The following is a 72,089-nucleotide window of genomic DNA, read 5'->3' on the forward strand; positions in this document are numbered from 1 at the left end:
GCAGGCACCGTAGAGTTGGCTAACCCGGCCGCAAGACGACAGGACAACGGATTGGTGGCATAGTGACCTTGACACTACCCGGAAACAGCAGGCGTGATGAAAACAGGCTGAGCAACAGGGAGTACCCGTGCCAAAGACACTGCCGAGAACCAGCTGACGGTGCTGGAACCCAGATGGGTAGCAAAACCTACAAGAGCCAATGGCACTACCGAGGAACAGCTGACGGTGCTGGACCACGGTTACTAGGCAGGAGGTACCTGTGCTAGAAAGCACTACCAAGGACCAGCTGACGGTGCTGGACCTTCAGATACCGAGATGGAGGCACCTAGGCCAAAGGCTCTGGCGAGAACCAGCTGACAATGCCGGAACCCGGGTGGGTAGCAAAAGGTACCCATCCAAAGCAAAGTAGCCATGCCGCAAGCCGGCCGCAGTTACCGAAACCCACAGTCCTACAGGGGGTCCATGTCCCATTGGCACTACGGATCCAGCCTTCAGTGCCAGTTCCCGCAGCCCACATAGGAGTCACCTAAATTGCAGGCACCGTAGAGTCGGCTAACCCGGCCGCAGCACGACAGGACAACGGATTGGTGGCATAGTGACCTTGACACTACCCGGAAACAGCTGGCGTGCTGGAACCAGGCTGGGCAACAGGGAGTACCCGTGCCAAAGACACTGCCGAGCACCAACTGGCGTTGTTGGAGCCCAGGGACAATCATGGTGCAGGCTAAGGCCTATTTGGTGGCAGTTTCAGATTGTTTGTAGGCTACAACAGTCTGGCAACGTGCTCCAATTAGGCATCTGTCTCCAGGATTTCACGTGACCACCAACACTGCCAGTTTATGCGTACAGCAGCCGACTGCCCAATCCACACATGTTCCTGGGTTACTGGGGTTCTTTAATGTCAGCAGATCCCCTGTTGTGTGTCTGCCAATGTCTCCTGCTCTGTCCACATTCCCACCACTTGTAGTGGGAAGGTGGACAGCGCAGGAGTCAGTGCCAGACACACTTTGGGGGATCTGCTCACGTAACAGAACACCAGGAACACGTGTGGAATGCGTGGATGGCAACTGTGAGCAGGAACTGGCGGTGTTGGAGGTCAGGGGAAATACTAGAGACAGAGTGGAGACAGAGGCCAAATCACAGAATGTTTAAATCCGAAGTAGTTACAATTTGGAGGCAGCAGCAGTTTGCCCTCCACACAGCCGGGGATCAGCTGACGTTACCGAACCCCACTTTCACATGAACGAGTGTTTTTTTCTGTGTGGACAGCACTTCCGAGCACCAACTAGCGTTGTTGGAGCCCAGGGACAATCAGGGTGCAGGCCGAGGCCTACTAGGAGCCAGGTGTAAAGCTGAGGTATTTTGACTTTGGAGAGAGCAGGACACTTTGCCCTCCAAACAGAAGGGGATCAGCTGTCGTTACTGACCCCCCCTTTCACATGAACAAGTGTATTTTTCTGTGTGGACAGTACTTCCGAGCACCAACTAGCGTTGTTGGAGCCCAGGGACAATCAGGGTGCAGGCCGAGGCCTACTAGGAGCCAGGTGTAAAGCTGAGGTATTTTGACTTGGGAGGGAGCAGGACACTTTGCCCTCCACACAGCAGGGGATCAGCTGACAATTACTGACCCCCACTTTCACATGAACGAGTGTGTTTTTCTGTGTGGACAGCACTTCCGAGCACCAACTGGCGTTCTTGGAGCCCAGGGACAATCATGGTGCAGGCCGAGGCCTACTTGGTGGCAGTTTTAGATTGTTTGTAGGCTACAACAGACTGTCAATGTGCTCCAATTAGGCATCTGTCTCCACTCTGTTTCCAGGATTTCACATGACCACCAACACCGCCAGTTTATGCGTACAGCAGCCGTCTGCCCAATCCACATGTGTTCCTGGGTTACTGGGGTTCTGTAATGTCAGCAGATCCCCTGATGTGTGTCTGCCAATGTCTCCTGCTCTGTCCACATTCCCACCACTTGTAGTGGGAAGGTGGACAGCGCAGGAGACAGTGCCGGACACACATTGGGGGATCTGCTCACGTAACAGAACACCAGGAACACAGGAACACGTGTGGAATGCGTGGACGGCAACTGTAAGCAGGAACTGGCGGTGTTGGAGGTCAGGGGAAATACTAGAGACAGAGTGGAGACAGAGGCCAAATCACAGAATGTTTAAATCTGAAGTAGTTACAATTTGGAGGCAGCAGCAGTTTGCCCTCCACACAGCCGGGGATCAGCTGACGTTACCGAACCCCACTTTCACATGAACGAGTGTTTTTTCCTGTGTGGACTGCACTTCCGAGCACCAACTAGCATTGTTGGAGCCCAGGGACAATCAGGGTGCAGGCCGAGGCCTACTAGTAGCCAGGTGTAAAGCTGAGGTATTTTGACTTTGGAGAGAGCAGGACAATTTGCCCTCCACACAGCAGGGGATCAGCTGTCGTTACTTACCCCCACTTTAACATGAACAAGTGTGTTTTTCTGTGTGGACCGCACTTCCGAGCACCAACTAGCATTGTTGGAGCCCAGGGGCAATCAGGGTGCAGGCCGAGGCCTACTAGGAGCCAGGTATAAAGCTGAGGTATTTTGACTTGGGAGGGAGCAGGACACTTTGCCCTTCACACAGCAGGGGATCAGCTGTCGTTACTGACACCCACTTTCACATGAACAAGTGTGTTTTTCTGTGTGGACAGCACTTCCGAGCACCAACTAGCGTTGTTGGATCCCAGGGACAATCAGGGTGCAGGCCGAGGCCTACTAGGAGCCAGGTGTAAAGCTGAGGTATTTTGACTTTGGAGAGAGCAGGACAATTTGCCCTCCACACAGCAGGGGATCAGCTGTTGTTACTGACCCCCACTTTCACATGAGCAAGTGTGTTTTTCTGTGTGGACAGCACTTCCGAGCACCAACTAGAGTTGTTGGAGCCCAGGGACAATCAGGGTGCAGGCCGAGGCCTACTAGGAGCCAGGTGTAAAGCTGAGGTATTTTGACTTGGGAGGGAGCAGGACACTTTGCCCTCCACACAGCAGGGGATCAGCTGTCGTTACTGACCCCCACTTTCACATGAACAAGTGTGTTTTTCTGTGTGGACAGCACTTCCGAGCACCAACTAGCGTTGTTGGAGCCCAGGGACAATCAGGGTGCAGGCCGAGGCCTACTAGGAGCCAGGTGTAAAGCTGAGGTATTTTGACTTGGGAGGGAGCAGGACACTTTGCCCTCCACACAGCAGGGGATCAGCTGACGTTACTGACCCCCACTTTCACATGAACGAGTGTGTTTTTCTGTGTGGACAGCACTTCCGAGCACCAACTGGCGTTGTTGGAGCCCAGGGACAATCATGGTGCAGGCCGTGGCCTACTTGGTGGCAGCTTTAGATTGTTTGTAGGCTACAACAGACTGTCAACGTGCTCCAATTAGGCATCTGTCTCCACTCTGTTTCCAGGATTTCACGTGACCACCAACACCGCCAGTTTATGCGTACAGCAGCCGTCTGCCAAATCCACACATGTTCCTGGGTTACTGGGGTTCTGTAATGTCAGCAGATCCCCTGATGTGTGTCTGCCAATGTCTCCTGCTCTGTCCACATTCACACCGCTTGCAGTGGGAAGGTGGACAGCGCAGGAGACAGTGCCGGACACACATTGGGGGATCTGCTCACGTAACAGAACACCAGGAACACAGGAACATGTGTGTAATGCGTGGACGGCAACTGTGAGCAGGAACTGGCGGTGTTGGAGGTCAGGGGAAATACTAGAGACAGAGTGGAGACAGAGGCCAAATCAGAGAATGTTTAAATCTGAAATAGTTACAATTTGGAGGCAGCAGCAGTTTGCCCTCCACACAGCAGGGGATCAGCTGACGTTACTGACCCCCACTTTCACATGAACGAGTGTTTTTTTCTGTGTGGACAGCACTTCCGAGCAACAACTGACGATGTTGGAGCCCAGGGATAGTCATTTTGTAGGCTGAGGCCTACTTGGAGGCAGTTTAAGATAAGACATTGTTTGAATTTGGAGGCAGCAGCAGTTTGCCCTCCACACAGCAGGGGATCAGCTGACATTACCGAACCCCACTTTCACATGAACGAGTGTGTTTTTCTGTGTGGACAGCACTTCCGAGCACCAACTGGCTTGTTGGAGCCCAGGGACAATCAGGGTGCAGGCCGAGGCCTACTTGGTGGCAGTTTTAGATTGTTTGTAGGCTACAACAGACTGTCAACGTGCTCCATTTAGGCATCTGTCTCCATTCTGTTTCCAGGATTTCACGTGACCACCAACACCGCCAGTTTATGCATACAGCAGCCATCTGCCCAATACACACGTGTTCCTGGGTTACTGGGGTTCTGTAATGTCAGCAGATCCCCTGATGTGTGTCTGTCAATGTCTCCTGCTCTGTCCACATTCCCACCGCTTGCAGTGGGAAGGTGGACAGCGCAGGAGACAGTGCTGGACACACATTGGGGGATCTGCTCACGTAACAGAACACCAGGAACACAGGAACATGTGTGTAATGCGTGGATGGCAACTGTGAGCAGGAACTGGCAGTGTTGGAGGTCAGGGGAAATACTAGAGACAGAGTGGAGACAGAGGCCAAATCAGAGAATGTTTAAATCTGAAGTAGTTACAATTTGGAGGCAGCAGCACTTTGCCCTCCACACAGCAGGGGATGAGCTGACGTTACCGAACCCCACTTTCACATGAACGAGTGTTTTTTCTGTGTGGACAGCACTTCCGAACAACAACTGACGATGTTGGAGCCCAGGGATAGTCATTTTGTAGGCTGAGGCCTACTTGGAGGCAGTTTAAGATAAGACGTTGTTTGAATTTGGAGGCAGCAGAAGAGTTTGCCGTACACACAGCAGGGGATCAGCTGACGTTACCGAACCCCACTTACACATGAGCGAGTGTTTTACTGTGCGGACAGCACTTCTGAGCACCAACTGGCGGTGTCGGAGCCCAGGGAAAATCAGGTAGTAGGCCGAGGCCTACTTGGAGCCAGGTGTAAATCTGAGGTTGTTTGACTGTGGAGGGAGCTGGACAGTTTGCCATACACACAGCAGGGGACCAGCTGACGTTACCGAACCCCACTTACACATGAGCGAGTGTTTTGTCTGTGCGGACAGCACTTCTGAGCACCAACTGGCGGTGTCGGAGCCCAGGGAAAATCAGGTAGTAGGCCGAGGCCTACTTGGTGGCAGTTTGCGATTGTTTCTAGTCTACTACTAAATGTCAACGTACTCCAATTAGGCCTCTGTCTTCACTCTGTTTCGAGTATTTCCTCTGGTTTCCAACCACGCCAGTTGCTGCTCTGAAATGCCGTCTGCACAACCCACACTTGTTCCTGTGTTACTGGGGTTCTGTAACAGCAGCTTCTTCCTAGAGGTGAGTCAGGCAATGTCTCCTGCTCTGTCTACATTTCCACTACAAGTAGTGGGAATGTAGAAAAAGCAGGAGACATTGCCGTGCTCACCTCTGGAGATGAGCAGATGTTACAGGACCCAAGTAACACAGGAACAAGTGTGGATTGTGCAGACGGCACTTGAGAGCAGAAATAGGCGGTGTTATAGGCCGGAGGAAATACTCAAAACAGAGTGGAGACAGAGGGCAAATCAGAGAACATATTAAATCAGAGGTAGTCAGAAGTTGTAGGCAGCAGGAGAGTTTGCCGTACACACTGCAGGGGATCAGCTGACGTTACTGAACCCCACTTACACACGAGCGAGTGTTTTGTCTGTGCGGACAGCACTTCTGAGCACCAACTGGCGGTGTCGGAGCCCAGGGAAAATCAGGTAGTAGGCCGAGGCCTACTTGGAGCCAGGTGTAAATCTGAGGTTGTTTGACTGTGGAGGGAGCAGGACACTTTGCCATACACACAGCAGGGGACCAGCTGACGTTACCGAACCCCACTTACACATGAGCGAGTGTTTTGTCTGTGCGGACAGCACTTCTGAGCACCAACTGGTGGTGTCGGAGCCCAGGGAAAATCAGGTAGTAGGCCGCGGCCTACTTGGTGGCAGTTTGCGATTGTTTCTAGACTACTACTAACTGTCAACGTACTCCAATTAGGCCTCTGTCTTCACTCTGTTTCGAATATTTCCTCTGGCTTCCAACCACGCCAGTTGCTGCTCTGAAATGCCGTCTGCACAACCCACACTTGTTCCTGTGTTACTGGGGTTCTGTAACAGCAGCTTCTCCCTAGAGGTGAGTCAGGCAATGTCTCCTGCTCTGTCCACATTTCCACTACAAGTAGTGGGAATGTAGACAAAGCAGGAGACATTGCCGTGCTCACCTCTGGAGATGAGCAGATGTTACAGGACCCAGGTAACACAGGAACAAGTGTGGATTGTGCAGACGGCACTTGAGAGCAGAAACAGGCGGTGTTGTAGGCCGGAGGAAATACTCAAAACAGAGTGGAGACAGAGGGCAAATCAGAGAATATATTAAATCAGAGGTAGTCAGAAGTTGTAGGCAGCAGGAGAGTTTGCCGTACACACAGCAGGGGATCAGCTGACGTTACCGAACCCCACTTACACATGAGCGAGTGTTTTGTCTGTGCGGACAGCACTTCTGAGCACCAACTGGCGGTGTCGGAGCCCAGGGAAAATCAGGTAGTAGGCCGAGGCCTACTTGGTGCCAGGTGTAAATCTGAGGTTGCTTGACTGTGGAGGGAGCAGGACACTTTGCCATACACACAGCAGGGGATCAGCTGACGTTACCGAACCCCACTTACACATGAGCGAGTGTTTTGTCTGTGTGGACAGTACTTCTGAGCAACAACGGACGTTGCTGTAGCCCAGGAAATAAGGTTCAGGTCATAGAAACATGAACACAACAGGAGACCTGGATCCTGTTGCCAGCAAATTATTTATTCTGGAAGAGGACTGGCAAATTCAGGTGAGATCCAGGCCTTGTTCATTTTCAGAAAAGTAAGCCGGTCAACATTATCGGCGGATAGTCGCGTGCGACGGTCTGTTACCACACCACCTGCAGCACTAAAGACACGTTCCGATAATACACTGGCAGCAGGGCAAGCCAGCACCTCCAATGCATACTGGCTAAGCTCTAGCCATGTATCCAGCTTAGAGACCCAATACTTGAACGGGGAAGAGCCGTCTGGGAGTACACTAACAGGGCAAGACAAGTAGTCTGTCACCATCTGACGGAAACGTTGCCTCCTGTTGACTGGAGCCGTCTGTGATGGTGTAGCCGTTTGTGGCGGTCCCACAAATATTTTTATGGTATTTCATTCCATCATCCATGAATGCTGTCTGACAAGTGTGAACTGCATCATATATTGCCAGATATTTTTATGGTATTTCATTCCATCATCCATGAATGCTGTCTGACAAGTGTGAACTGCATCATATATTGCCAGATATTTTTATGGTATTTCATTCCATCATCCATGAATGCTGTCTGACAAGTGTGAACTGCATCATATATTGCCAGATATTTTTATGGTATTTCATTCCATCATCCATGAATGCTGTCTGACAAGTGTGAACTGCATCATACACTCACTGGCCACTTTATTAGGTACACCTGTCCAACTGTGTGTTAAGACTTAATTTCTAATCAGCCAATCACATGGCGGCAACTCAGTGCATTTAGGCATGTAGACATGGTCAAGACAATCTCCTGCAGTTCAAACCGAGCATCAGTATGGGGAAGAAAGGTGATTTGAGTGCCTTTGAACGTGGCATGATTGTTGGTGCCAGAAGGGCTGGTCTGAGTATTTCAGAAACTGCTGATCTACTGTGATTTTCACGCACAACCATCTCTAGGGTTTACAGAGAATGGTCCGAAAAAGAAAAAAAATCCAGTGAGCGGCAGTTCTGTGGCCGGAAATGCCTTGTTGATGCCAGAGGTCAGAGGAGAATGGGCAGACTGGTTCGAGCTGATAGAAAGGCAACAGTGACTCAAATTGCCAACCGTTACAACCAAGGTAGGCAGAAGAGCATCTCTGAACGCACAGTGCGTCGAACTTTGAGGCAGATGGGCTACAGCAGCAGAAGACCACACTGGGTACCACTCCTCTCAGCTAAGAACAGGAAACTGAGGCTACAATTTGCACAAGCTCATCGAAATTGGACAGTAGAAGATTGGAAAAACGTTGCCTGGTCTGATGAGTCTCGATTTCTGCTGCGACATTCGGATGGTAGGGTCAGAATTTGGCGTAAACAACATGAAAGCATGGATCCATCCTGCCTTGTATCAACGGTTCAGGCTGGTGGTGGTGGTGTCATGGTGTGGGGAATTTTTTCTTGGCACTCTTTGGGCCCCTTGGTACCAATTGAGCATCGTTGCAACGCCACAGCCTACCTGAGTATTGTTGCTGACCATGTCCATCCCTTTATGACCACAATGTACCCAACATCTGATGGCTACTTTCAGCAGGATAATGCGCCATGTCATAAAGCTCGAATCATCTCAGATTGGTTTCTTGAACATGACAATGAGTTCACTGTACTCAAATGGCCTCCTCAGTCACCAGATCTCAATCCAATAGAGCATCTTTGGGATGTGGTGGAACGGGAGATTCGCATCAGGGATGTGCAGCCGACAAATCTGCGCCAACTGTGTGATGCCATCATGTCAATATGGTCCAAAATCTCTGAGGAATGCTTCCAGCACCTTGTTGAATCTCTGCCACGAAGAATTGAGGCAGTTCTGAAGGCAAAAGGGGGTCCAACCCGTTACTAGCATGGTGTACCTAATAAAGTGGCCAGTGAGTGTATATTGCCAGATATTTTTATGGTATTTCATTCCATCATCTATGAATGATGTCTGACAAGTGTGAACTGCATCATATATTGCCAGATATTTTTATGGTAATTCATTCCATCACTCCTGTGGTGGGTCTTTCTTTTTTTATCTATTTGGTTTCTGCTTTGAAGTGTAGAAAGGTGTTTTTTTTTTTGTTTTTTTTTTCCTTTCTCTGTTTGATGGCCTTGTCCAGCATTAGTTATTTACCCTGCATAGTAATGCCTGCTCTGGCCTTGTGCTAATTGGTTAATTACTGATTGTGGCCTTTTGGTGGCTGAAGCTAGCAGACATTTCATTTCATATATTTAGCTCTGGCTGGGATAGCACGCGTGCGGGCTCACACGTGCAACAGGATCAAGTGTTTTGCAGTTATACAATGCAGTTGGGCAGGAGACAGGTAAGGTGCATAAGTTTTTCATGCACGCATGCTTCTTGGTCAGTCGTACTACATATGCATTGATCATATCAACCTGCTGCTTTTTTGTCTTCACCTCTGCTTTCTAACAACTCGCCTGCCATTTTACACATTCTGTGCACTCTCTGCATATCCACCCCTCCCTTTTCCCCTCTCCCATGTATAACTCTGAGGCTCGATTGACAGTTCTTACCCACACCAAACCATCCAAAACCACCATGCAGCACTCACAACGTTCATACAAATCATCCCACCACCTGCTTTTTCTGTTTTTTCTCCTTTTAATAGCTGCAGGTGACATCTCCCCCAACCCTGGGCCTCCCTCCACCAGCATACGTTACTCTCCTCCAGCTGCATATAGAAACCCTGCTAATCTTATTAACATTCAGTGCATGCCTTCTCCTCTCATTTTCCAATGTGCTCTCTGGAATGCACGGTCTGTGTGTAACAAACTGACTTACATTCACGATCTTTTTCTCTCTAATTCCCTTAACCTTCTGGCTATTACAGAAACCTGGATCCAGCATTCAGACACCACCGCTGCTGCCGCTCTCTCGTTTGGTGGGCTGAAATTTTCACATACCCCCAGACCTGAGAACAGACAGGGTGGAGGTGTTGGTTTGCTCCTTTCATCACAATGTGCTTTCCAGGTCATCCCCCCGGTTCCCTCACTTACATTTCCTTCCTTTGAAGTCCACGCCATCAGACTCTTTAAGCCTTTCTCCTTACGAGTGGCGGTTGTTTATCGCCCTCCAGGCTCCTCCCGCCAGTTTCTAGACCACTTCACCACCTGGCTTACTCACTTTCTATCCTGTGACATCCCCACCCTCATCATGGGAGACTTTAACATCCCCATCAATGATCCGCTCTCCCAGTCTGCCTCTCATCTTCTTTCTCTAACTTCTTCATTCGACCTCTCACAGTTTACTAATTCTCCTACACATGAGGACGGGAATACTCTGGACCTGGTTTTCTCCCGTCCCGGCTCGCTGCACGACTTTACTAACTCGCCTCTCCCGCTCTCGGACCACAACCTTCTTTCCTTCTCTGTCAAGAATTGTCTCCTCACCCGGGACACCCCCACTTACCACACTTATCGGAATACACGTACCATTAATACCCAACAGCTTAGGGACAATCTCCACACATCTTTAGCCCCCATCTCCACCCTTTCCTGTCCAGACATAGCATTGTCACACTTCAATAATACACTGAAGAATGCCCTAGATGAAGCAGCACCTTCTATACGCAGAAAGACCCGACACAGACAACGGCAGCCCTGGCACACAACGCAAACACGCTTTCTTCAGCGCTGCTCGAGGTGTGCAGAGCGGCAGTGGAGAAAATCTCTCTTAGCAGAAGACTTCATCCACTATAAGTTCATGCTCAAAACCTATAACTCTGCCCTTCATCTGGCCAAACAATCCTACTTCACCACCCTCATCACCTCACTATCCAACAACCCAAGACGACTTTTTGAAACCTTAAACTCCCTCCTGAAACCTAAAGTACAGGCCCCCATCACCAACCTCAGCGGTGAGGATCTGGCCACTTATTTCCTAGAAAAAATCAACCACATACATCAGGATATCTCAGCCCTATCTCCTCAGTGCCTGGATCCCCTTCCCTGCCGCACCTCAAGCTCACTAGACATCTTTGAGCCTGTTTCAGAAGAAGAAGTTTCCAAGCTCCTCGCTTCTGCTCGGCCTACAACCTGCAACAGTGACCCTATTCCTTCACAGCTCCTGCAGTCTCTCTCACCAGTGGTCACCACTCACCTGACTAAAATATTTAACCTCTCTCTTTCTTCAGGTATATTTCCCTCATTTAAACATGCCATCATAACCCCTTTACTTAAAAAGCCATCCCTGGACCAGAACTGCACTGCTAACTATAGACCTGTCTCTAACCTTCCCTTCATCTCTAAACTCCTGGAACGCCTGGTCCACTCCCGTCTAATCCGCTATCTCTCGGATAACTCTCTTCTCGACCCTTTACAATCTGGTTTCCGCTCTTTACACTCTACTGAAACTGCCCTCACTAAAGTCTCTAATGATTTAATAACAGCTAAATCGAAACGTCATTTCTCCCTGCTGATTCTACTGGATCTCTCTGCCGCATTTGACACTGTGGATCACCAGCTCCTCCTCACTATTCTCCGCTCTATAGGCCTCAAGGACACAGCCCTCTCCTGGTTCTCCTCCTACCTCTCTGACCGCTCCTTCACTGTATCTTTTTCCGGCTCCTCTTCCTCTTCTCGTCCCCTTACTATCGGGGTCCCGCAGGGCTCAGTCCTAGGCCCCCTCCTCTTCTCTTTATACACTGCCCCTATTGGACAAACAATCAGCAGATTTGGGTTCCAGTATCATCTCTATGCTGATGACACCCAATTATACACTTCTTCCCCTGACATCACCCCTACCCTAATTCAAAATACCAAGGATTGTCTGTCTGCTGTCTCTAGCATCATGTCCTCCCTCTATCTGAAACTAAATCTCTCTAAAACTGAACTTCTTGTGTTTCTCCCCTCTACTAACCTCACTCTACCTAACATCGAAATAACCCTGGAGGGTTCAACCATAACTCCCAAGCAGCATGCCCGCTGTCTTGGGGTCATATTCGACACTGAACTTTCCTTTACTCCGTACATCCGATCACTCAGTCGCTCTTGTCACCTGCATCTTAAAAACATCTCCAGAATCCGACCTTTTCTCACCTTTGAAACTGCTAAGACTCTTACTGTCGCTCTTATTCATTCTCGTCTGGACTACTGCAACTCTCTTCTGATCGGTCTCCCTCTTACCAAACTTTCTCCTCTCCAATCCATCTTGAATGCGGCAGCCAGGGTCATATTTCTGTCCAGCCGCTTCACCGATGCCTCCATCTTGTGCCAGTCATTACACTGGCTACCTATTCGCTACAGGGTCCAGTATAAACTCATCTCTCTCACCCACAAAGCTCTCCACTGTTCTGCACCGCCTTATATCTCCTCTCTAGTCTCTGTCTATCGCCCTACACATGCCCTCCATTCTACAAATGACCTAAGACTAACATCCCCCGTAATCCGAACCTCGCACCTCCGTCTCCAAGACTTCTCTCGTGCTGCTCCAGCTCTCTGGAATGCACTTCGCCAGACGATCAGACTGATACCTAGCCCTGACCTATTCAAGCGCGCTTTGAAAACCCATCTCTTCAAACAAGCCTACCACATCAACTACTCAGCAAGCTAACTTTGCCCTGTTCCCTCCTTCCAAATATTATTCTGAATCTGCACCCTACTATTCATCTGTCTCCACACCCTTCATGCACATGATAACTGCACTTGATACTTGTCTATTGCACTTAAACACACGGGCTGATGACCGGATCATGCAGCTTTATATGAAAATCCCTATTATAATTGCCAGACCTGAATTAAGAAGCATTTCTCACCTACTGTGTCCCCCCATTTCCTTGTAGATTGTAAGCTTGCGAGCAGGGACCTCACTCCTAATGTCACTGTTTGAATTGTCTTAACTTGTATTGAATTTATTGTCTGTACATGTCCCCGCTTAATTGTAAAGTGCTGCGGAATATGTTGGCGCTATATAAATAAAAATTATTATTATTATTATTATTATTAACTTTTCCACATTTGGACCATACTGGCCTTGCCTTGTCCTGCGGCACTGCCTCTGCTACCTCTTTGTGCAGAGCTTCCTCCACTGCCTCTACCCACATGGCTGCTTTGAAAAGCACTACCAGCAACACTTGCGGGGGGAATGGAGAACATGATGGCCTGCACAAGTGTTTCTTGGTACTCCCGCATTTTTTGCACCCGGCTCAACTGTGGTATGAGGCTTTGTAAGTTGTCCTGGTAGCGAGGATCTAGGAGGGTGTACACCCAATAATCAGCCGTGTGGAGAATGTTGGCGATGCGGCGGTCATTTAACAAGCACTGCAGCATGAAATCAACCATGTGTTGCAGACTGCCAACTGGACCGGAAACGCTGTCCCCAGCTTGAGGCAGCATCTCTGCCTGCTCAGCATCACCCCACCCTCACTGTACACACTGACTACTAGAGCCTTGTGTACCTCCCTCCTCTGGAGAGATGTGTTCCTCCTCCTCCTTTGACTCCTCGTCATCCTCCTCACTAAGTGTCCCCTGCCTGGGCCTTTGTGTGGAAGCACGTTGTGCAGACTTGCCAGAAGCAGATGGCATTTCTGACTCCTCATCCTCGACCTCTTCAAAAACCTCCTCACTTAGTGCTTGTAAGGTTTTTTGAAGCAGACAGATGAGGGGGACAGTCATGCTGATTAGTGCATCATCTGCACTGGCCATCCGCGTGGAGTCATCGAAGGCACACAAAACTTGGCAGATGTCCCTCATAGTGGCCCACTCAGTGGTGGTGGAATCGGCGCTGCAGAGATGCAATGCGCGATCTTGCCATGCTGGAACGCCGCAAGTGAGCACACTCTAGGCGAACCTTGTGCAGCAGTGCATCAAGATCCGGATTGTCCCTCAGAAAGCTCTGCACGACCAAATTGAGCACTTGTGCCAGACATGGTATGTGGGTGAGTTTGCCTAGGCCCAGAGCTGCCACTAGATTTCGGCCATTGTCACTACTAAACCTGGCTGGAGATTCGCTGGCACAAACCACACATCGCTCTACTGCTTGATGGCATTCCAGAGCTCCTGTGCTGTGTGGCTCCGATTCCCCAAAGAAATTAATTTAAGGACGGCCTGTTGACGTTTGGCCACACCTGTGCTCATATCTGGCCTAACAGGCTCATGCAGTGCTGATTCCGAGGAACTAGAGTAGGAGGAGGACTCAATATGTACAGACTGCATTCCTGCAATCCTTGGAGTTGGCAGAATACGTACAGAGCCACTCTCCAGATCTGTACCCGGCTCCACAACATTGACCCAATGGGCAGTGAGGGAAAGGTATCGTCCCTGTCCATGGCTACTGGTCCACGCATCGGTGGTCAGGTGGACCTTGCTACTGACGGCGTTTAGTAGCGCATTTTTAATTTTTCCCTCCACATGCTTTTGCAGGGCAGGGACGGCTTGCCTGCTGAAATAAAAGCGGCTGGGCACATTGTATTGTGGAACTGCCAATGACATCAAGTAGTTTGGCAATGCCGGCATTCAGAGCCAGTGCTCAGGGATGGTTTGCCGAGTATGGCCGGTTTTTCTCCCATGCCTGTGCTACCGATTGCTGGTGAGTGGCCTGGGAGTGTGCTGATGACTGCGAACGTGGTTCAGTGGGTGGAATTTCACTGGGTCTCTGGACAACAGTGGCAGTGGTTCTTCCATGGCGTTCCAGTGAGGAAGCGGAACCAGCTGTGTGTGAGCTGGAGGAAGAGGCCCCAACATGAGCTGAAGAGGTGGTAGGTGCTGCTGAAGGTTGGCCTACATCTTCAGTGTCTGTGTAATGCCACCTTGTGCTTGGTACGCACATGTTTCCACATATATGTGGTATTGAGGTTGCTCACATTTTTCCCTCGTTTCACTTTCTGATGACACAGCTTGCATTTGACAAAGCAAATGTCATCTGCAACTGTGTCAAAAAAAGACCACGCACTGCAAGTCCTGGGAGCGCCCATTTTGTGTTTTGGAAGAGGATTGCTCCTCACGGGTGCCAAAGTGGAGGCTACAGGCAACCAAGTCTGCCCCCGCCCTCTCCCTCCTCTTTTGGCCGTTCGGGGAATCTCTTCCTCAGAGCTGCTCCCACCACCTTCCTGTGGCTGACGCCATGATGGGTCAAGGACCTCATCATCTCCACTCCCCTCTTCAAGCACCGGCTGGTCCTGGGTTGTCTCGCCAGCACCGTACGCACCAGAAATTGGCAACTGAGTCTCATCATCATCAGATGAGCACTGAGGTGTGCTGACAATAGGCACTGGCCCACCCGCCTCTTCCGATTCAGAGGGACAAAGCAGTTGCGCATCACTGCATACTCCCTCTTCTTCATGCTCTAGAATGCTGCTTGGCTGGCCACTTCTTTCCAAGCCAACAGATTCTGAGAACAGAAGTAAAGATTGAGATGGCTCCTGTCCAGGGCTCTCAGACTGCCTGGGCAATTTGGCAGGTGGTGAAGAGACAGATGGTTGCTCTTCAGTGCTCTGGCCTTGGGAGGATGCGGAAGTCATTGAAGTGCATGCGTTAGCTGCCATCCATCCGACAACGGCTTCAATTTGTTCGTCACTCAGCAGTGGGGTACGGCGAGGTCCTACAAAGCTGCGCATGAAGAACTGTTGCCTGGTAAAAGTGGGGGCTGCCGGGTCACTGGTGGCCGCAGCAGACACCGAATCCCCACGTCCTCTCCCTGCTGAATCCCCCGTCCTCTCCCTGCTGAAACTCCACGGCCACGACCATGTGCCTTACTCCCTGCCTTCTTCATCTTGGTAGACTGATAAGGATAGGCAGAAAAGTAAAAAAGGGGTGGCTTAGTGTTCTTATTTCTGAACACCTGCTAACCAGTATAAGAAACACTAATTTGGCTAAAAGTGTGTGTACTACACTTTAATATGATCTAATGTGGCCTACACAACTGTAAAGTCGAGTGTTTGGTGAACTTTAGAGTTGAGCGACTTTTGTTTTTTTAGGGTCGCGTTTCGTTTCGTGAAACCCGACTTTTCCAAAAGTCGGGTCGAGCAAGATCGTCCGATTATAGGGAAAAGTCGGGGTCGTCCCGAAACACGAAACCCAATGTAAGTCAATGGGGAATAAAAGTCGGCAGTGAGAGGAGGACAGGAAACACACCTACAGTGCCCATTTGAATGCCAAAAGCATCAATTCTTCTTACTTAAGCTTGTCAACCTTAATTAACTTCATAATACAAGTTACGCACTGAAAAATGGGGGTTATTTGGCTACAGACTGTGGGGGGGGGAGGGCTGGCTCCAGGTTTTCATGTGCCCTGGGCGAAAGAGCGCCCCTTTAACACATACCACAACTCATCATGCTCCGATACGGCAGAGAAATAGCGGTATAGTACAATGAAAAATACCTCACTTTTTACATCTCATGACGAGGCCCATCTATTTCTCCATACAGAATCATTGGTCCCATATAATGTTTGAAACAGTATATGATGAGCTCCACATAATGCTACAGTATATGTTGGTCCCCATGGATGAAGCTCCACTGTCTTATGGGCCCAAATAATGCTCCAAACATAATGGGCCCCATTTCTAATGCTCTAGTGTATAATGGGCCCTGTAAATGCTGCTCCAGTGTCTGATGTCCACCTTTGGAATGTTCCAGTGTATGTTGGGCCCCATCTATCATTCTCCAGAGTATAGTGCTCCCCAAAAATTGCTGTCCCAACATTGAAAACAATCAAATAAGTCTCCTCGCTAGGGAATCCCTGTACTTGTCTGGACTCCTCGTCGTCCCCATCTTCCATCTCACTGCACAGTATTTCAACTTTGCAAGTGCTGTGATCCTGGGCAAGCAGGGGGGGCCCACTCGTTGGCGACGGCACTGGCACAGGGCCCCTGATAGTACGGTGGTGTGTCTGATGGCGGGTGGGCCGAACCTGCACTTTCATCTGCAGCTTCCTCTTTGTCACCGTGTAAGATGGAACTGTATATGGGAAGGGTAACCTGAGTTTCATCAGGGTCAGATTCAGGTCGTGTAGCGTGCGAGGGGAATGTAGTGGTCTGGGTCAATGTACCAGCAGATTCATCGAGCAGTGGCTGGGCATCAGTGCACTTGTGTCGCCCCCAGGAGTACGGTCGCCACAGTGGCATTACCTTCTTCCTAGGGAGTGTGATGTCATGCTTGGGAGCAATGAAGGATCTCTCTAGCAGGTTAACTGATTGGGCGGCATTATTCCCACGAGTCATGACCCTCCAAACAGCGTTCATGAAGGCAAAGTGTTTGTTTTACGTGGGCAGTATGGTTGCAAAGCTGAACCTTAAAGGAATGTCCAGAAGGGCACCACCAGGAGTGGAGCCTACGGTTAAATTCGACTCCACCTGGGAAACCTCAACCATGCCAGCTACAGAACAGATGCACACATTGCAAGCTTAATTCCGTTAACGAACGAGACTCCGTCATGCCCCGCGGTCCGAGTCTGGCTTACTAGAGGGACACGTGAGGCTCTGGCACATGAGATTGGCCAATAACTGGTGTGTCATACCCTTACATGTCCGTGGCTGCATGTGCGCTACACTGAAAAGGCCAGCGTTTGTCGCTTACAGGTGCAGATAACCCGCTGAACAACGTTAGTGATGGGGATCACTGATTACAATTATTACCCGCGAACAATGATTTCCCAGTAAGTGCAGGTCAACCGCAGTTCCGGAATTAGGCCTAACCGTCATTCCTGAAAAAATGAAAAACTTACGTGTGCAAACCACAGGTGCTGTAGCTTGCTTAACAGCTCGCCAGCCGTTCTCACGCCCAGTATGGATTACACGTGATTGCACAAAGGTTAGAAAGGGTATCGTATCCCCGGATAACATGTATGGATAGCGTACACATTCAAAATATATGTCTCAGGAGGCAGGCTCAGACGGTGTCAGGCCCAGTATGGATTGCACGTGATTGCACAAAGGTTACAAAGGGTACCGTATCCCCAGATAACATGTATGGATAGCGTACACATTCAAAATATATGTCTCAGGAGGCAGGCTCAGACGGTGTTAGGCCCAGTATGGATTGCATGTGATTGCACAAAGGTTAGAAAGGGTACCGTATCCCCGGATAACATGTATGGATAGCGTACACATTCAAAATATATGTCTCAGGAGGCAGGCTCAGACGGTGTCAGGCACAGTATGGATTTGACGGCCCAGATTACACAGCGGAGGAGCAGGGAGAGGTAAAGATTGCAAATGCTGGGGCCCTGCCCAAGCAAGGGGGGCCCACTCGTGGGCGTCGGTACTGGCACTGGGCCCCTCATAGTACAGCGGTGTGTCTGACGGCGGGTGTGCACCACCACCGTCAGAGACTCTTGATTGCACTATGAGGGACCTTGTGCCAGTGCCCACGCCCAAGAGTCGGCCTACCCACCTGTCCAGGGCAACGGCACTCGCACGGTGTCGTGCGCTAGGTGGTGACCCCGGCCATGGGGGGGAGCAGCACAGTTAGGGAGTTTTAGAAAGTGGCATATGTTGATGTTGGACATTCAGCTGATGCAAAAGGCGAAATAGGTGAAGTACCAGGAAGAGGTGGACCAAAGCAAGCCATTTTTCTGTCACCCTATGTGTCATCAGGGGAAGGTGGGACAAAATCCTTGGAAACCCATGTGTGGTTCATTTTAATGAAGGTTAGATCATCCACATTTTGGGTTGACAGACGGGTCCTTTTTTCTGTCAGGATTGATCCAGCTGCACTGAAGACTCTTTCCGATAGCACACTTGCAGCTGGGCAAGCGAGCTCCTGTAAGGCATATTGGGCCAATTCAGGCCAGGTGTCCAGTTTAGCGGCCCAATAGTCAAAGGGGAATGACCTGTGTGGGAGAACATCGATATGGGAGGAAAAGTAGTTTGTAACCATAGTTGACAACTGCTGTCTCCTGTCACTTTCCATCGATGCAATATTACCAGTTGTGTGAGCGGTATTTGAAAAATCAGTCCACAACATTGTCATGAAACCCCTGTCTCCAACGCCACTTCTGCTGTGTGCACCACGAACACCTCTGCCAAGCTGCCCCCGGCCCGTACGGCTCGTGTGAGAACCATCACCGCTGCTGTGTGCTGGGAATGCCTCAAGCAACCGATTTACCAGAGTTGCTTGTTTATTAGCCAATATTAGGTCAAGGTTCTCCTGTGGCATGATGTTTTGTAATTTGCCTTTATAGCGTGGATCCAGGATGCTGGCCAACCAGTAGTCGTCATCGTTCATCATTTTGGCAATGCGGGGGGCCCTTTTTAGGATCCGCAAGGCATAATCTGACATGTGGGCCAATGTTCCCGGTGTCAATGATGCACTGCGAGTGCTGGGTGGAGGAGCACTTTCTGGCAAATCCACATCCCTCCAGTCACGCACAAACCCTGTACCAGACCTTGCCACGCCAACATTTTCACTTGCCCCACGAGATGCATCCTCCTCCCCTAAGTAATCATCCCCATCATCATCCTCCTCCTCCTCTTCTTCCTCCACCTCGTCCAGGAGAGGTCCCTGAGCAGACAATGGCTGAATGTCATCAAGGATTCCCTCCTCCTCTTCCTCCTCATCAACATTGGCTGCAGACGCCTGCTCCTTAAGGTGCGTCAAAGTTTGCATGAGCAGACGCATAAGTGGGATGCTCATGCTTAGGATGGCGTCGTCTGCGCTTACCAGCCGTGTGCATTCCTCAAAACACTGAAGGACTTTACAAAGGTCTTTCAGCTTCGACCACTGCACACCTGTCAACTCCATGTCTGCTCTCAAAGTGCCTGGCCGTGTATCCTCCCACAAATGCATTATGGCCTGCCTCTGTTCGCACAGCCGCTCCACCATGTGCAGGGTGGAGTTCCACCTTGTTGCAATGTCGATAATGAGGCGGTGGTTGGGAAGGTGGAGCAATCGCTGCAGCTTCTGCATACGAACGGAGTGTACAGGCGACCGGCGGATGTGCGCGCACAGTCTTCGCACCTTCTGGAGCAGGGCTGTTAACTCCGGATAATTTTTGAGGAAGCACTGCACCACCAGGTTCAAGGTGTGAGCCAAGCAAGGTATGTGGCTGAGTTTTGAAAGGGCTATGGCTGCCACAAAATTATGGCCGTTGTCACTAACTACCTTGCCTGCCTCAAGATGTACACTGCCCAGCCATGACTCAGTTTGTCGCTTCAAGTACTCGGCCAGCACCTCAGCGGTGTGTCTGTCGCCCAAACACATCATCTGCAACACAGCCTGCTGACGCTTTCCACTAGCTGCTCGATAGGGGGACACATCGTGTGCAACAGTGGCAGCTGCAGATGGAGTGCTTGTACGACTGCGCTCTGTGGACGAGCTTTCGCTTCTGGAGAAGGAGGAGGAGGAGGAGGGTCGAACACCTACAGCCAACTGTTTCCTATACCGTGGGCTAGGCAGCCCTGTCCCACCACCGCTGTCCCCTGTGGACCCTGCATCCACCACATTAACCCAGTGCGCAGTGATGGACACGTAACGGCCCTGGCCATGCCGACTGGACCATGCATCAGTTGTGAGGTGCACCTTTCCGCTCACTGACTGCTTGAGTGCATGGACAATGCGGTCTTTCACATGATGGTGGAGGGTTGGGATGGCTTTGCGAGAGAAGAAGTGGCGACTGGGTAGGTCATAGCGTGGTACTGCATAGGCCATGAGTTCGCGGAAAGCTGTGCTTTCCACCAACCGAAAGGGCATCATCTCAAACGAGATTAGTTTGGCAATGTGGGCGTTCAAACCCAGTGTACGCGGATGAGAGACTGAGTACTTTCTTGACCTACTCATAGTGTCTGGGAGGGTGAGCTGGACTTGAGAGCTGCATATGGTGGAAGTAGCGGTGGACAGGGCGAACTGAGAGAGGGTTGATGATGGTGATGGAGTTGGTGTTCTTTCTGATGGCCTAGAATCAGTCTTTCGTTGATATAACAGTGGGATTCCCTGACTGCTATGGTCTTACAACGACACCTCAACATTTGCTGCTGTGCTAACCGGTGGGCTTACAGTGGGGGAAACAATGTAGCGTTGCTGACTACCTTCGTTGTGATCAGTTGCACATGTGGCACTTGAGGTTTGGTGTTGTGTCCACGCTTGCAAGTGCATGCTGGTTAAATGTCTAAGCATGCAACTGGTATTCAAATTTTTCAGATTTTTCCCTCGGCTAAAGGTCTTTGCGCACTTCTTACAGATAACCTTGGCCTGATCATGAGGATTTTGGTCAAAAAAGTGCCACACTGCACTCTTCCTACTTTGGCAGACATTTTGCGGCCTAGCACGCTGTGATCTTTTGACCCTCTGGACAAGCTGTCCAGCAACTCTTTTGATGTTTGGAACCTGTCTTTGGAGTGCTCTGGGCCTGCCAGATAACAGCTGTTGCGATGTCGATGTCTGCTGTGGATGCTCTTCATCTGAGCTATTGGAAGCAGCACCCTCTTCCCCCAATGGATGCCAATCTGGGTCAACAACTGGGTCATCCATCACCTCCTCTTCTATGTCATGTGCACCTTCCTCTGTGTCACCGTGTATGGTGGTATAGTGTGCGGGAAGGGGCACCTGAGTCTCATCAGGGTCAGAATCTGGCTCTGTACACTGCGAGGACAATGTAGTGCTCTGAGTGAATGTACCAGCAGAATCATCCATCAGCGGCTGTGCATCAGTGCACTCCATGTCAGATTCATCTTGGCCTGGGTAATTCACCATTTCACTTGATAATCCAGGCATGGTATGTGAAAACAGCTCCATGGAGTAATCAGTAGTATGGCCTGCGTCATCCTTCAATCTTGGTTGGGGTGAAGGACACAAGGAAAGGTGTGGTTCATGAACATGAGCCTCCAATGACTACTCAGTGCTTTTACTTTTTACAACTGAAGAAGAGGAGGCGATAGAGCTGGAGGCTGAGTCAGCAATGTAAGACAAAACTTTTTCCTGATGCTCTGGCTTTAAAAGCGGTTTGCCAACTCCTAGAAAACTAAGCGTTCGAGGCCTTATGTAGCCAGACGTTGACGCAGGGTCAGCACCTCCTGCATTCGGTCCTATTTTGCTCTTGCCACTACCATGAGATCCACCACCAACACCATCATTACCAGCTGCCAACCCCCGCCCAATTCCACGGCCTCTTCCACCAGCCTTTCTCATTTTTGGTAGAAATGTAGACAAAATCCAACAAACTATATAGTAATGTAAAACAAGGTACAAGGTGTCTATAGGACAGGGGAGATTTTGAATTTCTGCAGACACTTTTGGACACTGGACACTTTTGGATTGTGTGAGGCCCACTGATATCTGAGCGCAATGTGACAGGCTCGATGGCACAGCTGTGACCAAAGTGACTAGAGGATAAGGGAGATTTTGAATCTCTGCACACACTTTTGGACACTGGACACTTTTGGATTGTGTGAGGCCCAATGAATAGAGTTGAGCGACTTTTGTTTTTTTAGGGTCGCGTTTCGTTTCGTGAAACCCAACTTTTCCAAAAGTCAGGTCGAGCAAGATCGTCCGATTATAGGGAAAAGTGGGGGTCGTCCCGAAACACGAAATCCAATGTAAGTCAATGGGGAATAAAAGTCGGCAGTGAGAGGAGGACAGGAAACACACCTACAGTGCCCATTTGAATGCCAAAAGCATCAATTCTTCTTTCTTAAGCTTGTCAACCTTAATTAACTTCATAATACAAGTTACGCACTGAAAAATGGGGGTTATTTGGCTACAAACTGTGGGGGGGAGGGCTGGCTCCAGGTTTTCATGTGCCCTGGGCGAAAGAGCGCCCCTTTAACACATACCACAACTCATCATGCTCCGATACGGCAGAGAAATAGCGGTATAGTACAATGAAAAATACCTCACTTTTTACATCTCATGACGAGGCCCATCTATTTCTCCATACAGAATCATTGGTCCCATATAATGTTTGAAACAGTATATGATGAGCTCCACATAATGCTACAGTATATGTTGGTCCCCATGGATGAAGCTCCACTGTCTTATGGGCCCAAATAATGCTCCAAACATAATGGGCCCCATGTCTAATGCTCTAGTGTATAATGGGCCCTGTAAATGCTGCTCCAGTGTCTGATGTCCACCTTTGGAATGTTCCAGTGTATGGTGGGCCCCATCTATCACTCTCCAGAGTATAGTGCTCCCCAAAAATTGCTTTCCCAACATTAAAAACAATCAAATAAGTCTCCTCGCTAGGGAATTCCTGTACTTGTCTGGACAGGTGCTGTAGCTTGCTTAACAGCTCGCCAGCCGTTCTCAAGCCCAGTATGGATTACACGTGATTGCACAAAGGTGAGAAAGGGTACCGTATCCCCAGATAACATGTATGGATAGCGTACACATTCAAAATATATGTCTCAGGAGGCAGGCTCAGACGGTGTTAGGCCCAGTATGGATTGCACGTGATTGCACAAAGGTTAGAAAGGGTACCGTATCCCCGGATAACATGTATGGATAGCGTACACATTCAAAATATACGTCAATACAGCATGAGGCAGGCTCAGACGTTGTTAGGCCCAGTATGGATTGCACGTGATTGCACAAAGGTTAGAAAGGGTACCGTATCCCTGGATAACATGTATGGATAGCGTACACATTCAAAATATATGTCTATACAGCATGAGGCAGGCTCAGACGGTGTTAGGCCCAGTATGGATTGCACGTGATTGCACAAAGGTTAGAAAGGGTACCGTATCCCTGGAAAACATGTATGGATAGCGTACACATTCAAAATATATGTCTCAGGAGGCAGGCTCAGACAGTGTTAGGCCCAGTATGGATTGCACGTGATTGCACAAAGGTTAGAAAGGGTACTGTATCCCTGGATAACATGTATGGATAGCGTACACATTCAAAATATATGTCTCAGGAGGCAGGGTCAGACGTTTTTAGGCCCAGTATGGATTGCACGTGATTGCACAAAGGTTAGAAAGGGTACCGTATCCCTGGATAACATGTATGGATAGCGTACACATTCAAAATATATGTCTATACAGCATGAGGCAGGCTCAGACGGTGTTAGGCCCAGTATGGATTGCACGTCATTGCACAAAGGTTAGAAAGGGTACCGTATCCCTGGATAACATGTATGGATAGCGTACACATTCAAAATATATGTCTCAGGAGGCAGGCTCAGACGGTGTTAGGCCCAGTGTGGATTGCACGTGATTGCACAAAGGTTAGAAAGGGTACCGTATCCCTGGATAACATGTATGGATAGCGTACACATTCAAAATATATGTCTCAGGAGGCAGGCTCAGACGGTGTCAGGCACAGTATGGATTTGACGGCCCAGATTACACAGCGGAGGAGCAGGGAGAGGTAAAGATTGCAAATGCTGGGGCCCTGCACAAGCAAGGGGGGCCCACTCGTGGGCGTCGGTACTGGCACTGGGCCCCTCATAGTACAGCGGTGTGTCTGACGGCGGGTGTGCACCACCACCGTCAGAGACACTTGATTGCACTATGAGGGACCCTGTGCCAGTGCCCGCGCCCAAGAGTCGGCCTACCCACCTGTCCAGGGCAACGGCACTAGCACGGTGTCGTGCGCTAGGTGGTGACCCCGGCCATGGGGGGGGAGGCAGCACAGTTAGGGAGTTTTAGAAAGTGGCATATGTTGATGTTGGACATTCAGCTGATGCAAAAGGCAAAATAGGTGAAGTACCAGGAAGAGGTGGACCAAAGCAAGCCATTTTTCTGTCACCCTATGTGTCATCAGGGGAAGGTGGGACAAAATCCTTGGAAACCCATGCGTGGTTCATTTTAATGAAGGTTAGATCATCCACATTTTGGGTTGACAGACGGGTCCTTTTTTCTGTCAGGATTGATCCAGCTGCACTGAAGACTCTTTCCGATAGCACACTTGCAGCTGGGCAAGCGAGCTCCTGTAAGGCATATTGGGCCAATTCAGGCCAGGTGTCCAGTTTAGCGGCCCAATAGTCAAAGGGGAATGACCTGTGTGGGAGAACATCGATATGGGAGGAAAAGTAGTTTGTAACCATAGTTGACAACTGCTGTCTCCTGTCACTTTCCATCGATGCAGTATTACCAGTTGTGTGAGCGGTATTTGAAAAATCAGTCCACAACATTGTCATGAAACCCCTGTCTCCAACGCCACTTCTGCTGTGTGCACCACGAACACCTCTGCCAAGCTGCCCCCGGCCCGTACGGCTCGTGTGAGAACCATCACCGCTGCTGTGTGCTGGGAATGCCTCAAGCAACCGATTTACCAGAGTTGCTTGTTTATTAGCCAATATTAGGTCAAGGTTCTCCTGTGGCATGATGTTTTGTAATTTGCCTTTATAGCGTGGATCCAGGATGCTGGCCAACCAGTAGTCGTCATCGTTCATCATTTTGGCAATGCGGGGGGCCCTTTTTAGGATCCGCAAGGCATAATCTGACATGTGGGCCAATGTTCCCGGTGTCAATGATGCACTGCGAGTGCTGGGTGGAGGAGCACTTTCTGGCAAATCCACATCCCTCCAGTCACGCACAAACCCTGTATCAGACCTTGCCACGCCAACATTTTCACTTGCCCCACGAGATGCATCCTCCTCCCCTAAGTAATCATCCCCATCATCCTCCTCCTCCTCCTCTTCTTCCTCCACCTCGTCCAGGAGAGGTCCCTGAGCAGACAATGGCTGAATGTCATCAAGGATTCCCTCCTCCTCTTCCTCCTCATCAACATTGGCAGCAGACGCCTGCTCCTTAAGGTGCGTCAAAGTTTGCATGAGCAGACGCATAAGTGGGATGCTCATGCTTAGGATGGCGTCGTCTGCGCTTACCAGCCGTGTGCATTCCTCAAAACACTGAAGGACTTTACAAAGGTCTTTCAGCTTCGACCACTGCACACCTGTCAACTCCATGTCTGCTCTCAAAGTGCCTGGCCGTGTATCCTCCCACAAATGCATTATGGCCTGCCTCTGCTCGCAGAGCCGCTCCACCATGTGCAGGGTGGAGTTCCACCTTGTTGCAATGTCGATAATGAGGCGGTGGTTGGGAAGGTGGAGCAATCGCTGCAGCTTCTGCATACGAACGGAGTGTACAGGCGACCGGCGGATGTGCGCGCACAGTCTTCGCACCTTCTGGAGCAGGGCTGTTAACTCCGGATAATTTTTGAGGAAGCACTGCACCACCAGGTTCAAGGTGTGAGCCAAGCAAGGTATGTGGCTGAGTTTTGAAAGGGCTATGGCTGCCACAAAATTACGGCCGTTATCACTAACTACCTTGCCTGCCTCAAGATGTACTCTGCCCAGCCATGACTCAGTTTGTCGCTTCAAGTACTCGGCCAGCACCTCAGCGGTGTGTCTGTCGCCCAAACACATCATCTGCAACACAGCCTGCTGACGCTTTCCACTAGCTGCTCGATAGGGGGACACATCGTGTGCAACAGTGGCAGCTGCAGATGGAGTGCTCGTACGACTGCGCTCTGTGGACGAGCTTTCGCTTCTGGAGGAGGAGGAGGAGGAGGAGGGTCGAACGCCTACAGCCAACTGTTTCCTATACCGTGGGCTAGGCAGCACTGTCCCACCACCGCTGTCCCCTGTGGACCCTGCATCCACCACATTAACCCAGTGCGCAGTGATGGACACGTAACGGCCCTGGCCATGCCGACTGGACCATGCATCAGTTGTGAGGTGCACCTTTCCGCTCACTGACTGCTTGAGTGCATGGACAATGCGGTCTTTCACATGATGGTGGAGGGCTGGGATGGCTTTGCGAGAGAAGAAGTGGCGACTGGGTAGGTCATAGCGTGGTACTGCATAGGCCATGAGTTCGCGGAAAGCTGTGCTTTCCACCAACCGAAAGGGCATCATCTCAAACGAGATTAGTTTGGCAATGTGGGCGTTCAAACCCAGTGTACGCGGATGAGAGACTGAGTACTTTCTTGACCTACTCATAGTGTCTGGGAGGGTGAGCTGGACTTGAGAGCTGCATATGGTGGAAGTAGCGGTGGACAGGGCGGACTGAGAGAGGGTTGATGATGGTGATGGAGTTGGTGTTCTTTCTGATGGCCTAGAATCAGTCTTTCGTTGATATAACAGTGGGATTCCCTGACTGCTGTGACCTTGCAACGACACCTCAACATTTGCTGCTGTGCTAACCGGTGGGCTTACAGTGGGGGAAACAATGTAGCGTTGCTGACTACCTTCGTTGTGATCAGTTGCACATGTGGCACTTGAGGTTTGGTGTTGTGTCCACGCTTGCAAGTGCATGCTGGTTAAATGTCTAAGCATGCAACTGGTATTCAAATTTTTCAGATTTTTCCCTCGGCTAAAGGTCTTTGCGCACTTCTTACAGATAACCTTGGCCTGATCATGAGGATTTTGGTCAAAAAAGTGCCACACTGCACTCTTCCTACTTTGGCAGACATTTTGCGGCCTAGCACGCTGTGATCTTTTGACCCTCTGGACAAGCTGTCCAGCAACTCTTTTGATGTTTGGAACCTGTCTTTGGAGTGCTCCGGGCCTGCCAGATAACAGCTGTTGCGATGTCGATGTCTGCTGTGGATGCTCCTCATCTGAGCTATTGGAAGCAGCACCCTCTTCCCCCAATGGATGCCAATCTGGGTCAACAACTGGGTCATCCATCACCTCCTCTTCTATGTCATGTGCACCTTCCTCTGTGTCACCGTGTATGGTGGTATAGTGTGCGGGAAGGGGCACCTGAGTCTCATCAGGGTCAGAATCTGGCTCTGTACACTGCGAGGACAATGTAGTGCTCTGAGTGAATGTACCAGCAGAATCATCCATCAGCGGCTGTGAATCAGTGCACTCCATGTCAGATTCATCTTGGCCTGGGTAATTCACCATTTCACTTGATAATCCAGGCATGGTATGTGAAAACAGCTCCATGGAGTAATCAGTAGTATGGCCTGCGTCATCCTTCAATCTTGGTTGGGGTGAAGGACACAAGGAAAGGTGTGGTTCATGAACATGAACCTCCAATGACGACTCAGTGCTTTTACTTTTTACAACTGAAGAAGAGGAGGCGATAGAGCTGGAGGCTGAGTCAGCAATGTAAGACAAAACTTTTTCCTGATGCTCTGGCTTTAAAAGCGGTTTGCCAACTCCTAGAAAACTAAGCGTTCGAGGCCTTATGTAGCCAGATGATGACGCAGGGTCAGCACCTCCTGCATTCGGTCCTATTTTGCTCTTGCAACTACCATCAGATCCACCACCAACACCATCATTACCAGCTGCCAACCCCCGCCCAATTCCACGGCCTTTTCCACCAGCCTTCCTCATTTTTGGTAGAAATGTAGACAAAATCCAACAAACTATATAGTAATGTAAAACAAGGTACAAGGTGTCTATAGGACAGGGGAGATTTTGAATTTCTGCACACACTTTTGGACACTGGACACTTTTGGATTGTGTGAGGCCCAATGAATATCTGAGCGCTATGTGACAGGCTCGATGGCACAGCTGTGACAAAAGTGACCAGAGGATAAGGGAGATTTTGAATTTCTGCACACACTTGTGGACAGTGGACACTTTTGGATTGTGTGAGGCCCACTGATATCTGAGCGCTATGTGACAGGCTCGACGGCACAGCTGTGACAAAAGTGACTAGAGGATAAGGGAGATTTTGAATCTCTGCACACACTTTTGGACACTGGACACTTTTGGATTGTGTGAGGCCCACTGATATCTGAGCGCTATGTGACAGGCTCGATGGCACAGCTGTGACAAAAGTGACTAGAGGATAAGGGAGATTTTGAATTTCTGCACACACTTGTGGACAGTGGACACTTTTGGATTGTGTGAGGCCCACTGATATCTGAGCGCTATGTGACAGGCTCGATGGCACTGCTGTGACAAAAGTGACTAGAGGATAAGGGAGATTTTGAATTTCTGCACACACTTGTGGACAGTGGACACATTTGGATTGTGTGATGCCCACTGATATCTGAGCGCTATGTGACAGGCTCGATGGCACTGCTGTGACAAAAGTGACTAGAGGATAAGGGAGATTTTGAATTTCTGCACACACTTGTGGATAGAGTTGAGCGACTTTTGGTTTTTTAGGGTCGCGTTTCGTTTCGTGAAACCCGACTTTTCCAAAAGTCGGGTCGAGCAAGATCGTCCGATTATAGGGAAAAGTCGGGGTCGTCCCGAAACACGAAACCCAATGTAAGTCAATGGGGAATAAAAGTCGGCAGTGAGAGGAGGACAGGAAACACACCTACAGTGCCCATTTGAATGCCAAAAGCAACAATTCTTCTTACTTAAGCTTGTCAACCTTAATTAACTTCATAATACAAGTTACGCACTGAAAAATGGGGGTTATTTGGCTAAACTTGTGGGGAGGGAGGGCTGGCTGCAGGTTTTCATGTGCCCTGGGCGAAAGAGCGCCCCTTTAACACATACCACAACTCATCATGCTCCGATACGGCAGAGAAATAGCGGTATAGTACAATGAAAAATACCTCACTTTTTACATCTCATGACGAGGCCCATCTATTTCTCCATACAAAATCATTGGTCCCATATAATGTTTGAAACAGTATATGATGAGCTCCACATAATGCTACAGTATATGTTGGTCCCCATGGATGAAGCTCTACTGTCTTATGGGCCCAAATAATGCTCCAAACATAATGGGCCCCATTTCTAATGCTCTAGTGTATAATGGGCCCTGTAAATGCTGCTCCAGTGTCTGATGTCCACCTTTGGAATGTTCCAGTGTATGGTGGGCCCCATCTATCATTCTCCAGAGTATAGTGCTCCCCAAAAATTGCTGTCCCAACATTGAAAACAATCAAATAAGTCTCCTCGCTAGGGAATCCCTGTACTTGTCTGGACAGGTGCTGTAGCTTGCTTAACAGCTTGCCAGCCGTTCTCACGCCCAGTATGGATTGCACGTGATTGCACAAAGGTTAGAAAGGGTACCGTATCCCTGGATAACATGTATGGATAGCGTACACATTCAAAATATATGTCTATACAGCATGAGGCAGGCTCAGACGGTGTTAGGCCCAGTATGGATTGCACGTGATTGCACAAAGGTTAGAAAGGGTACCGTATCCCCGGATAACATGTATGGATAGCGTACACATTCAAAATATATGTCTATACAGCATGAGGCAGGCTCAGATGGTGTTAGACCCAGTATGGATTGCACGTCATTGCACAAAGGTTAGAAAGGCTACCGTATCCCCGGATAACATGTATGGATAGCGTACACATTCAAATTATATGTCTATACAGCATGAGGCAGGCTCAGACGGTGTTAGGCCCAGTATGGATTGCACGTCATTGCACAAAGGTTAGAAAGGGTACCGTATCCCCGGATAACATGTATGGATAGCGTACACATTCAAAATATATGTCTATACAGCATGAGGCAGACTCAGACGGTGTTAGGCCCAGTATGGATTGCACGTCATTGCACAAAGGTTAGAAAGGGTACCGTATCCCCGGATAACATGTATGGATAGCGTACACATTCAAAATATATGTCTATACAGCATGAGGCAGGCTCAGACGGTGTTAGGCCCAGTATGGATTGCACGTCATTGCACAAAGGTTAGAAAGGGTACCGTATCCCTGGATAACATGTATGGATAGCGTACACATTCAAAATATATGTCTATACAGCATGAGGCAGGCTCAGACGGTGTTAGGCCCAGTATGGATTGCACGTCATTGCACAAAGGTTAGAAAGGGTACCGTATCCCTGGATAACATGTATGGATAGCGTACACATTCAAAATATAAGTCTATACAGCATGAGGCAGGCTCAGACGGTGTTAGGCCCAGTATGGATTGCACTTCATTGCACAAAGGTTAGAAAGGGTACCGTATCCCCGGATAACATGTATGGATAGCGTACACATTCAAAATATATGTCTATACAGCATGAGGCAGGCTCAGACGGTGTTAGGCCCAGTATGGATTGCACGTCATTGCACAAAGGTTAGAAAGGGTACCGTATCCCTGGATAACATGTATGGATAGCGTACACATTCAAAATATATGTCTATACAGCATGAGGCAGGCTCAGACGGTGTTAGGCCCAGTATGGATTGCACGTCATTGCACAAAGGTTAGAAAGGGTACTGTATCCCTGGATAACATGTATGGATAGCGTACACATTCAAAATATATGTCTATACAGCATGAGGCAGGCTCAGACGGTGTTAGGCCCAGTATGGATTGCACGTCATTGCACAAAGGTTAGAAAGGGTACCGTATCCCCGGATAACATGTATGGATAGCGTACACATTCAAAATATATGTCTATACAGCATGAGGCAGGCTCAGACGGTGTTAGGCCCAGTATGGATTGCACGTCATTGCACAAAGGTTAGAAAGGGTACCGTATCCCTGGATAACATGTATGGATAGCGTACACATTCAAAATATATGTCTATACAGCATGAGGCAGGCTCAGACGGTGTTAGGCCCAGTATGGATTGCACGTCATTGCACAAAGGTTAGAAAGGGTACCGTATCCCCGGATAACATGTATGGATAGCGTACACATTCAAAATATATGTCTATACAGCATGAGGCAGGCTCAGACGGTGTTAGGCCCAGTATGGATTGCACGTCATTGCACAAAGGTTAGAAAGGGTACCGTATCCCCGGATAACATGTATGGATAGCGTACACATTCAAAATATATGTCTATACAGCATGAGGCAGGCTCAGACGGTGTTAGGCCCAGTATGGATTGCACGTCATTGCACAAAGGTTAGAAAGGGTACCGTATCCCTGGATAACATGTATGGATAGCGTACACATTCAAAATATATGTCTATACAGCATGAGGCATGCTCAGACGGTGTTAGGCCCAGTATGGATTGCACGTCATTGCACAAAGGTTAGAAAGGGTACCGTATCCCTGGATAACATGTATGGATAGCGTACACATTCAACATATATGTCTATACAGGATGAGGCAGGCTCAGACGGTGTTAGGCCCAGTATGGATTGCACGTCATTGCACAAAGGTTAGAAAGGGTACCGTATCCCCGGATAACATGTATGGATAGCGTACACATTCAAAATATATGTCTATACAGCATGAGGCAGGCTCAGACGGTGTTAGGCCCAGTATGGATTGCACGTCATTGCACAAAGGTTAGAAAGGGTACCGTATCCCTGGATAACATGTATGGATAGCGTACACATTCAAAATATATGTCTCAGGAGGCAGGCTCAGACGGTGTCAGGCACAGTATGGATCTGACGGCCCAGATTACACAGCGGAGGAGCAGGGAGAGGTAAAGATTGCAAATGCTGGGGCCCTGCCCAAGCAAGGGGGGCCCACTCGTGGGCGTCGGTACTGGCACTGGGCCCATCATAGTACAGCGGTGTGTCTGACGGCGGGTGTGCACCACCACCGTCAGAGAGACTTGATTGCACTATGAGGGACCCTGTGCCAGTGCCCGCGCCCAAGAGTCGGCCTACCCACCTGTCCAGGGCAACGGCACTCGCACGGTGTCGTGCGCTAGGTGGAGACCCAGGCCATGGGGGGGGAGGCAGCACAGTTAGGGAGTTTTAGAAAGTGGCATATGTTGATGTTTGACATTCAGCTGATGCAAAAGGCGAAATAGGTGAAGTACCAGGAAGAGGTGGACCAAAGCAAGCCATTTTTCTGTCACCCTATGTGTCATCAGGGGAAGGTGGGACAAAATCCTTGGAAACCCATGCGTGGTTCATTTCAATGAAGGTTAGATCATCCACATTTTGGGTTGACAGACGGGTCCTTTTTTCTGTCAGGATTGATCCAGCTGCACTGAAGACTCTTTCCGATAGCACACTTGCAGCTGGGCAAGTGAGCTCCTGTAAGGCATATTGGGCCAATTCAGGCCAGGTGTCCAGTTTAGCGGCCCAATAGTCAAAGGGGAATGACCTGTGTGGGAGAACATCGATATGGGAGGAAAAGTAGTTTGTAACCATAGTTGACAAGTGCTGTCTCCTGTCACTTTCAATTGATGCAGTATTACCAGTCGTGTGAGCGGGACTTGAAAAATCAGTCCACAAAATGGTCATGAAACCCCTGTCTCCAATGCCACTTCTGCTGTGTGCACCACGAACACCTCTGCCAAGCTGCCCCCGGCCCGTACGGCTCGTGTGAGAACCATCACCGCTGCTGTGTGCTGGGAATGCCTCAAGCAACCGATTTACCAGAGTTGCTTGTTTATTAGCCAATATTAGGTCAAGGTTCTCCTGTGGCATGATGTTTTGTAATTTGCCTTTATAGCGTGGATCCAGGATGCTGGCCAACCAGTAGTCGTCATCGTTCATCATTTTGGCAATGCGGGGGTCCCTTTTTAGGATCCGCAAGGCATAATCTGACATGTGGGCCAATGTTCCCGGTGTCAATGATGCACTGCGAGTGCTGGGTGGAGGAGCACTTTCTGGCAAATCCACATCCCTCCAGTCACGCACAAACCCTGTACCAGACCTTGCCATGCCAACATTTTCACTTGCCCCACGAGATGCATCCTCCTCCCCTAAGTAATCATCCCCATCATCCTCCTCCTCCTCCTCCTCTTCTTCCTCCACCTCGTCCAGGAGAGGTCCCTGAGCAGACAATGGCTGAATGTCATCAAGGATTCCCTCCTCCTCTTCCTCCTCATCAACATTGGCTGCAGACGCCTGCTCCTTAAGGTGCGTCAAAGTTTGCATGAGCAGACGCATAAGTGGGATGCTCATGCTTAGGATGGCGTCGTCTGCGCTTACCAGCCGTGTGCATTCCTCAAAACACTGAAGGACTTTACAAAGGTCTTTCAGCTTCGACCACTGCACGCCTGTCAACTCCATGTCTGCTCTCAAAGTGCCTGGCCGTGTATCCTCCCACAAATGCATTATGGCCTGCCTCTGCTCGCACAGCCGCTCCACCATGTGCAGGGTGGAGTTCCACCTTGTTGCAATGTCGATAATGAGGCGGTGGTTGGGAAGGTGGAGCAATCGCTGCAGCTTCTGCATACGAACGGAGTGTACAGGTGACCGGCGGATGTGCGCGCACAGTCTTCGCACCTTCTGGAGCAGGGCTGTTAACTCCGGATAATTTTTGAGGAAGCACTGCACCACCAGGTTCAAGGTGTGAGCCAAGCAAGGTATGTGGCTGAGTTTTGAAAGGGCTATGGCTGCCACAAAATTACGGCCGTTATCACTAACTACCTTGCCTGCCTCAAGATGTACACTGACCAGCCATGACTCAGTTTGTCGCTTCAAGTACTCGGCCAGCACCTCGGCGGTGTGTCTGTCGCCCAAACACATCATCTGCAACACAGCCTGCTGACGCTTTCCACTAGCTGCTCGATAGGGGGACACATCGTGTGCAACAGTGGCAGCTGCAGATGGAGTGCTTGTACGACTGCGCTCTGTGGACGAGCTTTCGCTTCTGGAGGAGGAGGAGGAGGAGGGTCGAACGCCTACAGCCAACTGTTTCCTATACCGTGGGCTAGGCAGCACTGTCCCACCACCGATGTCCCCTGTGGACCCTGCATCCACCACATTAACCCAGTGCGCAGTGATGGACACGTAACGGCCCTGGCCATGCCGACTGGACCATGCATCAGTTGTGAGGTGCACCTTTCCGCTCACTGACTGCTTGAGTGCATGGACAATGCGGTCTTTCACATGATGGTGGAGGGCTGGGATGGCTTTGCGAGAGAAGAAGTGGCGACTGGGTAGGTCATAGCGTGGTACTGCTTAGGCCATGAGTTCGCGGAAAGCTGTGCTTTCCACCAACCGAAAGGGCATCATCTCAAACGAGATTAGTTTGGCAATGTGGGCGTTCAAACCCAGTGTACGCGGATGAGAGACTGAGTACTTTCTTGACCTACTCATAGTGTCTGGGAGGGTGAGCTGGACTTGAGAGCTGCATATGGTGGAAGTAGCGGTGGACAGGGCGGACTGAGAGAGGGTTGATGATGGTGATGGAGTTGGTGTTCTTTCTGATGGCCTAGAATCAGTCTTTCATTGATATAACAGTGGGATTCCCTGACTGCTGTGGCCTTGCAACGACACCTCAACATTTGCTGCTGTGCTAACCGGTGGGCTTACAGTGGGGGAAACAATATAGCGTTGCTGACTACCTTCGTTGTGATCAGTTGCACATGTGGCACTTGAGGTTTGGTGTTGTGTCCACGCTTGCAAGTGCATGCTGGTTAAATGTCTAAGCATGCAACTGGTATTCAAATTTTTCAGATTTTTCCCTCGGCTAAAGGTCTTTGCGCACTTCTTACAGATAACCTTGGCCTGATCATGAGGATTTTGTTCAAAAAAGTGCCACACTGCACTCTTCCTACTTTGGCAGACATTTTGCGGCCTAGCACGCTGTGATCTTTTGACCCTCTGGACAAGCTGTCCAGCAACTCTTTTGATGTTTGGAACCTGTCTTTGGAGTGCTCTGGGCCTGCCAGATAACAGCTGTTGCGATGTCGATGTCTGCTGTGGATGCTCCTCATCTGAGCTATTGGAAGCAGCACCCTCTTCCCCCCAATGGATGCCAATCTGGGTCAACAACTGGGTCATCCATCACCTCCTCTTCTATGTCATGTGCACCTTTCTCTGTGTCACCGTGTATGGTGGTATAGTGTGCGGGAAGGGGCACCTGAGTCTCATCAGGGTCAAAATCTGGCTCTGTACACTGCGAGGACAATGTAGTGCTCTGAGTGAATGTACCAGCAGAATCATCCATCAGCGGCTGTGCATCAGTGCACTCCATGTCAGATTCATCTTGGCCTGGGTAATTCACCATTTGACTTGATAATCCAGGCATGGTATGTGAAAACAGCTCCATGGAGTAATCAGTAGTATGGCCTGCGTCATCCTTCAATCTTGGTTGGGGTGAAGGACACAAGGAAAGGTGTGGTTCATGAACATGAGCTTGCAATGACGACTCAGTGCTTTTACTTTTTACAACTTCAGAAGAGGAGGCGATAGAGCTGGAGGCTGAGTCAGCAATGTAAGACAAAACGTTTTCCTGATGCTCTGGCTTTAAAAGCGGTTTGTCAACTCCTAGAAAACTAAGCGTTCGAGGCCTTATGTAGACAGACGATGACGCAGGGTCAGCACCTCCTGTATTTGGTCCTATTTTGCTCTTGCCACTACCATCAGATCCACCACCAACACCATCATTACCAGCTGCCAACCCCAGCCCAATTCCATGGCCTCTTCCACCAGCCTTCCTCATTTTTGGTAGAAATGTAGACAAAATCCAACAAACTATATAGTAGTAATGTAAAACAAGGTACAAGGTGTCTATAGGACAGGGGAGTTTTAGAATTTCTGCACACACTTGTGGACAGTGGACTCTTGTGGATTGTGTGCGGCCCACTGGTATCTGAGCGCTATGTGACACATTCGATGGCAAAGCTGCCTGTGACCAAAGTGACGAGAGGATAATGGAGATTTTGAATCTCTGCGTACACTTGTGGACAGTGGACACTTGTGGATTGTGTGCGGCCCACTGATATCTGAGCGCTATGTGACACGCTCGATGGCACAGCTGCCTGTGACCAAAGTGACGAGAGGATAATGGAGATTTTGAATCTCTGCGTACACTTTTGGACACTGGACACTTGTGGATTGTGTGCGGCCCACTGATATCTGAGCGCTATGTGACACGCTCGATGGCACAGCTGCCTGTGACCAAAGTGACGAGAGGATAATGGAGATTTTGAATCTCTGCGTACACTTTTGGACACTGGACACTTGTGGATTGTGTGCGGCCCACTGATATCTGAGCGCTATGTGACACGCTCGATGGCACAGCTGCCTGTGACCAAAGTGACGCGAGGATAATGGAGATTTTGAATCTCTGCGTACACTATTGGACAGTGGACACTTGTGGATTGTGTGCGGCCCACTGATATCTGAGCGCTATGTGACACGCTCGATGGCACAGCTGCCTGTGACCAAAGTGACGAGAGGATAATGGAGATTTTGAATCTCTGAGTACACTATTGGACAGTGGACACTTGTGGATTGTGTGCGGCCCACTGATATCTGAGCGCTATGTGACACGCTCGATGGCACAGCTGCCTGTGACCAAAGTGACGATAGTATAATGGAGATTTTGAATCTCTGCGTACACTATTGGAAAGTGGACACTTGTGGATTGTGTGCGGCCCACTGATATCTGAGCGCTATATGACACGCTCGATGGCACAGCTGCCTGTGACCAAAGTGACGAGAGGATAATGGAGATTTTGAATCTCTGCGTACACTATTGGACAGTGGACACTTGTGGATTGTGTGCGGCCCACTGATATCTGAGCGCTATGTGACACGCTCGATGGCACAGCTGCCTGTGACCAAAGTGACGAGAGGATAATGGAGATTTTGAATCTCTGCGTACACTTTTGGACACTGGACACTTGTGGATTGTGTGCGGCCCACTGATATCTGAGCGCTATGTGACACGCTCGATGGCACAGCTGCCTGGGACCAAAGTGACGAGAGGATAATGGAGATTTTGAATCTCTGCGTACACTTTTGGACACTGGACACTTGTGGATTGTGTGCGGCCCACTGATATCTGAGCGCTATGTGACACGCTCGATGGCACAGCTGCCTGTGACCAAAGTGACGAGAGGATAATGGAGATTTTGAATCTCTGCGTACACTTTTGGACACTGGACACTTGTGGATTGTGTGCGGCCCACTGATATCTGAGCACTATGTGACACGCTCGATGGCACAGCTGCCTGTGACCAAAGTGACGAGAGGATAATGGAGATTTTGAATCTCTGCGTACACTTTTGGACACTGGACACTTGTGGATTGTGTGCGGCCCACTGATATCTGAGCGCTATGTGGACACGCTCGATGGCACAGCTGCCTGTGACCAAAGTGACGAGAGGATAATGGAGATTTTGAATCTCTGCGTACACTTTTGGACAGTGGACACTTGTGGATTGTGTGCGGCCCACTGATATCTGAGCGCTATGTGACACGCTCGATGGCACAGCTGCCTGTGACCAAAGTGACGAGAGGATAATGGAGATTTTGAATCTCTGCGTACACTATTGGACAGTGGACACTTGTGGATTGTGTGCGGCCAACTGATATCTGAGCGCTATGTGACACGCTCGATGGCACAGCTGCCTGTGACCAAAGTGACGAGAGGATAATGGAGATTTTGAATCTCTGCGTACACTTTTGGACACTGGACACTTGTGGATTGTGTGCGGCCCACTGATATCTGAGCGCTATGTGACACGCTCGATGGCACAGCTGCCTGGGACCAAAGTGACGAGAGGATAATGGAGATTTTGAATCTCTGCGTACACTTTTGGACACTGGACACTTGTGGATTGTGTGCGGCCCACTGATATCTGAGCGCTATGTGACACGCTCGATGGCACAGCTGCCTGTGACCAAAGTGACGAGAGGATAATGGAGATTTTGAATCTCTGCGTACACTTTTGGACACTGGACACTTGTGGATTGTGTGCGGCCCACTGATATCTGAGCGCTATGTGACACGCTCGATGGCACAGCTGCCTGTGACCAAAGTGACGAGAGGATAATGGAGATTTTGAATCTCTGCGTACACTTTTGGACACTGGACACTTGTGGATTGTGTGCGGCCCACTGATATCTGAGCGCTATGTGGACACGCTCGATGGCACAGCTGCCTGTGACCAAAGTGACGAGAGGATAATGGAGATTTTGAATCTCTGCGTACACTTTTGGACAGTGGACACTTGTGGATTGTGTGCGGCCCACTGATATCTGAGCGCTATGTGACACGCTCGATGGCACAGCTGCCTGTGACCAAAGTGACGAGAGGATAATGGAGATTTTGAATCTCTGCGTACACTATTGGACAGTGGACACTTGTGGATTGTGTGCGGCCCACTGATATCTGAGCGCTATGTGACACGCTCGATGGCACAGCTGCCTGTGACCAAAGTGACGAGAGGATAATGGAGATTTTGAATCTCTGCGTACACTTTTGGACACTGGACACTTGTGGATTGTGTGCGGCCCACTGATATCTGAGCGCTATGTGACACGCTCGATGGCACAGTTGCCTGTGACCAAAGTGACGAGAGGATAATGGAGATTTTGAATCTCTGCATACACTTTTGGACACTGGACACTTGTGGATTGTGTGCGGCCCACTGATATCTGAGCGCTATGTGACACGCTCGATGGCACAGCTGCCTGTGACCAAAGTGACGCGAGGATAATGGAGATTTTGAATCTCTGCGTACACTATTGGACAGTGGACACTTGTGGATTGTGTGCGGCCCACTGATATCTGAGCGCTATGTGACACGCTCGATGGCACAGCTGCCTGTGACCAAAGTGACGAGAGGATAATGGAGATTTTGAATCTCTGCGTACACTTTTGGACACTGGACACTTGTGGATTGTGTGCGGCCCACTGATATCTGAGCGCTATGTGACACGCTCGATGGCACAGCTGCCTGTGACCAAAGTGACGAGAGGATAATGGAGACTTTGAATCTCTGCGTACACTATTGGACAGTGGACACTTGTGGATTGTGTGCGGCCCACTGATATCTGAGCGCTATGTGACACGCTCGATGGCACAGCTGCCTGTGACCAAAGTGACGAGAGGATAATGGAGATTTTGAATCTCTGCGTACACTTTTGGACACTGGACACTTGTGGATTGTGTGCGGCCCACTGATATCTGAGCGCTATGTGACACGCTCGATGGCACAGCTGTCTGTGACCAAAGTGACGAGAGGATAATGGAGATTTTGAATCTCTGCGTACACTTTTGGACAATGGACACTTGTGGATTGTGTGCGGCCCACTGATATCTGAGCGCTATGTGACACGCTCGATGGCACAGCTGCCTGTGACCAAAGTGATGCGAGGATAATGGAGATTTTGAATCTCTGCGTACACTATTGGACAGTGGACACTTGTGGATTGTGTGCGGCCCACTGATATCTGAGCGCTATGTGACACGCTCGATGGCACAGCTGCCTGTGACCAAAGTGACGAGAGGATAATGGAGATTTTGAATCTCTGAGTATACTATTGGACAGTGGACACTTGTGGATTGTGTGCGGCCCACTGATATCTGAGCGCTATGTGACACGCTCGATGGCACAGCTGCCTGTGACCAAAGTGACGAGAGGATAATGGAGATTTTGAATCTCTGCGTACACTATTGGACAGTGGACACTTGTGGATTGTGAGCGGCCCACTGATATCTGAGCGCTATATGACACGCTCGATGGCACAGCTGCCTGTGACCAAAGTGACGAGAGGATAATGGAGATTTTGAATCTCTGCGTACACTATTGGACAGTGGACACTTGTGGATTGTGTGCGGCCCACTGATATCTGAGCGCTATGTGACACGCTCGATGGCACAGCTGCCTGTGACCAAAGTGACGAGAGGATAATGGAGATTTTGAATCTCTGCGTACACTTTTTGACACTGGACACTTGTGGATTGTGTGCGGCCCACTGATATCTGAGCGCTATGTGACACGCTCGATGGCACAGCTGCCTGTGACCAAAGTGACGAGAGGATAATGGAGATTTTGAATCTCTGCGTACACTTTTGGACACTGGACACTTGTGGATTGTGTGCGGCCCACTGATATCTGAGCGCTATGTGACACGCTCGATGGCACAGCTGCCTGTGACCAAAGTGACGAGAGGATAATGGAGATTTTGAATCTCTGCGTACACTATTGGACAGTGGACACTTGTGGATTGTGTGCGGCCCACTGATATCTGAGCGCTATGTGACACGCTCGATGGCACAGCTGCCTGTGACCAAAGTGACGAGAGGATAATGGAGATTTTGAATCTCTGCGTACACTTTTGGACACTGGACACTTGTGGATTGTGTGCGGCCCACTGATATCTGAGCGCTATGTGACACGCTCGATGGCACAGCTGCCTGTGACCAAAGTGACGAGAGGATAATGGAGATTTTGAATCTCTGCGTACACTATTGGACAGTGGACACTTGTGGATTGTGAGCGGCCCACTGATATCTGAGCGCTATATGACACGCTCGATGGCACAGCTGCCTGTGACCAAAGTGACGAGAGGATAATGGAGATTTTGAATCTCTGCGTACACTATTGGACAGTGGACACTTGTGGATTGTGTGCGGCCCACTGATATCTGAGCGCTATGTGACACGCTCGATGGCACAGCTGCCTGTGACCAAAGTGACGAGAGGATAATGGAGATTTTGAATCTCTGCGTACACTTTTGGACAGTGGACACTTGTGGATTGTGTGCGGCCCACTGATATCTGAGCGCTATGTGACACGCTCGATGGCACAGCTGCCTGTGACCAAAGTGACGAGAGGATAATGGAGATTTTGAATCTCTGCGTACACTTTTGGACACTGGACACTTGTGGATTGTGTGCGGCCCACTGATATCTGAGCGCTATGTGACACGCTCGATGGCACAGCTGCCTGTGACCAAAGTGACGAGAGGATAATGGAGATTTTGAATCTCTGCGTACACTTTTGGACAGTGGACACTTGTGGATTGTGTGCGGCCCACTGATATCTGAGCGCTATGTGACACGCTCGATGGCACAGCTGCCTGTGACCAAAGTGACGAGGGGATAATGGAGATTTTGAATCTCTGCGTACACTTTTGGGCACTGGACACTTGTGGATTGTGTGAGGCCCACTGATATCTGAGCGCTATGTGACACGCTCGATGGCACAGCTGCCTGTGACCAAAGTGACGAGAGGATAATGGAGATTTTGAATCTCTGCGTACACTTTTGGACACTGGACACTTGTGGATTGTGTGCGGCCCACTGATATCTGAGCGCTATGTGACACGCTCGATGGCACAGCTGCCTGTGACCAAAGTGACGAGAGGATAATGGAGATTTTGAATCTCTGCGTACACTATTGGACAGTGGACACTTGTGGATTGTGTGCGGCCCACTGATATCTGAGCGCTATGTGACACGCTCGATGGCACAGCTGCCTGTGACCAAAGTGACGAGAGGATAATGGAGATTTTGAATCTCTGCGTACACTTTTGGACACTGGACACTTGTGGATTGTGTGCGGCCCACTGATATCTGAGCGCTATGTGACACGCTCGATGGCACAGCTGCCTGTGACCAAAGTGACGAGAGGATAATGGAGATTTTGAATCTCTGCGTACACTATTGGACAGTGGACACTTGTGGATTGTGAGCGGCCCACTGATATCTGAGCGCTATATGACACGCTCGATGGCACAGCTGCCTGTGACCAAAGTGACGAGAGGATAATGGAGATTTTGAATCTCTGCGTACACTATTGGACAGTGGACACTTGTGGATTGTGTGCGGCCCACTGATATCTGAGCGCTATGTGACACGCTCGATGGCACAGCTGCCTGTGACCAAAGTGACGAGAGGATAATGGAGATTTTGAATCTCTGCGTACACTTTTGGACAGTGGACACTTGTGGATTGTGTGCGGCCCACTGATATCTGAGCGCTATGTGACACGCTCGATGGCACAGCTGCCTGTGACCAAAGTGACGAGAGGATAATGGAGATTTTGAATCTCTGTATACACTTTTGGACACTGGACACTTGTGGATTGTGTGCGGCCCACTGATATCTGAGCGCTATGTGACACGCTCGATGGCACAGCTGCCTGTGACCAAAGTGACGAGAGGATAATGGAGATTTTGAATCTCTGCGTACACTTTTGGACACTGGACACTTGTGGATTGTGTGCGGCCCACTGATATCTGAGCGCTATGTGACACGCTCGATGGCACAGCTGCCTGTGACCAAAGTGACGAGAGGATAATGGAGATTTTGAATCTCTGCGTACACTTTTGGACACTGGACACTTGTGGATTGTGTGCGGCCCACTGATATCTGAGCGCTATGTGACACGCTCGATGGCACAGCTGCCTGTGACCAAAGTGACGAGAGGATAATGGAGATTTTGAATCTCTGCGTACACTTTTGGACACTGGACACTTGTGGATTGTGTGCGGCCCACTGATATCTGAGCGCTATGTGACACGCTCGATGGCACAGCTGCCTGTGACCAAAGTGACGAGAGGATAATGGAGATTTTGAATCTCTGCGTACACTTTTGGACAGTGGACACTTGTGGATTGTGTGCGGCCCACTGATATCTGAGCGCTATGTGACACGCTCGATGGCACAGCTGCCTGTGACCAAAGTGACGAGGGGATAATGGAGATTTTGAATCTCTGCGTACACTTTTGGGCACTGGACACTTGTGGATTGTGTGAGGCCCACTGATATCTGAGCGCTATGTGACACGCTCGATGGCACAGCTGCCTGTGACCAAAGTGACGAGAGGATAATGGAGATTTTGAATCTCTGCGTACACTTTTGGACACTGGACACTTGTGGATTGTGTGAGGCCCACTGATATCTGAGCGCTATGTGACACGCTCGATGGCACAGCTGCCTGTGACCAAAGTGACGAGAGGATAATGGAGATTTTGAATCTCTGCGTACACTTTTGGACACTGGACACTTGTGGATTGTGTGAGGCCCACTGATATCTGAGCGCTATGTGACACGCTCGATGGCACAGCTGTGACAAAAGTGACTAGAGGATAAGGGTGATTGGATTGCTTTTAAAAAAGCAGTTTGCAGAGCAGTGGGTAAACAGCAATTCCAGCGTGTCAGGAAGCCTTAAAAGGCAGCCCAACAGCCAACACCACTGATACACCACAATATAGCCTCCCCTTGCACTGCACACACAGTGACTTGTGTGTTGTGCAGGCCAAATCGCTAGCAGCAGAAGCAGTTTTTTTGTCTTCTTCCCTGCCTATCGCTCTCCCTACAGAATCAGCAGCAACCTCTCCCTATACTAAGATCGGCAGAAGTAAGATGGCGGTCGGCGTGCACACCCTTTTATACCCCCTGTGACGCCCACCAAAGAAAGCCAATCACTTGCATGCCCTTCTGAAAGATGGTGGTGACCCGTGCCTATGTCATCACGTTGCCCACAGTGTCCGTGGATCCTGATTGGCTGAAAAAGAGCGCAAAACAAACTTTTGAAACGCGACTTTGGCGCGTAAGTCGCCGACCTCGTGGCCGACCTCATCCTAGGGTCGGGTTTCGTTTCATGAAACCCGACTTTGCCAAAAGTCGGCGACTTTTGAATTTTTTCGACCCGATTCGCTCAACTCTACTTGTGGACAGTGGACACTTTTGGATTGTGTGAGGCCCACTGATATCTGACGCTATGTGACAGGCTCGATGGCACTGCTGTGACAAAAGTGACTAGAGGATAAGGGAGATTTTGAATTTCTGCACACACTTGTGGACAGTGGACACTTTTGGATTGTGTGAGGCCCACTGATATCTGAGCGCTATGTGACAGGCTCGATGGCACAGCTGTGACAAAAGTGACTAGAGGATAAAGGAGATTTTTAATTTCTGCACACACTTTTGGACACTGGACACTTTTGGATTGTGTGAGGCCCAATGAATATCTGAGCGCTATGTGACAGGCTCGATGGCACAGCTGTGACAAAAGTGACTAGAGGATAAGGGAGATTTTGAATCTCTGCACACACTTTTGGACACTGGACACTTTTGGATTGTGTGAGGCCCACTGATATCTGAGCGCTATGTGACAGGCTCGATGGCACAGCTGTGACAAAAGTGACTAGAGGATAAGGGAGATTTTGAATTTCTGCACACACTTGAGAACAGTGGACACTTTTGGATTGTGTGAGGCCCACTGATATCTGAGTGCTATGTGACAGGCTCGATGGCACAGCTGTGACAAAAGTGACTAGAGGATAAGGGAGATTTTGAATTTCTGCACACACTTGTGGACAGTGGACACTTTTGGATTGTGTGAGGCCCAATGAATATCTGAGCGCTATGTGACAGGCGCGATGGCACAGCTGTGACAAAAGTGACTAGAGGATAAGGGAGATTTTGAATTTCTGCACACACTTGTGGACAGTGGACACTTTTGGATTGTGTGAGGCCCACTGATATCTGAGCGCTATGTGACAGGCTCGATGGCACTGCTGTGGCAAAAGTGACTAGAGGATAAGGGAGATTTTGAATTTCTGCACACACTTGTGGACAGTGGACACTTTTGGATTGTGTGAGGCCCACTGATATCTGAGCGCTATGTGACAGGCTCGATGGCACAGCTGTGACAAAAGTGACTAGAGGATAAGGGAGATTTTGAATCTCTGCACACACTTTTGGGCACTGGACACTTTTGGATTGTGTGAGGCCCACTGATATCTGAGCGCTATGTGACAGGCTCGATGGCACAGCTGTGACAAAAGTCACTAGAGGATAAGGGAGATTTTGAATTTCTGCACACACTTGTGGACAGTGGACACTTTTGGATTGTGTGAGGCCCACTGATATCTGAGCGCTATGTGACTGGCTCGATGGCACAGCTGTGACAAAAGTGACTAGAGGATAAGGGAGATTTTGAATTTCTGCACACACTTTTGGACACTGGACACTTTTGGATTGTGTGAGGCCCACTGATATCTGAGCGCTATGTGACAGGCTCGATGGCACAGCTGTGACAAAAGTGACTAGAGGATAAGGGAGATTTTTAATTTCTGCACACACTTTTGGACACTGGACACTTTTGGATTGTGTGAGGCCCAATGAATATCTGAGCGCTATGTGACAGGCTCGATGGCACAGCTGTGACAAAAGTGACTAGAGGATAAGGGAGATTTTGCATCTCTGCACACACTTTTGGACACTGGACACTTTTGAATTGTGTGAGGCCCACTGATATCTGAGCGCTATGTGACAGGCTCGATGACACTGCTGTGACAAAAGTGACTAGAGGATAAGGGAGATTTTGAATTTCTGCACACACATATGGACAGTGGACACTTTTGGATTGTGTGAGGCCCACTGATATCTGAGCGCTATGTGACAGGCTCGATGGCACAGCTGTGACCAAAGTGACTAGAGGATAAGGGAGATTTTGAATTTCTGCACACACTTGTGTACAGTGGACACTTTTGGATTGTGTGAGGCCCACTGATATCTGAGCGCTATGTGACAGGCTCGATGGCACAGCTGTGACAAAAGTGACTAGAGGATAAGGGAGATTTTGAATCTCTGCACACACGTTTGGACACTGGACACTTTTGGATTGTGTGAGGCCCACTGATATCTGAGCGCTATGTGACAGGCTCGATGGCACAGCTGTGACAAAAGTGACTAGAGGATAAGGGAGATTTTGAATCTCTGCACACACTTTTGGACACTGGACACTTTTGGATTGTGTGAGGCCCACTGATATCTGAGCGCTATGTGACAGGCTCGATGGCACAGCTGTGACAAAAGTCACTAGAGGATAAGGGAGATTTTGAATTTCTGCACACACTTGTGGACAGTGGACACTTTTGGATTGTGTGAGGCCCACTGATATCTGAGCGCTATGTGACAGGCTCGATGGCACAGCTGTGACAAAAGTGACTAGAGGATAAGGGAGATTTTGAATTTCTGCACACACTTTTGGACACTGGACACTTTTGGATTGTGTGAGGCCCACTGATATCTGAGCGCTATGTGACAGGCTCGATGGCACAGCTGTGACAAAAGTGACTAGAGGATAAGGGAGATTTTTAATTTCTGCACACACTTTTGGACACTGGACACTTTTGGATTGTGTGAGGCCCAATGAATATCTGAGCGCTATGTGACAGGCTCGATGGCACAGCTGTGACAAAAGTGACTAGAGGATAAGGGAGATTTTGCATCTCTGCACACACTTTTGGACACTGGACACTTTTGGATTGTGTGAGGCCCACTGATATCTGAGCGCTATGTGACAGGCTCGATGGCACTGCTGTGACAAAAGTGACTAGAGGATAAGGGAGATTTTGAATTTCTGCACACACTTATGGACAGTGGACACTTTTGGATTGTGTGAGGCCCACTGATATCTGAGCGCTATGTGACAGGCTCGATGGCACAGCTGTGACCAAAGTGACTTAGAGGATAAGGGAGATTTTGAATTTCTGCACACACTTGTGTACAGTGGACACTTTTGGATTGTGTGAGGCCCACTGATATCTGAGCGCTATGTGACAGGCTCGATGGCACAGCTGTGACAAAAGTGACTAGAGGATAAGGGAGATTTTGAATCTCTGCACACACTTTTGGACACTGGACACTTTTGGATTGTGTGAGGCCCACTGATATCTGAGCGCTATGTGACAGGCTCGATGGCACAGCTGTGACAAAAGTGACTAGAGGATAAGGGAGATTTTGAATTTCTGCACACACTTGTGGACAGTGGACACTTTTGGATTGTGTGAGGCCCACTGATATCTGAGCGCTATGTGACAGGCTTGATGGCACAGCTGTGACAAAAGTGACTAGAGGATAAGGGAGATTTTGAATTTCTGCACACACTTGTGGACAGTGGACACTTTTGGATTGTGTGAGGCCCACTGATATCTGAGCGCGATGTGACAGGCTCGATGGCACAGCTGTGACAAAAGTGACTAGAGGATAAGGGAGATTTTGAATTTCTGCACACACTTTTGGACACTGGACACTTTTGGATTGTGTGAGGCCCAATGAATATCTGAGCGCTATGTGACAGGCTCGATGGCATAGCTGTGATAAAAGTGACGAGAGGATAAGGGAGATTTTGAATCTCTGCACACACTTTTGGACACTGGACACTTTTGGATTGTGTGAGGCCCACTGATATCTGAGCGCTATGTGACAGGCTCGATGGCACAGCTGTGACAAAAGTGACTAGAGGATAAGGGAGATTTTGAATTTCTGCACACACTTGTGGACAGTGGACACTTTTGGATTGTGTGAGGCCCACTGATATCTGAGCGCGATGTGACAGGCTCGATGGCACAGTTGTGACAAAAGTTACTAGAGGATAAGGGAGATTTTGAATTTCTGCACACACTTTTGGACACTGGACAGTTTTGGATTGTGTGAGGCCGAATGAATATCTGAGCGCTATGTGACAGGCTCGATGGCACAGCTGTGACAAAAGTGACTAGAGGATAAGGGAGATTTTGAATCTCTGCACAAACTTTTGGACACTGGACACTTTTGGATTGTGTGAGGCCCACTGATATCTGAGCGCTATGTGACAGGCTCGATGGCACTGCTGTGACAAAAATGACTAGAGGATAAGGGAGATTTTGAATTTCTGCACACACTTGTGGACAGTGGACACTTTTGGATTGTGTGAGGCCCACTGATATCTGAGCGCTATGTGACAGGCTCGATGGCACAGCTGTGACAAAAGTCACTAGAGGATAAGGGAGATTTTGAATTTCTGCACACACTTGTGGACAGTGGACACTTTTGGATTGTGTGAGGCCCACTGATATCTGAGCGCTATGTGACAGGCTCGATTGCACAGCTGTGACAAAAGTGACTAGAGGATAAGGGAGATTTTGAATTTCTGCACACACTTGTGGACAGTGGACACTTTTGGATTGTGTGAGGCCCACTGATATCTGAGCGCTATATGACAGGTTCGATGGCACAGCTGTGACAAAAGTGACTAGAGGATAAGGGAGATTTTTAATTTCTGCACACACTTTTGGACACTGGACACTTTTGGATTGTGTGAGGCCCAATGAATATCTGAGCACTATGTGACAGGCTTGATGGCACAGCTATGACAAAAGTGACTAGAGGATAAGGGAGATTTTGCATCTCTGCACACACTTTTGGACACTGGACACTTTTGGATTGTGTGAGGCCCACTGATATCTGAGCGCTATGTGACAGGCTCGATGGCACTGCTGTGACAAAAGTGGCTAGAGGATAAGGGAGATTTTGAATTTCTGCACACACTTGTGGACATTGGACATTTTTGGATTGTGTGAGGCCCACTGATATCTGAGCGCTATGTGACAAGCTCGATGGCACAGCTGTGACAAAAGTGACTAGAGGATAAGGAAGATTTTGAATTTCTGCACACACTTGTGGACAGTGGACACTTTTGGATTGTGTGAGGCCCACTGATATCTGAGCGCTATGTGACAGGCTCGATGGCACAGCTGTGACAAAATTGACTAGAGGATAAGGGAGATTTTGAATCTCTGCACACACTTTTGGACACTGGACACTTTTGGATTGTGTGAGGCCAACTGATATCTGAGCGCTATGTGACAGGCTCGATGGCACAGCTGTGACAAAAGTGACTAGAGGATAAGGGAGATTTTGAATTTCTGCACACACTTGTGGACAGTGGACACTTTTGGATTGTGTGAGGCCCACTGATATCTGAGCGCTATGTGACAGGCTCGATGGCACAGCTGTGACAAAAGTGACTAGAGGATAAGGGAGATTTTGAATTTCTGCACACACTTGTGGACAGTGGACACTTTTGGATTGTGTGAGGCCCAATGAATATCTGAGCGCTATGTGACAGGCGCGATGGCACAGCTGTGACAAAAGTGACTAGAGGATAAGGGAGATTTTGAATCTCTGCACACACTTTTGGACACTGGACACTTTTGGATTGTATGAGGCCCACTGATATCTGAGCGCTATGTGACAGGCTCGATGGCACTGCTGTGACCAAAGTGACTAGAGGATAAGGGAGATTTTGAATTTCTGCACACACTTGTGGACAGTGGACACTTTTGGATTGTGTGAGGCCCACTGATATCTGAGCGCTATGTGACAGGCTCGATGGCACAGCTGTGACAAAAGTGACTAGAGGATAAGGGAGATTTTGAATTTCTGCACACACTTGTGGACAGTGGACACTTTTGGATTGTGTGAGGCCCACTGATATCTGAGCGCTATGTGACAGGCTCGATGGCACAGCTGTGACAAAAGTGACTAGAGGATAAGGGAGATTTTGAATTTCTGCACACACTTGTGGACAGTGGACACTTTTGGATTGTGTGAGGCCCACTGATATCTGAGCTCTATGTGACAGGCACGATGGCACAGCTGTGACAAAAGTCACTAGAGGATAAGGGAGATTTTGAATTTCTGCACACACTTGTGGACAGTGGACACTTTTGGATTGTGTGAGGCCCACTGATATCTGAGCGCTATGTGACAGGCTCGATGGCACAGCTGTGACAAAAGTGACTAGAGGATAAGGGAGATTTTGAATTTCTGCACACACTTGTGGACAGTGGACACTTTTGGATTGTGTGAGGCCCACTGATATCTGAGCGCTATGTGACAGGCTCGATGGCACAGCTGTGACAAAAGTGACTAGAGGATAAGGGAGATTTTTAATTTCTGCACACACTTTTGGACACTGGACACTTTTGGATTGTGTGAGGCCCAATGAATATCTGAGCGCTATGTGACAGGCTCGATGGCACAGCTGTGACAAAAGTGACTAGAGGATAAGGGAGATTTTGAGTCTCTGCACACACTTTTGGACACTGGACACTTTTGGATTGTGTGAGGCCCATTGATATCTGAGCGCTATATGACAGGCTCGATGGCACTGCTGTGACAAAAGTGACTAGAGGATAAGGGAGATTTTGAATCTCTGCACACACTTTTGGACACTGGACACTTTTGGATTGTGTGAGTCCCACTGATATCTGAGCGCTATGTGACAGGCTCGATGGCACAGCTGTGACAAAAGTCACTAGAGGATAAGGGAGATTTTGAATTTCTGCACACACTTGTGGACAGTGGACACTTTTGGATTGTGTGAGGCCCACTGATATCTGAGCGCTATGTGACAGGCTCGATGGCACAGCTGTGACAAAAGTGACTAGAGGATAAGGGAGATTTTGAATTTCTGCACACACTTGTGGACAGTGGACACTTTTGGATTGTGTGAGGCCCACTGATATCTGAGCGCTATGTGACAGGCTCGATGGCACAGCTGTGACAAAAGTGACTAGAGGATAAGGGAGATTTTGAATTTCTGCACACACTTTTGGACACTGGACAGTTTTGGATTGTGTGAGGCCGAATGAATATCTGAGCGCTATGTGACAGGCTCGATGGCACAGCTGTGACAAAAGTGACTAGAGGATAAGGGAGATTTTGAATCTCTGCACAAACTTTTGGACACTGGACACTTTTGGATTGTGTGAGGCCCACTGATATCTGAGCGCTATGTGACAGGCTCGATGGCACTGCTGTGACAAAAATGACTAGAGGATAAGGGAGATTTTGAATTTCTGCACACACTTGTGGACAGTGGACACTTTTGGATTGTGTGAGGCCCACTGATATCTGAGCGCTATGTGACAGGCTCGATGGCACAGCTGTGACAAAAGTCACTAGAGGATAAGGGAGATTTTGAATTTCTGCACACACTTGTGGACAGTGGACACTTTTGGATTGTGTGAGGCCCACTGATATCTGAGCGCTATGTGACAGGCTCGATTGCACAGCTGTGACAAAAGTGACTAGAGGATAAGGGAGATTTTGAATTTCTGCACACACTTGTGGACAGTGGACACTTTTGGATTGTGTGAGGCCCAATGATATCTGAGCGCTATATGACAGGCTCGATGGCACAGCTGTGACAAAAGTGACTAGAGGATAAGGGAGATTTTTAATTTCTGCACACACTTTTGGACACTGGACACTTTTGGATTGTGTGAGGCCCAATGAATATCTGAGCACTATGTGACAGGCTTGATGGCATAGCTGTGACAAAAGTGACTAGAGGATAAGGGAGATTTTGCATCTCTGCACACACTTTTGGACACTGGACACTTTTGGATTGTGTGAGGCCCACTGATATCTGAGCGCTATGTGACAGGCTCGATGGCACTGCTGTGACAAAAGTGGCTAGAGGATAAGGGAGATTTTGAATTTCTGCACACACTTGTGGACATTGGACACTTTTGGATTGTGTGAGGCCCACTGATATCTGAGCGCTATGTGACAAGCTCGATGGCACAGCTGTGACAAAAGTGACTAGAGGATAAGGAAGATTTTGAATTTCTGCACACACTTGTGGACATTGGACACTTTTGGATTGTGTGAGGCCCACTGATATCTGAGCGCTATGTGACAGGCTCGATGGCACAGCTGTGACAAAATTGACTAGAGGATAAGGGAGATTTTGAATCTCTGCACACACTTTTGGACACTGGACACTTTTGGATTGTGTGAGGCCCACTGATATCTGAGCGCTATGTGACAGGCTCGATGGCACAGCTGTGACAAAAGTGACTAGAGGATAAGGGAGATTTTGAATTTCTGCACACACTTGTGGACAGTGGACACTTTTGGATTGTGTGAGGCCCACTGATATCTGAGCGCTATGTGACAGGCTCGATGGCACAGCTGTGACAAAAGTGACTAGAGGATAAGGGAGATTTTGAATTTCTGCACACACTTGTGGACAGTGGACACTTTTGGATTGTGTGAGGCCCACTGATATCTGAGCGCGATGTGACAGGCTCGATGGCACAGCTGTGACAAAAGTGACTAGAGGATAAGGGAGATTTTGAATTTCTGCACACACTTTTGGACACTGGACACTTTTGGATTGTGTGAGGCCCAATGAATATCTGAGCGCTATGTGACAGGCGCGATGGCACAGCTGTGACAAAAGTGACTAGAGGATAAGGGAGATTTTGAATCTCTGCACACACTTTTGGACACTGGACACTTTTGGATTGTATGAGGCCCACTGATATCTGAGCGCTATGTGACAGGCTCGATGGCACTGCTGTGACCAAAGTGACTAGAGGATAAGGGAGATTTTGAATTTCTGCACACACTTGTGGACAGTGGACACTTTTGGATCGTGTGAGGCCCACTGATATCTGAGCGCTATGTGACAGGCTCGATGGCACTGCTGTGACAAAAGTGACTAGAGGATAAGGGAGATTTTGAATTTCTGCACACACTTGTGGACAGTGGACACTTTTGGATTGTGTGAGGCCCACTGATATCTGAGCGCTATGTGACAGGCTCGATGGCACAGCTGTGACAAAAGTGACTAGAGGATAAGGGAGATTTTGAATTTCTGCACACACTTGTGGACAGTGGACACTTTTGGATTGTGTGAGGCCCACTGATATCTGAGCGCTATGTGACAGGCTCGATGGCACAGCTGTGACAAAAGTCACTAGAGGATAAGGGAGATTTTGAATTTCTGCACACACTTGTGGACAGTGGACACTTTTGGATTGTGTGAGGCCCACTGATATCTGAGCGCTATGTGACAGGCTCGATGGCACAGCTGTGACAAAAGTGACTAGAGGATAAGGGAGATTTTGAATTTCTGCACACACTTGTGGACAGTGGACACTTTTGGATTGTGTGAGGCCCACTGATATCTGAGCGCTATGTGACAGGCTCGATGGCACAGCTGTGACAAAAGTGACTAGAGGATAAGGGAGATTTTTAATTTCTGCACACACTTTTGGACACTGGACACTTTTGGATTGTGTGAGGCCCAATGAATATCTGAGCGCTATGTGACAGGCTCGATGGCACAGCTGTGACAAAAGTGACTAGAGGATAAGGGAGATTTTGAGTCTCTGCACACACTTTTGGACACTGGACACTTTTGGATTGTGTGAGGCCCATTGATATCTGAGCGCTATGTGACAGGCTCGATGGCACTGCTGTGACAAAAGTGACTAGAGGATAAGGGAGATTTTGAATCTCTGCACACACTTTTGGACACTGGACACTTTTGGATTGTGTGAGGCCCACTGATATCTGAGCGCTATGTGACAGGCTCGATGGCACAGCTGTGACAAAAGTCACTAGAGGATAAGGGAGATTTTGAATTTCTGCACACACTTGTGGACAGTGGACACTTTTGGATTGTGTGAGGCCCACTGATATCTGAGCGCTATGTGACAGGCTCGATGGCACAGCTGTGACAAAAGTGACTAGAGGATAAGGGAGATTTTGAATTTCTGCACACACTTGTGGACAGTGGACACTTTTGGATTGTGTGAGGCCCACTGATATCTGAGCGCTATGTGACAGGCTCGATGGCACAGCTGTGACAAAAGTGACTAGAGGATAAGGGAGATTTTTAATTTCTGCACACACTTGTGGACAGTGGACACTTTTGGATTGTGTGAGGCCCACTGATATCTGAGCGCTACGTGACAGGCTCGATGGCACAGCTGTGACAAAAGTGACTAGAGGATATGGGAGATTTTGAATTTCTGCACACACTTGTGGACAGTGGACACTTTTGGATTGTGTGAGGCCCACTGATATCTGAGCGCTCTGTGACAGGCTCGATGGCACAGCTGTGACAAAAGTGACTAGAGGATAAGGGAGATTTTGAATCTCTGCACACACTTTTGGACACTGGACACTTTTGGATTGTGTGAGGCCCACTGATATCTGAGCGCTATGTGACAGGCTCGATGGCACAGCTGTGACAAAAGTGACTAGAGGATAAGGGAGATTTTGAATTTCTGCACACACTTGTGGACAGTGGACACTTTTGGATTGTGTGAGGCCCACTGATATCTGAGCGCTATGTGACAGGTTCGATGGCACAGCTGTGACAAAAGTGACTAGAGGATAAGGGAGATTTTGAATTTCTGCACACACATGTGGACAGTGGACACTTTTGGTTTGTGTGAGGCCCACTGATATCTGAGCGCTATGTGACAGGCTCGATGGCACAGCTGTGACAAAAGTGACTAGAGGATAAGGGAGATTTTGAATTTCTGCACACACTTTTGGACACTGGACACTTTTGGATTGTGTGAGGCCCAATGAATATCTGAGCGCTATGTGACAGGCTCGATGGCACAGCTGTGGCAAAGGTGACTAGAGGATAAGGGAGATTTTGAATCTCTGCACACACTTTTGGACACTGGACACTTTTGGATTGTGTGAGGCCCACTGATATCTGAGCGCTATGTGACAGGCTCGATGGCACTGCTGTGACAAAAGTGACTAGAGGATAAGGGAGATTTTGAATTTCTGCACACACTTGTGGACAGTGGACACTTTTGGATTGTGTGAGGCCCACTGATATCTGAGCGCTATGTGACAGGCTCGATGGCACAGCTGTGACAAAAGTGACTAGAGGATAAGGTAGATTTTGAAATTCTGCACACACTTGTGGACAGTGGACACTTTTGGATTGTGTGAGGCCCACTGATATCTGAGCGCTATGTGACAGGCTCGATGGCACAGCTGTGACAAAAGTGACTAGAGGATAAGGGAGATTTTGAATTTCTGCACACACTTGTGGACAGTGGACACTTTTGGATTGTGTGAGGCCCACTGATATCTGAGCGCTATGTGACAGGCTCGATGGCACAGCTGTGACAAAAGTGAATAGAGGATAAGGGAGATTTTGAATCTCTGCACACACTTTTGGACACTGGACAATTTTGGATTGTGTGAGGCCCACTGATATCTGAGCGCTATGTGACAGGCTCGATGGCACAGCTGTGACAAAAGTGACTAGAGGATAAGGGAGATTTTTAATTTCTGCACACACTTTTGGACACTGGACACTTTTGGATTGTGTGAGGCCCAATGAATATCTGAGCGCTATGTGACAGGCTCGATGGCACAGCTGTGACAAAAGTGACTAGAGGATAAGGGAGATTTTGAATTTCTGCACACACTTGTGGACAGTGGACACTTTTGGATTGTGTGAGGCCCACTGATATCTGAGCGCTATGTGACAGGCTCGATGGCACAGCTGTGACAAAAGTGACTAGAGGATAAGGGAGATTTTTAATTTCTGCACACACTTTTGGACACTGGACACTTTTGGATTGTGTGAGGCCCAATGAATATCTGAGCACTATGTGACAGGCTCGATGGCACAGCTGTGACAAAAGTGACTAGAGGATAAGGGAGATTTTGCATCTCTGCACACTCTTTTGGACACTGGACACTTTTGGATTGTGTGAGGCCCACTGATATCTGAGCGCTATGTGACAGGCTCGATGGCACTGCTGTGACAAAAGTGACTAGAGGATAAGGGATATTTTGAATTTCTGCACACACTTGTGGACAGTGGACACTTTTGGATTGTGTGAGGCCCACTGATATCTGAGCGCTATGTGACAAGCTCGATGGCACAGCTGTGACAAAAGTGACTAGAGGATAAGGGAGATTTTGAATTTCTGCACACACTTGTGGACAGTGGACACTTTTGGATTGTGTGAGGCCCACTGATATCTGAGCGCTATGTGACAGGCTCGATGGCACAGCTGTGACAAAAGTGACTAGAGGATAAGGGAGATTTTGAATCTCTGCACACACTTTTGGACACTGGACACTTTTGGATTGTGTGAGGCCCACTGATATCTGAGAGCTATGTTACAGGCTCGATGGCACAGCTGTGACAAAAGTGACTAGAGGATAAGGGAGATTTTGAATTTCTGCACACACTTGTGGACAGTGGACACTTTTGGATTGTGTGAGGCCCACTGATATCTGAGCGCTATTTTACAGGCTCGATGGCACAGCTGTGACAAAAGTGACTAGAGGAAAAGGGAGATTTTGAATTTCTGCACACACTTGTGGACAGTGGACACTTTTGGATTGTGTGAGGCCCACTGATATCTGAGCGCGATGTGACAGGCTCGATGGCACAGCTGTGACAAAAGTGACTAGAGGATAAGGGAGATTTTGAGTTTCTGCACACACTTTTGGACACTGGACACTTTTGGATTGTGTGAGGCCCTATGAATATCTGAGCGCTATGTGACAGGGTCGATGGCACAGCTGTGACAAAAGTGACTAGAGGATAAGGGAGATTTTGAATCTCTGCACACACTTTTGGACACTGGATACTTTTGGATTGTGTGAGGCCCACTGATATCTGAGCGCTATGTGACAGGCTCGATGGCACTGCTGTGACCAAAGTGACTAGAGGATAAGGGAGATTTTGAATTTCTGCACACAGTTGTGGACAGTGGACACTTTTGGATTGTGTGAGGCCCACTGATATCTGAGCGCTATGTGACAGGCTCGATGGCACTGCTGTGACTAAAGTGACTAGAGGATAAGGGAGATTTTGAATTTCTGCACACACTTGTGGACAGTGGACACTTTTGGATTGTGTGAGGCCCACTGATATCTGAGCGCTATGTGACATGCTCGATGGCACAGCTGTGACAAAAGTGGCTAGAGGATAAGGGAGATTTTGAATTTCTGCACACACTTGTGGACAGTGGACACTTTTGGATTGTGTGAGGCCCACTGATATCTGAGCGCTATGTGACAGTCTCGATGGCACAGCTGTGACAAAAGTGACTAGAGGATAAGGGAGATTTTTAATTTCTGCACACACTTTTGGACACTGGACACTTTTGGATTGTGTGAGGCCCAATGAATATCTGAGCGCTATGTGACAGGTTCGATGGCACAGCTGTGACAAAAGTGACTAGAGGATAAGGGAGATTTTGAATCTCTGCACACACTTTTGGACACTGGACACTTTTGGATTGTGTGAGGCCCATTGATATCTGAGCTCTATGTGACAGGCTCGATGGCACTGCTGTGACAAAAGTGACTAGAGGATAAGGGAGATTTTGAATCTCTGCACACACTTTTGGACACTGGACACTTTTGGATTGTGTGAGGCCCACTGATATCTGAGCGCTATGTGACAGGCTCGATGGCACAGCTGTGACAAAAGTGACTAGAGGATAAGGGAGATTTTGAATTTCTGCACACACTTGTGGACAGTGGACACTTTTGGATTGTGTGAGGCCCACTGATATCTGAGCGCTATGTGACAGGCTCGATGGCACAGCTGTGACAAAAGTGACTAGAGGATAAGGGAGATTTTTAATTTCTGCACACACTTTTGGACACTGGACACTTTTGGATTGTGTGAGGCCCAATGAATATCTGAGCGCTATGTGACAGGCTCGATGGCACAGCTGTGACAAAAGTGAATAGAGGATAAGGGAGATTTTGAATCTCTGCACACACTTTTGGACACTGGACAATTTTGGATTGTGTGAGGCCCACTGATATCTGAGCGCTATGTGACAGGCTCGATGGCACAGCTGTGACAAAAGTGACTAGAGGATAAGGGAGATTTTTAATTTCTGCACACACTTTTGGACACTGGACACTTTTGGATTGTGTGAGGCCCAATGAATATCTGAGCGCTATGTGACAGGCTCGATGGCACAGCTGTGACAAAAGTGACTAGAGGATAAGGGAGATTTTGAATTTCTGCACACACTTGTGGACAGTGGACACTTTTGGATTGTGTGAGGCCCACTGATATCTGAGCGCTATGTGACAGGCTCGATGGCACAGCTGTGACAAAAGTGACTAGAGGATAAGGGAGATTTTTAATTTCTGCACACACTTTTGGACACTGGACACTTTTGGATTGTGTGAGGCCCAATGAATATCTGAGCACTATGTGACAGGCTCGATGGCACAGCTGTGACAAAAGTGACTAGAGGATAAGGGAGATTTTGCATCTCTGCACACTCTTTTGGACACTGGACACTTTTGGATTGTGTGAGGCCCACTGATATCTGAGCGCTATGTGACAGGCTCGATGGCACTGCTGTGACAAAAGTGACTAGAGGATAAGGGATATTTTGAATTTCTGCACACACTTGTGGACAGTGGACACTTTTGGATTGTGTGAGGCCCACTGATATCTGAGCGCTATGTGACAAGCTCGATGGCACAGCTGTGACAAAAGTGACTAGAGGATAAGGGAGATTTTGAATTTCTGCACACACTTGTGGACAGTGGACACTTTTGGATTGTGTGAGGCCCACTGATATCTGAGCGCTATGTGACAGGCTCGATGGCACAGCTGTGACAAAAGTGACTAGAGGATAAGGGAGATTTTGAATCTCTGCACACACTTTTGGACACTGGACACTTTTGGATTGTGTGAGGCCCACTGATATCTGAGAGCTATGTTACAGGCTCGATGGCACAGCTGTGACAAAAGTGACTAGAGGATAAGGGAGATTTTGAATTTCTGCACACACTTGTGGACAGTGGACACTTTTGGATTGTGTGAGGCCCACTGATATCTGAGCGCTATTTTACAGGCTCGATGGCACAGCTGTGACAAAAGTGACTAGAGGAAAAGGGAGATTTTGAATTTCTGCACACACTTGTGGACAGTGGACACTTTTGGATTGTGTGAGGCCCACTGATATCTGAGCGCGATGTGACAGGCTCGATGGCACAGCTGTGACAAAAGTGACTAGAGGATAAGGGAGATTTTGAGTTTCTGCACACACTTTTGGACACTGGACACTTTTGGATTGTGTGAGGCCCTATGAATATCTGAGCGCTATGTGACAGGGTCGATGGCACAGCTGTGACAAAAGTGACTAGAGGATAAGGGAGATTTTGAATCTCTGCACACACTTTTGGACACTGGATACTTTTGGATTGTGTGAGGCCCACTGATATCTGAGCGCTATGTGACAGGCTCGATGGCACTGCTGTGACCAAAGTGACTAGAGGATAAGGGAGATTTTGAATTTCTGCACACAGTTGTGGACAGTGGACACTTTTGGATTGTGTGAGGCCCACTGATATCTGAGCGCTATGTGACAGGCTCGATGGCACTGCTGTGACTAAAGTGACTAGAGGATAAGGGAGATTTTGAATTTCTGCACACACTTGTGGACAGTGGACACTTTTGGATTGTGTGAGGCCCACTGATATCTGAGCGCTATGTGACATGCTCGATGGCACAGCTGTGACAAAAGTGGCTAGAGGATAAGGGAGATTTTGAATTTCTGCACACACTTGTGGACAGTGGACACTTTTGGATTGTGTGAGGCCCACTGATATCTGAGCGCTATGTGACAGTCTCGATGGCACAGCTGTGACAAAAGTGACTAGAGGATAAGGGAGATTTTTAATTTCTGCACACACTTTTGGACACTGGACACTTTTGGATTGTGTGAGGCCCAATGAATATCTGAGCGCTATGTGACAGGTTCGATGGCACAGCTGTGACAAAAGTGACTAGAGGATAAGGGAGATTTTGAATCTCTGCACACACTTTTGGACACTGGACACTTTTGGATTGTGTGAGGCCCATTGATATCTGAGCTCTATGTGACAGGCTCGATGGCACTGCTGTGACAAAAGTGACTAGAGGATAAGGGAGATTTTGAATCTCTGCACACACTTTTGGACACTGGACACTTTTGGATTGTGTGAGGCCCACTGATATCTGAGCGCTATGTGACAGGCTCGATGGCACAGCTGTGACAAAAGTGACTAGAGGATAAGGGAGATTTTGAATTTCTGCACACACTTGTGGACAGTGGACACTTTTGGATTGTGTGAGGCCCACTGATATCTGAGCGCTATGTGACAGGCTCGATGGCACAGCTGTGACAAAAGTGACTAGAGGATAAGGGAGATTTTTAATTTCTGCACACACTTTTGGACACTGGACACTTTTGGATTGTGTGAGGCCCAATGAATATCTGAGCGCTATGTGACAGGCTCGATGGCACAGCTGTGACAAAAGTGACTAGAGGATAAGGGAGATTTTGAATCTCTGCACACACTTTTGGACACTGGACACTTTTGGATTGTGTGAGGCCCATTGATGTCTGAGCGCTATGTGACAGGCTCGATGGCACTGCTGTGACAAAAGTGACTAGAGGATAAGGGAGATTTTGAATCTCTGCACACACTTTTGGACACTGGACACTTTTGGATTGTGTGAGGCCCACTGATATCTGAGCGCTATGTGACAGGCTCGATGGCACAGCTGTGACAAAAGTCACTAGAGGATAAGGGAGATTTTGAATTTCTGCACACACTTGTGGACAGTGGACACTTTTGGATTGTGTGAGGCCCACTGATATCTGAGCGCTATGTGACAGGCTCGATGGCACAGCTGTGACAAAAGTGACTAGAGGATAAGGGAGATTTTGAATTTCTGCACACACTTGTGGACAGTGGACACTTTTGGATTGTGTGAGGCCCACTGATATCTGAGCGCTATGTGACAGGCTCGATGGCACAGCTGTGACAAAAGTGACTAGAGGATAAGGGAGATTTTTAATTTCTGCACACACTTTTGGACACTGGACACTTTTGGATTGTGTGAGGCCCAATGAATATCTGAGTGCTATGTGACAGGCTCGATGACACAGCTGTGACAAAAGTGACTAGAGGATTAGGGAGATTTTGAATCTCTGCACACACTTTTGGACACTGGACACTTTTGGATTGTGTGAGGCCCACTGATATCTGAGCGCTATGTGACAGGCTCGATGGCACTGCTGTGACAAAAGTGACTAGAGGTAAGGGAGATTTTGAATTTCTGCACACACTTGTGGACAGTGGACACTTTTGGATTGTGTGAGGCCCACTGATATCTGAGCGCTACGTGACAGGCTCGATGGCACAGCTGTGACAAAAGTCACTAGAGGATAAGGGAGATTTTGAATTTCTGCACACACTTGTGGACAGTGGACACTTTTGGATTGTGTGAGGCCCACTGATATCTGAGCGCTATGTGACAGGCTCGATGGCACAGCTGTGACAAAAGTGACTAGAGGATAAGGGAGATTTTGAATCTCTGCACACACTTTTGGACACTGGACACTTTTGGATTGTGTGAGGCCCACTGATATCTGAGCGCTATGTGACAGGCTCGATGGCACTGCTGTGACAAAAGTGACTAGAGGATAAGGGAGATTTTGAATTTCTGCACACACTTGTGGACAGTGGACACTTTTGGATTGTGTGAGGCCCACTGATATCTTACCGCTACGTGACAGGCTCTATGGCACAGCTGTGACAAAAGTGACTAGAGGATAAGGGAGATTTTGAATTTCTGCACACACTTGTGGACAGTGGACACTTTTGGATTGTGTGAGGCCCACTGATATCTGAGCGCTATGTGACAGGCTCGATGGCACAGCTGTGACAAAAGTGACTAGAGGATAAGGGAGATTTTGAATCTCTTCACACACTTTTTGACACTGGACACTTTTGGATTGTGTGAGGCCCACTGATATCTGAGCGCTATGTGACAGGCTCGATGGCACAGCTGTGACAAAAGTGACTAGAAGATAAGGGAGATTTTGAATTTCTGCACACACTTGTGGACAGTGGACACTTTTGGATTATGTGAGGCCCACTGATATCTGAGCGCTATGTGACAGGCTCGATGGCACAGCTGTGACAAAAGTGACTAGAGGATAAGGGAGATTTTGAATTTCTGCACACACATGTGGACAGTGGACACTTTTGGATTGTGTGAGGCCCACTGATATCTGAGCGCTATGTGACAGGCTCGATGGCACAGCTGTGACAAAAGTGACTAGAGGATAAGGGAGATTTTGAATTTCTGCACACACTTTTGGACACTGGACACTTTTGGATTGTGTGAGGCCCAATGAATATCTGAGCGCTATGTGACAGGCTCGATGGCACAGCTGTGACAAAGGTGACTAGAGGATAAGGGAGATTTTGAATCTCTGCACACACTTTTGGACACTGGACACTTTTGGATTGTGTGAGGCCCACTGATATCTGAGCGCTATGTGACAGGCTCGATGGCACTGCTGTGACAAAAGTGACTAGAGGATAAGGGAGATTTTGAATTTATGCACACACTTTTGGACACTGGACACTTTTGGATTGTGTGAGGCCCACTGATATCTGAGCGCTATGTGACAGGCTCGATGGCACAGCTGTGACAAAAGTGACTAGAGGATAAGGTAGATTTTGAAATTCTGCACACACTTGTGGACAGTGGACACTTTTGGATTGTGTGAGGCCCACTGATATCTGAGCGCTATGTGACAGGCTCGATGGCACAGCTGTGACAAAAGTGACTAGAGGATAAGGGAGATTTTGAATTTCTGCACACACTTGTGGACAGTGGACACTTTTGGATTGTGTGAGGCCCACTGATATCTGAGCGCTATGTGACAGGCTTGATGGCACAGCTGTGACAAAAGTGACTAGAGGATAAGGGAGATTTTGAATCTCTGCACAAACTTTTGGACACTGGACACTTTTGGATTGTGTGAGGCCCAATGAATATCTGAGCGCTATGTGACAGGCTCGATGGCACAGCTGTGACAAAAGTGACTAGAGGATAAGGGAGATTGGATTGCTTTTAAAAAAGCAGTTTGCGGAGCAGTGGGTAAACAGCAATGCCAGCCTGTCAGGAAGCCTTAAAAGGCAGCCCAACAACCAACACCAATGATACACCACTATATAGCCTCCCCTTGCACTGCACACACAGTGACTGGTGTGTTGTGCAGGCCAAATTGCTAGCAGCAGAAGCAGTTTTTTTTTCTTCTCAGCAGGACAAAAAAAAAAAATTGGGATTGCTTTTAAAAAAGCAGTTTGCGGAGCAGTGGGTAAACAGCAATGCCAGCCTGTCAGGAAGCCTTAAAAGGCAGCCCAACAACCAACACCACTGATACACCACTATATAGCCTCCCCTTGCACTGCACACACAGTGACTGGTGTGTTGTGCAGGCCAAATCGCTAGCAGCAGAAACAGTTTTTTTGTCTTCTTCCCTGCCTAATGCTCTCCCTACAGAATCAGCAGCAACCTCTCCCTATACTAAGATCGGCAGAAGTAAGATGGCGGTCGGAGTGCACGCCTTTTTATACCCCCTGTGACGCCCACCAAAGAAAGGCAATCACTTGCATGCCCTTCTGAAAGATGGTGGTGACCCGTGCCTATGTCATCACGTTGCCCACAGTGTCCGTGGATCCTGATTGGCTGAAAAAGAGCGCAAAACAAACTTTTGAAACGCGACTTTGGCGCGTAAGTCGCCGACCTCGTGGCCGACCTCATCCTAGGGTCGGGTTTCGTTTCATGAAACCCGACTTTGCCAAAAGTCGGCGACTTTTGAATTTTTTCGACCAGTTTCGCTCAACTCTACCAATGAATATCTGAGCGCTATGTGACAGGCTCGATGGCACAGCTGTGACAAAAGTGACTAGAGGATAAGGGAGATTTTGAATCTCTGCACACACTTTTGGACACTGGACACTTTTGGATTGTGTGAGTCCCACTGATATCTGAGCGCTATGTGACAGGCTCAATGGCACAGCTGTGACCAAAGTGACTAGAGGATAAGGGAGATTTTGAATCTCTGCACACACTTTTGGACACTGGACACTTTTGGATTGTGTGAGGCCCAATGAATATCTGAGCGCTATGTGACAGGCTCGATGGCACAGCTGTGACCAAAGTGACTAGAGGATAAGGGAGATTTTGAATCTCTGCACACACTTTTGGACACTGGATGGACACTTTTGGATTGTGTGAGGCCCACTGATATCTGAGTGCTATGTGACAGGCTCGATGGCACAGCTGTGACCAAAGTGACTAGAGGATAAGGGAGATTTTGAATCTCTGCACACACTTTTGGACACTGGACACTTTTGGATTGTGTGAGGCGCAATGAATATCTGAGCGCTATGTGACAGGCTCGATGGCACAGCTGTGACCAAAGTGACTAGAGGATAAGGGAGATTTTGAATCTCTGCACACACTTTTGGACACTGGATGGACACTTTTGGATTGTGTGAGGCCCACTGATATCTGAGTGCTATGTGACAGGCTCGATGGCACAGCTGTGACCAAAGTGACTAGAGGATAAGGGAGATTTTGAATCTCTGCACACACTTTTGGACACTGGACACTTTTAGATTGTGTGAGGCCCAATGAATATCTGAGCGCTATGTGACAGGCTCGATGGCACAGCTGTGACCAAAGTGACTTGAGGATAAGGGAGATTTTGAATCTCCGCACACACTTTTGGACACTGGATGGACACTTTTGGATTGTGTGAGGCCCACTGATATCTGAGTGCTATGTGACAGGCTCGATGGCACAGCTGTGACCAAAGTGACTAGAGGATAAGGGAGATTTTGAATCTCTGCACACACTTTTGGACACTGGACACTTTTGGATTGTGTGAGGCCCAATGAATATCTGAGCGCTATGTGACTGGCTCGATGGCACAGCTGTGACAAAAGTGACTAGAGGATAAGGGAGATTTTGAATCTCTGCACACACTTTTGGACACTGGACACTTTTGGATTGTGTGAGGCCCAATGAATATCTGAGCGCTATGTGACAGGCTCGATGGCACAGCTGTGACCAAAGTGACTAGAGGATAAGGGAGATTTTGAATCTCTGCACACACTTTTGGACACTGGATGGACACTTTTGGATTGTGTGAGGCCCACTGATATCTGAGCGCTATGTGACAGGCTCGATGGCACAGCTGTGACCAAAGTGACTAGAGGATAAGGGAGATTTTGAATCTCTGCACACACTTTTGGACACTGGACACTTTTGGATTGTGTGAGCCCCAATGAATATCTGAGTGCTATGTGACAGGCTCGATGGCACAGCTGTGACCAAAGTGACTAGAGGATAAGGGAGATTTTGAATCTCTGCACACACTTTTGGACACTGGATGGACACTTTTGGATTGTGTGAGGCCCACTGATATCTGAGCGCTATGTGACAGGCTCGATGGCACAGCTGTGACCAAAGTGACTAGAGGATAAGGGAGATTTTGAATCTCTGCACACACTTTTGGACACTGGACACTTTTGGATTGTGTGAGGCCCAATGAATATCTGAGCGCTATGTGACAGGCTTGATGGCACAGCTGTGACCAAAGTGACTTGAGGATAAGGGAGATTTTGAATCTCTGCACACACTTTTGGACACTGGACACTTTTGGATTGTGTGAGGCCCACTGATATCTGAGCGCTGTGTGACAGGCTCGATGGCACAGCTGTGACCAAAGTGACTAGAGGATAAGGGAGATTTTGAATATCTGCACACACTTTTGGACACTGGATGGACACTTTTGGATTGTGTGAGGCCCACTGATATCTGAGCGCTATGTGACAGGCTCGATGGCACAGCTGTGACCAAAGTGACTAGAGGATAAGGGAGATTTTGAATCTCTGCACACACTTTTGGACACTGGACACTTTTGGATTGTGTGAGGCCCAATGAATATCTGAGCGCTATGTGACAGGCTCGATGGCACAGCTGTGACAAAAGTGACTAGAGGATAAGGGAGATTTTGAATCTCTGCACACTCTTTTGGACACTGGACACTTTTGGATTGTGTGAGGCCCAATGAATATCTGAGCGCTATGTGACAGGCTCGATGGCACAGCTGTGACCAAAGTGACTAGAGGATAAGGGAGATTTTGAATCTCTGCACACACTTTTGGACACTGGATGGACACTTTTGGATTGTGTGAGGCCCACTGATTTCTGAGTGCTATGTGACAGGCTCGATGGCACAGCTGTGACCAAAGTGACTAGAGGATAAGGGAGATTTTGAATCTCTGCACACACTTTTGGACACTGGACACTTTTGGATTGTGTGAGGCCCAATGAATATCTGAGCGCTATGTGACAGGCTCGATGGCACAGCTGTGACAAAAGTGACTAGAGGATAACCGAGATTTTGAATCTCTGCACACACTTTTGGACACTGGACACTTTTGGATTGTGTGAGGCCCAATGAATATCTGAGCGCTATGTGACAGGCTCGATGGCACAGCTGTGACCAAAGTGACTAGAGGATAAGGGAGATTTTGAATCTCTGCACACACTTTTGGACACTGGATGGACACTTTTGGATTGTGTGAGGCCCACTGATATCTGAGCGCTATGTGACAGGCTCGATGGCACAGCTGTGACCAAAGTGACTAGAGGATAAGGGAGATTTTGAATCTCTGCACACACTTTTGGACACTGGACACTTTTGGATTGTGTGAGGCCCAATGAATATCTGAGCGCTATGTGACAGGCTCAATGGCACAGCTGTGACCAAAGTGACTAGAGGATAAGGGAGATTTTGAATCTCTGCACACACTTTTGGACACTGGATGGACACTTTTGGATTGTGTGAGGCCCACTGATATCTGAGCGCTATGTGACAGGCTCGATGGCACAGCTGTGACCAAAGTGACTAGAGGATAAGGGAGATTTTGAATCTCTGCACACACTTTTGGACACTGGACACTTTTGGATTGTGTGAGGCCCAATGAATATCTGAGCGCTATGTGACAGGCTCGATGGCACAGCTGTGACCAAAGTGACTTGAGGATAAGGGAGATTTTGAATCTCCGCACACACTTTTTAACACTGGATGGACACTTTTGGATTGTGTGAGGCCCACTGATATCTGAGTGCTATGTGACAGGCTCGATGGAACAGCTGTGACCAAAGTGACTAGAGGATAAGGGAGATTTTGAATCTCTGCACACATTTTTGGACACTGGACACTTTTGGATTGTGTGAGGCCCAATGAATATCTGAGCGCTATGTGACTGGCTCGATGGCACAGCTGTGACAAAAGTGACTAGAGGATAATGGAGATTTTGAATCTCTGCACACACTTTTGGACACTGGACACTTTTGGATTGTGTGAGGCCCAATGAATATCTGAGCGCTATGTGACAGGCTCGATGGCACAGCTGTGACCAAAGTGACTAGAGGATAAGGGAGATTTTGAATCTCTGCACACACTTTTGGACACTGGATGGACACTTTTGGATTGTGTGAGGCCCACTGATATCTGAGCGCTATGTGACAGGCTCGATGGCACAGCTGTGACCAAAGTGACTAGAGGATAAGGGAGATTTTGAATCTCTGCACACACTTTTGGACACTGGACACTTTTGGATTGTGTGAGCCCCAATGAATATCTGAGTGCTATGTGACAGGCTCGATGGCACAGCTGTGACCAAAGTGACTAGAGGATAAGGGAGATTTTGAATCTCTGCACACACTTTTGGACACTGGATGGACACTTTTGGATTGTGTGAGGCCCACTGATATCTGAGCGCTATGTGACAGGCTCGATGGCACAGCTGTGACCAAAGTGACTAGAGGATAAGGGAGATTTTGAATCTCTGCACACACTTTTGGACACTGGACACTTTTGGATTGTGTGAGGCCCAATGAATATCTGAGCGCTATGTGACAGGCTCGATGGCACAGCTGTGACCAAAGTGACTTGAGGATAAGGGAGATTTTGAATCTCCGCACACACTTTTGGACACTGGATGGACACTTTTGGATTGTGTGAGGCCCACTGATATCTGAGCGCTATCTGACAGGCTCGATGGTACAGCTGTGACCAAAGTGACTAGAGGATAAGGGAGATTTTGAATCTCTGCACACACTTTTGGACACTGGACACTTTTGGATTGTGTGAGGCCCAATGAATATCTGAGCGCTATGTGACAGGCTCGATGGCACAGCTGTGACAAAAGTGACTAGAGGATAAGGGAGATTGGATTGCTTTTAAAAAAGCAGTTTGCGAAGCAGTGGGTAAACAGCAATGCAGGAATGTCAAGAAGCCTTAGAAGGCAGCCCAACAACCAACACCACTGATACACCACTATATAGCCTCCCCTTGCACTGCACACACAGTGACTGGTGTGTTGTGCAGTCCAAATTGCTAGCAGCAGAAGCAGTTTTTTTTTCTTCTCAGCAGGACAAAAAAAAAATTGGGATTGCTTTTAAAAAAGCAGTTTGCGGAGCAGTGGGTAAACAGCAATGCAGGAATGTCAGGAAGCCTTAGAAGGCAGCCCAACAACCAACACCACTGATACACCACTATATAGCCTCCCCTTGCACTGCACACACAGTGACTGGTGTGTTGTGCAGGCCAAATTGCTAGCAGCAGAAGCAGTTTTTTTTTCTCCTCAGCAGGACAAAAAAAAAAAATTGGGATTGCTTTTAAAAAAGCAGTTTGCGGAGCAGTGGGTAAACAGCAATGCAGGAATGTCAGGAAGCCTTAGAAGGCAGCCCAACAACCAACACCACTGATACACCACTATATAACCTCCCCTTGCACTGCACACACAGTGACTGGTGTGTTGTGCAGGCCAAATCGCTAGCAGCAGAAGCAGTTTTTTTGTCTTCTTCCCTGCCTAACGCTCTCCCTACAGAATCAGCAGCAACCTCTCCCTATACTAAGATCGGCAGAAGTAAGATGGCGGTCGGCGTGCACGCCCTTTTATACCCCCTGTGACGCCCACCAAAGAAAGGCAATCACTTGCATGCCCTTCTGAAAGATGGTGGTGACCCGTGCCTATGTCATCACGTTGCCCACAGTGTCCGTGGATCCTGATTGGCTGAAAAAGAGCGCAAAACAAACTTTTGAAACGCGACTTTGGCGCGTAAGTCGCCGACCTCGTGGCCGACCTCATCCTAGGGTCGGGTTTTGTTTCATGAAACCCGACTTTGCCAAAAGTCGGCGACTTTTGAATTTTTTCTACCCGTTTCGCTCAACTCTAGTGAACTTTATTTCCTTTTTTTTTTTGTGGGGGAAAAAGAAAAGGATGTGTCCAAAGTTTGAAAGCTATAGTATCACAAACTTTTTGGAGCGATTACAATGCAGGAAGCTAACCTACAATGCAATTGATGAGGCTCCAAAAAATAGGGTGATACTAGTCTGGCTGGCCCTGAAGGGCACAAGCCAGCAAAAAGTCTCCTCTATCTAATCCTATATAGTGTTTGCAACCAACCAATGACAATGGATGCGGATGGAAGCACACTAATATAGGAACAAAAATCTGGATAAATTAGCTGCAAAAAAAGGACTATGTATGAGGCAGTGACGCACGCTGAGCGGACTACAGCTAGCGGTGGCTGTACAACACACTGCAACGTGAGCTGCACTCACACACAGAGAGACCTATCAGACAGCCAAAAACAGTGCAGAGAAATGGGCTATAGCACTGAAAGGCTGCTGAAAGGCTCCGCTGTCCACTTCTTTAGTGTTTGCAACCAACGCATATGGATACGTATGGAAGCACACTATACAGGAGAGAAAAAAAGCAGCAATAAAAGAAAAATGTGTATGAGGCAGAGACACACGCTGGGCGGCCTACAAGCAGACGTGCCTGCAGGACACACTACACAGCGTGGGTCTGCACTCACACAGCCCTTGCAGACAGCTATTAAAACAGCGCTGCTGGGCTACAAAAATGCTACAGTGGTGGATTATGTAGCCTGGGTAGAGCAATAGATATTTTAGATGATCGCTATTTCTAACTGTCCCTCACAGTCTTCAACAGCAGCCTGTCCCTAACTGAATTCACAGCAGAGTGACCAGAAATGGCGGCTGCAGCGGTTTTTATAGTGCATCATGACATCATTTCAGCAGCCAATCACAGCCATGCCAGTAGTTAACATGCCTACATGCCTAACAGGATGTGCCCACACTTCTGAGGATCCCCATTGGCTGAATCAAATCGAGCGGGCTCCTAGCATTATGGGAACCGATTCCGGTATTCGATATGAAAAAAGTATCGGAACTAAGTATCGGAATTCCAATACAGCGAATATCGTCCGATACCCGATACTTGCGGTATCGGAATGCTCAACACTATTTGGCAATACCAGAAAAATTAGCTATAAATTTATGATAAAAATTAGCAAAACCCAAAAACTTCTGGAGGGCCTTCAAAGAAGTGGGCTGAACCCATTCATAAATGGCCTCTACCTTGGCCGGGTCCATTTCAATAGTTGACGGAGACAAAATAAATCCCAAAAATGAAATCCTCTGTACACCAAAAAGGCATTTCGATCCCTTAACATACAGGGAATTCTCCCTCAAAATCTGGAACACAGTCCGAACATGTTCCACATGAGAGTCCCAATCCCTGGAAAAGATCAAAATATCATCCAGATAGATGATCAAAAATTTATCCACAAAGTCCTGGAAAATATCATTCATGAAGCACTGGAAGACAGAAGGGGCATTAGTGAGCCCAAAAGGCATCACCAGGTACTCAAAATGTCCCTCCGGAGTATTAAACGCCGTCTTCCATTCATCCCCATTCTTAATGCGAATAAGATTATATGCCCCCCTGAGGTCAAGCTTGGTAAACCAGCAAGAAGCTTTAACTCTGGAGAATAGACCAGAAATCAGGGGTAACGAATACTGATATTTAACAGTAATTTTGTTGAGGGAACGATAGTCAATACAAGGCCTTAATGAACCATCTTTCTTGGCCACGAAAAAAAAACCCAGCACCCAAGAGTGAAGAGGATGGTCTAATATGACCCTTCTCCAACGACTCCTTAACATAAGATCACATAGCCTCGTGCTCGGGTACAGATAAATTGAATAGTAGACCCTTGGGAAATTTACACCCAGGGCTCAACTCAATTGCACAGTCATAACTCCTATGAGGAGGCAAAGACGCAGTCCTATTCTTACTAAATACATCATAAAAATCAGCCAAATAGTCAGGATCATCATGCGACTGGGGAGAGGTGGAGAAAACAGGAGCATCACCAAGAGCACACCGACAACCCCAACTCACCACAGACACAGATTTCCAAACCAAAACTGGATTATGGATTTGCAACCAGGGAAACCCCAGAACAACGACATCATGCAGACCATGCAACACCAAAAATCTGCAATTTTCTTGATGGTCTGGGGCGACCCGCATTACCACCTGGGTCCAAAACTGAGGTTTATTCTTCGCCAAAGGAGTAGCATCAATACCCCTCAAAGGGATAGGCGTCCGCAGAGGTGTCATAGGAAACCCACAACGTTTAGCAAAATCCAAGTCCATCAGGTTCAGAGCCGCTCCCGAATCCACAAAAGCCTTAGCGGAAAATGTGGACAGGGAGCAGATCAGATTAATTGCCAGAAGAAACTTAGGTTGAACACCACCCACAGCAAATGTGTGTGCAAAATGTTTCTTTCGTTTAGGGCAGACAGAAATCATATGAGAGGCCTCTCCACAGAAAAAACACAGCTTATTACGCCTTCTGAACTCCTGACGTTGCGCCCTAGACAAAACTCTATCACATTGCATAGGTTCAGACATTTGTTCAACAGGTGGCAACATTTCTCGTGTACTTTTACGTTCAAGTAAATGCCGATCAACCTGAATGGCTAATGACATAGAATTGTCAAGACCAGAGGGAACAGGAAATCCCACCATAGTATCTTTTATGGTTTCTGACAAACCCTTCCGAAAGAGAGCTGCCAAGGCACCATCATTCCAGGTAGTAAGGACCGTCCACTTTCGGAATTTTTGACAGTATAACTCTGCAGAATCCTGACCCTGGCTCAATGCCAACAGGGCTTTCTCAGCTTGATCAATAGCATTAGGTTCATCATACAAAAACCCCAAGGCTTGAAAAAATGCATCCACATTAGTTAGAATAGGATCATCAGGTGTCAAAGAAAACGCCCAATCCTGGGGATCGCTGCGCAGCAAAGAGATGACAATTTTAACCTTCTGCGCAGAGCTCCCCGATGAGTTAGGCTTCAAGGCAAGAAATAATTTACAATTATTCTTAAAATTCAAAAATTTAGACCGATCCCCAAAAAACACATCAGGAGTAGGGATCTTTGGTTCAGCAGCATGTGAATGAGCAAGATAGGCGGAAATTCCCGCACTTCAGCACCCAGCTG

The sequence above is a fragment of the Dendrobates tinctorius genome, unplaced genomic scaffold (assembly GCF_039654945.1).
Source record: "Dendrobates tinctorius isolate UK_male_01 unplaced genomic scaffold, ASM3965494v1 ptg000211l, whole genome shotgun sequence".
In the NCBI taxonomy this organism is placed as follows: Eukaryota; Metazoa; Chordata; class Amphibia; order Anura; family Dendrobatidae; genus Dendrobates; species Dendrobates tinctorius.